Raw genomic sequence first — 72089 nt, 5'->3', positions numbered from 1 at the left:
TTCGCTATCACTCGTTTAAATTGTGTCTTTACTTTGCATATGTTGTGTGATATTCGACTCCTGTTAAAGTTGTATGCCTTTTGAAGGAGGATGACGAAAATGATACCGCAACCTCATATAGTATGCTTTTGAACGGACTATGCTGACGATGTACAGGCATTGTTTCAATTCCTAAATAGTGGAGTCAAAGTACAGTCAAAACTCCTGATTTTTTGTCAACAACCTTATTTGGAAGTATCATTCACCATTTGATTAAGGATTGATCATGATTCATCAAGAAAAGACCATAAATCAATAAAACCAAAAGTTTTTAAATTAGGGTTTTCATAGGAGAAAGTCAACTGAACTTTGACCAGCCATAACTCCTACATGGAACATCATAAATTTCCCATCCAAAGCTCATTTTGAAGGAAATTGAATTCTCTACAAATTTGTCTCTCACAAGCCAAGTCTAAAAATGCTTCATTTGAGAGATTTAGTTCTGATACTTAGTTCCGGATATTCTCTAGAGATAGTTCAGAGATAATCAAGACAAAGATTTAGTTTTGATACTTAGTTCCAGATATTCTCCAGAGATAGTTCAGAGATAATCATCTTCTTAAGATCTAATTCAGTTACTACGAATGGTGCTGACACGATCAACATTCAAAGATCTAATTCTATCATCATGAACGGTGTAGACACGACCATTTTTCCAAGATCTAATTCAGTTACTACGATCGGTGCTGACACGATCAACCTCCAACAAACACTTCTCAATACATCTGAGCTCAGATACAGCCTAACGTACGGCTCATTCTAGTATTTCTCAACACAAAGGATCCAGTCTAACGTACGACTCATCCCAGGATACAACCTAACGTATGGTATATTCTGACAACTGTCAACACAGGGATCCGGTCTAACGCACGACCCATCTTTCAGCCTAACGCATGTTTTTTTCAGACATTTAACAATGCAAACTGGACCCAGTCTAGCGTATAACTCGTCCTAACAAGTATAGCCTAACGTACGGCTTATTTTGACACTTATCAATACAGTGGATTCGGTCTAACGTATGACTCATCCTAAGTATATCCTTCAGATATGATCTAATGTACGACGTATTCTGACTCTCAAGTATCAATCCGGATGGCATCTTTAAGCCCATCTCCTACAAAAAGTCCCTACTTCAACTAGGGCAAATTCCTGGGTATTCTAGTGTTCAATCATCTTCTACCTTCAGATTCCGACAGGCACACAACCCAATCTACATCCTCAGGTATAAGAAGATTGAACAGGGGCAGCTGTCATACCCCAAAATTTTCCCATCCTATTTACTCATATTTCAGTCTATCTGACTTTCAAATGCTCAAAGATATACAAGAAGGAAGCATGCAGTCTCTCTCCTAAACAACAATCCTCAAACTAGGGTTTTGATCTTCTTAAAGTATAATCAGTTTCTGAGAACTCAAATGGATCCCATGGCCTCTCATATGATTCAAAGGATCCTCATGCCAACTTTCAAGCTCAGATTCACAAGATTGCTTAAATAACAGTTCAAATAGTCAACAGTCGACAACTTTGACCTAAGAGTCAACTGTCGTCAAAGTACAGTCAAAACTCCTGATTTTTTGTCAACAACCTTATTTGGAAGTATCATTCACCATTTGATTAAGGATTGATCATGATTCATCAAGAAAAGACCATAAATCAATAAAACCAAAAGTTTCTAAATTAGGGTTTTCATAGGAGAAAGTCAACTGAACTTTGACCAGCCATAACTCCTACATGGAACATCATAAATTTCCCATCCAAAGCTCATTTTGAAGGAAATTGAATTCTCTACAAATTTGTCTCTCACAAGCCAAGTCTAAAAATGCTTCATTTGAGAGATTTAGTTCTGATACTTAGTTCCGGATATTCTCTAGAGATAGTTCAGAGATAATCAAGACAAAGATTTAGTTTTGATACTTAGTTCCAGATATTCTCCAGAGATAGTTCAGAGATAATCATCTTCTTAAGATCTAATTCAGTTACTACGAATGGTGCTGACACGATCAACATTCAAAGATCTAATTCTATCATCACGAACGGTGTAGACACGACCATCTTTCCAAGATCTAATTCAGTTACTACGATCGGTGCTGACACGATCAACCTCCAACAAACACTTCTCAATACATCTGAGCTCAGATACAGCCTAACGTACGGCTCATTCTAGTATTTCTCAACACAAAGGATCCAGTCTAACGTACGACTCATCCCAGGATACAACCTAACGTATGGTATATTCTGACAACTGTCAACACAGGGATCCGGTCTAACGCACGACCCATCTTTCAGCCTAACGCACGTTTTTTTCAGACATTTAACAATGCAAACTGGACCCAGTCTAGCGTATAACTCGTCCTAACAAGTATAGCCTAACGTACGGCTTATTTTGACACTTATCAATACAGTGGATTCGGTCTAACGTATGACTCATCCTAAGTATATCCTTCAGATATGATCTAATGTACGACGTATTCTGACTCTCAAGTATCAATCCGGATGGCATCTTTAAGCCCATCTCCTACAAAAAGTCCCTACTTCAGCTAGGGCAAATTCCTGGGTATTCTAGTGTTCAATCATCTTCTACCTTCAGATTCCGACAGGCACACAACCCAATCTACATCCTCAGGTATAAGAAGATTGAACAGGGGCAGCTGTCATACCCCAAAATTTTCCCATCCTATTTACTCATATTTCAGTCTATCTGACTTTCAAATGCTCAAAGATATACAAGAAGGAAGCATGCAGTCTCTCTCCTAAACAACAATCCTCAAACTAGGGTTTTGATCTTCTTAAAGTATAATCAGTTTCTGAGAACTCAAATGGATCCCATGGCCTCTCATATGATTCAAAGGATCCTCATGCCAACTTTCAAGCTCAGATTCACAAGATTGCTTAAATAACAGTTCAAATAGTCAACAGTCGACAAGTTTGACCTAAAAGTCAACTGTCGTCAAAGTACAGTCAAAACTCCTGATTTTTTGTCAACAACCTTATTTGGAAGTATCATTCACCATTTGATTAAGGATTGATCATGATTCATCAAGAAAAGACCATAAATCAATAAAACCAAAAGTTTCTAAATTAGGGTTTTCATAGGAGAAAGTCAACTGAACTTTGACCAGCCATAACTCCTACATGGAACATCATAAATTTCCCATCCAAAGCTCATTTTGAAGGAAATTGAATTCTCTACAAATTTGTCTCTCACAAGCCAAGTCTAAAAATGCTTCATTTGAGAGATTTAGTTCTGATACTTAGTTCCGGATATTCTCTAGAGATAGTTCAGAGATAATCAAGACAAAGATTTAGTTTTGATACTTAGTTCCAGATATTCTCCAGAGATAGTTCAGAGATAATCATCTTCTTAAGATCTAATTCAGTTACTACGAATGGTGCTGACACGATCAACATTCAAAGATCTAATTCTATCATCACGAACGGTGTAGACACGACCATCTTTCCAAGATCTAATTCAGTTACTACGATCGGTGCTGACACGATCAACCTCCAACAAACACTTCTCAATACATCTGAGCTCAGATACAGCCTAACGTACGGCTCATTCTAGTATTTCTCAACACAAAGGATCCAGTCTAACGTACGACTCATCCCAGGATACAACCTAACGTATGGTATATTCTGACAACTGTCAACACAGGGATCCGGTCTAACGCACGACCCATCTTTCAGCCTAACGCACGTTTTTTTCAGACATTTAACAATGCAAACTGGACCCAGTCTAGCGTATAACTCGTCCTAACAAGTATAGCCTAACGTACGGCTTATTTTGACACTTATCAATACAGTGGATTCGGTCTAACGTATGACTCATCCTAAGTATATCCTTCAGATATGATCTAATGTACGACGTATTCTGACTCTCAAGTATCAATCCGGATGGCATCTTTAAGCCCATCTCCTACAAAAAGTCCCTACTTCAGCTAGGGCAAATTCCTGGGTATTCTAGTGTTCAATCATCTTCTACCTTCAGATTCCGACAGGCACACAACCCAATCTACATCCTCAGGTATAAGAAGATTGAACAGGGGCAGCTGTCATACCCCAAAATTTTCCCATCCTATTTACTCATATTTCAGTCTATCTGACTTTCAAATGCTCAAAGATATACAAGAAGGAAGCATGCAGTCTCTCTCCTAAACAACAATCCTCAAACTAGGGTTTTGATCTTCTTAAAGTATAATCAGTTTCTGAGAACTCAAATGGATCCCATGGCCTCTCATATGATTCAAAGGATCCTCATGCCAACTTTCAAGCTCAGATTCACAAGATTGCTTAAATAACAGTTCAAATAGTCAACAGTCGACTAGTTTGACCTAAAAGTCAACTGTCGTCAAAGTACAGTCAAAACTCCTGATTTTTTGTCAACAACCTTATTTGGAAGTATCATTCACCATTTGATTAAGGATTGATCATGATTCATCAAGAAAAGACCATAAATCAATAAAACCAAAAGTTTCTAAATTAGGGTTTTCATAGGAGAAAGTCAACTGAACTTTGACCAGCCATAACTCCTACATGGAACATCATAAATTTCCCATCCAAAGCTCATTTTGAAGGAAATTGAATTCTCTACAAATTTGTCTCTCACAAGCCAAGTCTAAAAATGCTTCATTTGAGAGATTTAGTTCTGATACTTAGTTCCGGATATTCTCTAGAGATAGTTCAGAGATAATCAAGACAAAGATTTAGTTTTGATACTTAGTTCCAGATATTCTCCAGAGATAGTTCAGAGATAATCATCTTCTTAAGATCTAATTCAGTTACTACGAATGGTGCTGACACGATCAACATTCAAAGATCTAATTCTATCATCACGAACGGTGTAGACACGACCATCTTTCCAAGATCTAATTCAGTTACTACGATCGGTGCTGACACGATCAACCTCCAACAAACACTTCTCAATACATCTGAGCTCAGATACAGCCTAACGTACGGCTCATTCTAGTATTTCTCAACACAAAGGATCCAGTCTAACGTACGACTCATCCCAGGATACAACCTAACGTATGGTATATTCTGACAACTGTCAACACAGGGATCCGGTCTAACGCACGACCCATCTTTCAGCCTAACGCACGTTTTTTTCAGACATTTAACAATGCAAACTGGACCCAGTCTAGCGTATAACTCGTCCTAACAAGTATAGCCTAACGTACGGCTTATTTTGACACTTATCAATACAGTGGATTCGGTCTAACGTATGACTCATCCTAAGTATATCCTTCAGATATGATCTAATGTACGACGTATTCTGACTCTCAAGTATCAATCCGGATGGCATCTTTAAGCCCATCTCCTACAAAAAGTCCCTACTTCAGCTAGGGCAAATTCCTGGGTATTCTAGTGTTCAATCATCTTCTACCTTCAGATTCCGACAGGCACACAACCCAATCTACATCCTCAGGTATAAGAAGATTGAACAGGGGCAGCTGTCATACCCCAAAATTTTCCCATCCTATTTACTCATATTTCAGTCTATCTGACTTTCAAATGCTCAAAGATATACAAGAAGGAAGCATGCAGTCTCTCTCCTAAACAACAATCCTCAAACTAGGGTTTTGATCTTCTTAAAGTATAATCAGTTTCTGAGAACTCAAATGGATCCCATGGCCTCTCATATGATTCAAAGGATCCTCATGCCAACTTTCAAGCTCAGATTCACAAGATTGCTTAAATAACAGTTCAAATAGTCAACAGTCGACTAGTTTGACCTAAAAGTCAACTGTCGTCAAAGTACAGTCAAAACTCCTGATTTTTTGTCAACAACCTTATTTGGAAGTATCATTCACCATTTGATTAAGGATTGATCATGATTCATCAAGAAAAGACCATAAATCAATAAAACCAAAAGTTTCTAAATTAGGGTTTTCATAGGAGAAAGTCAACTGAACTTTGACCAGCCATAACTCCTACATGGAACATCATAAATTTCCCATCCAAAGCTCATTTTGAAGGAAATTGAATTCTCTACAAATTTGTCTCTCACAAGCCAAGTCTAAAAATGCTTCATTTGAGAGATTTAGTTCTGATACTTAGTTCCGGATATTCTCTAGAGATAGTTCAGAGATAATCAAGACAAAGATTTAGTTTTGATACTTAGTTCCAGATATTCTCCAGAGATAGTTCAGAGATAATCATCTTCTTAAGATCTAATTCAGTTACTACGAATGGTGCTGACACGATCAACATTCAAAGATCTAATTCTATCATCACGAACGGTGTAGACACGACCATCTTTCCAAGATCTAATTCAGTTACTACGATCGGTGCTGACACGATCAACCTCCAACAAACACTTCTCAATACATCTGAGCTCAGATACAGCCTAACGTACGGCTCATTCTAGTATTTCTCAACACAAAGGATCCAGTCTAACGTACGACTCATCCCAGGATACAACCTAACGTATGGTATATTCTGACAACTGTCAACACAGGGATCCGGTCTAACGCACGACCCATCTTTCAGCCTAACGCACGTTTTTTTCAGACATTTAACAATGCAAACTGGACCCAGTCTAGCGTATAACTCGTCCTAACAAGTATAGCCTAACGTACGGCTTATTTTGACACTTATCAATACAGTGGATTCGGTCTAACGTATGACTCATCCTAAGTATATCCTTCAGATATGATCTAATGTACGACGTATTCTGACTCTCAAGTATCAATCCGGATGGCATCTTTAAGCCCATCTCCTACAAAAAGTCCCTACTTCAGCTAGGGCAAATTCCTGGGTATTCTAGTGTTCAATCATCTTCTACCTTCAGATTCCGACAGGCACACAACCCAATCTACATCCTCAGGTATAAGAAGATTGAACAGGGGCAGCTGTCATACCCCAAAATTTTCCCATCCTATTTACTCATATTTCAGTCTATCTGACTTTCAAATGCTCAAAGATATACAAGAAGGAAGCATGCAGTCTCTCTCCTAAACAACAATCCTCAAACTAGGGTTTTGATCTTCTTAAAGTATAATCAGTTTCTGAGAACTCAAATGGATCCCATGGCCTCTCATATGATTCAAAGGATCCTCATGCCAACTTTCAAGCTCAGATTCACAAGATTGCTTAAATAACAGTTCAAATAGTCAACAGTCGACTAGTTTGACCTAAAAGTCAACTGTCGTCAAAGTACAGTCAAAACTCCTGATTTTTTGTCAACAACCTTATTTGGAAGTATCATTCACCATTTGATTAAGGATTGATCATGATTCATCAAGAAAAGACCATAAATCAATAAAACCAAAAGTTTCTAAATTAGGGTTTTCATAGGAGAAAGTCAACTGAACTTTGACCAGCCATAACTCCTACATGGAACATCATAAATTTCCCATCCAAAGCTCATTTTGAAGGAAATTGAATTCTCTACAAATTTGTCTCTCACAAGCCAAGTCTAAAAATGCTTCATTTGAGAGATTTAGTTCTGATACTTAGTTCCGGATATTCTCTAGAGATAGTTCAGAGATAATCAAGACAAAGATTTAGTTTTGATACTTAGTTCCAGATATTCTCCAGAGATAGTTCAGAGATAATCATCTTCTTAAGATCTAATTCAGTTACTACGAATGGTGCTGACACGATCAACATTCAAAGATCTAATTCTATCATCACGAACGGTGTAGACACGACCATCTTTCCAAGATCTAATTCAGTTACTACGATCGGTGCTGACACGATCAACCTCCAACAAACACTTCTCAATACATCTGAGCTCAGATACAGCCTAACGTACGGCTCATTCTAGTATTTCTCAACACAAAGGATCCAGTCTAACGTACGACTCATCCCAGGATACAACCTAACGTATGGTATATTCTGACAACTGTCAACACAGGGATCCGGTCTAACGCACGACCCATCTTTCAGCCTAACGCACGTTTTTTTCAGACATTTAACAATGCAAACTGGACCCAGTCTAGCGTATAACTCGTCCTAACAAGTATAGCCTAACGTACGGCTTATTTTGACACTTATCAATACAGTGGATTCGGTCTAACGTATGACTCATCCTAAGTATATCCTTCAGATATGATCTAATGTACGACGTATTCTGACTCTCAAGTATCAATCCGGATGGCATCTTTAAGCCCATCTCCTACAAAAAGTCCCTACTTCAGCTAGGGCAAATTCCTGGGTATTCTAGTGTTCAATCATCTTCTACCTTCAGATTCCGACAGGCACACAACCCAATCTACATCCTCAGGTATAAGAAGATTGAACAGGGGCAGCTGTCATACCCCAAAATTTTCCCATCCTATTTACTCATATTTCAGTCTATCTGACTTTCAAATGCTCAAAGATATACAAGAAGGAAGCATGCAGTCTCTCTCCTAAACAACAATCCTCAAACTAGGGTTTTGATCTTCTTAAAGTATAATCAGTTTCTGAGAACTCAAATGGATCCCATGGCCTCTCATATGATTCAAAGGATCCTCATGCCAACTTTCAAGCTCAGATTCACAAGATTGCTTAAATAACAGTTCAAATAGTCAACAGTCGACTAGTTTGACCTAAAAGTCAACTGTCGTCAAAGTACAGTCAAAACTCCTGATTTTTTGTCAACAACCTTATTTGGAAGTATCATTCACCATTTGATTAAGGATTGATCATGATTCATCAAGAAAAGACCATAAATCAATAAAACCAAAAGTTTCTAAATTAGGGTTTTCATAGGAGAAAGTCAACTGAACTTTGACCAGCCATAACTCCTACATGGAACATCATAAATTTCCCATCCAAAGCTCATTTTGAAGGAAATTGAATTCTCTACAAATTTGTCTCTCACAAGCCAAGTCTAAAAATGCTTCATTTGAGAGATTTAGTTCTGATACTTAGTTCCGGATATTCTCTAGAGATAGTTCAGAGATAATCAAGACAAAGATTTAGTTTTGATACTTAGTTCCAGATATTCTCCAGAGATAGTTCAGAGATAATCATCTTCTTAAGATCTAATTCAGTTACTACGAATGGTGCTGACACGATCAACATTCAAAGATCTAATTCTATCATCACGAACGGTGTAGACACGACCATCTTTCCAAGATCTAATTCAGTTACTACGATCGGTGCTGACACGATCAACCTCCAACAAACACTTCTCAATACATCTGAGCTCAGATACAGCCTAACGTACGGCTCATTCTAGTATTTCTCAACACAAAGGATCCAGTCTAACGTACGACTCATCCCAGGATACAACCTAACGTATGGTATATTCTGACAACTGTCAACACAGGGATCCGGTCTAACGCACGACCCATCTTTCAGCCTAACGCACGTTTTTTTCAGACATTTAACAATGCAAACTGGACCCAGTCTAGCGTATAACTCGTCCTAACAAGTATAGCCTAACGTACGGCTTATTTTGACACTTATCAATACAGTGGATTCGGTCTAACGTATGACTCATCCTAAGTATATCCTTCAGATATGATCTAATGTACGACGTATTCTGACTCTCAAGTATCAATCCGGATGGCATCTTTAAGCCCATCTCCTACAAAAAGTCCCTACTTCAGCTAGGGCAAATTCCTGGGTATTCTAGTGTTCAATCATCTTCTACCTTCAGATTCCGACAGGCACACAACCCAATCTACATCCTCAGGTATAAGAAGATTGAACAGGGGCAGCTGTCATACCCCAAAATTTTCCCATCCTATTTACTCATATTTCAGTCTATCTGACTTTCAAATGCTCAAAGATATACAAGAAGGAAGCATGCAGTCTCTCTCCTAAACAACAATCCTCAAACTAGGGTTTTGATCTTCTTAAAGTATAATCAGTTTCTGAGAACTCAAATGGATCCCATGGCCTCTCATATGATTCAAAGGATCCTCATGCCAACTTTCAAGCTCAGATTCACAAGATTGCTTAAATAACAGTTCAAATAGTCAACAGTCGACTAGTTTGACCTAAAAGTCAACTGTCGTCAAAGTACAGTCAAAACTCCTGATTTTTTGTCAACAACCTTATTTGGAAGTATCATTCACCATTTGATTAAGGATTGATCATGATTCATCAAGAAAAGACCATAAATCAATAAAACCAAAAGTTTCTAAATTAGGGTTTTCATAGGAGAAAGTCAACTGAACTTTGACCAGCCATAACTCCTACATGGAACATCATAAATTTCCCATCCAAAGCTCATTTTGAAGGAAATTGAATTCTCTACAAATTTGTCTCTCACAAGCCAAGTCTAAAAATGCTTCATTTGAGAGATTTAGTTCTGATACTTAGTTCCGGATATTCTCTAGAGATAGTTCAGAGATAATCAAGACAAAGATTTAGTTTTGATACTTAGTTCCAGATATTCTCCAGAGATAGTTCAGAGATAATCATCTTCTTAAGATCTAATTCAGTTACTACGAATGGTGCTGACACGATCAACATTCAAAGATCTAATTCTATCATCACGAACGGTGTAGACACGACCATCTTTCCAAGATCTAATTCAGTTACTACGATCGGTGCTGACACGATCAACCTCCAACAAACACTTCTCAATACATCTGAGCTCAGATACAGCCTAACGTACGGCTCATTCTAGTATTTCTCAACACAAAGGATCCAGTCTAACGTACGACTCATCCCAGGATACAACCTAACGTATGGTATATTCTGACAACTGTCAACACAGGGATCCGGTCTAACGCACGACCCATCTTTCAGCCTAACGCACGTTTTTTTCAGACATTTAACAATGCAAACTGGACCCAGTCTAGCGTATAACTCGTCCTAACAAGTATAGCCTAACGTACGGCTTATTTTGACACTTATCAATACAGTGGATTCGGTCTAACGTATGACTCATCCTAAGTATATCCTTCAGATATGATCTAATGTACGACGTATTCTGACTCTCAAGTATCAATCCGGATGGCATCTTTAAGCCCATCTCCTACAAAAAGTCCCTACTTCAGCTAGGGCAAATTCCTGGGTATTCTAGTGTTCAATCATCTTCTACCTTCAGATTCCGACAGGCACACAACCCAATCTACATCCTCAGGTATAAGAAGATTGAACAGGGGCAGCTGTCATACCCCAAAATTTTCCCATCCTATTTACTCATATTTCAGTCTATCTGACTTTCAAATGCTCAAAGATATACAAGAAGGAAGCATGCAGTCTCTCTCCTAAACAACAATCCTCAAACTAGGGTTTTGATCTTCTTAAAGTATAATCAGTTTCTGAGAACTCAAATGGATCCCATGGCCTCTCATATGATTCAAAGGATCCTCATGCCAACTTTCAAGCTCAGATTCACAAGATTGCTTAAATAACAGTTCAAATAGTCAACAGTCGACTAGTTTGACCTAAAAGTCAACTGTCGTCAAAGTACAGTCAAAACTCCTGATTTTTTGTCAACAACCTTATTTGGAAGTATCATTCACCATTTGATTAAGGATTGATCATGATTCATCAAGAAAAGACCATAAATCAATAAAACCAAAAGTTTCTAAATTAGGGTTTTCATAGGAGAAAGTCAACTGAACTTTGACCAGCCATAACTCCTACATGGAACATCATAAATTTCCCATCCAAAGCTCATTTTGAAGGAAATTGAATTCTCTACAAATTTGTCTCTCACAAGCCAAGTCTAAAAATGCTTCATTTGAGAGATTTAGTTCTGATACTTAGTTCCGGATATTCTCTAGAGATAGTTCAGAGATAATCAAGACAAAGATTTAGTTTTGATACTTAGTTCCAGATATTCTCCAGAGATAGTTCAGAGATAATCATCTTCTTAAGATCTAATTCAGTTACTACGAATGGTGCTGACACGATCAACATTCAAAGATCTAATTCTATCATCACGAACGGTGTAGACACGACCATCTTTCCAAGATCTAATTCAGTTACTACGATCGGTGCTGACACGATCAACCTCCAACAAACACTTCTCAATACATCTGAGCTCAGATACAGCCTAACGTACGGCTCATTCTAGTATTTCTCAACACAAAGGATCCAGTCTAACGTACGACTCATCCCAGGATACAACCTAACGTATGGTATATTCTGACAACTGTCAACACAGGGATCCGGTCTAACGCACGACCCATCTTTCAGCCTAACGCACGTTTTTTTTCAGACATTTAACAATGCAAACTGGACCCAGTCTAGCGTATAACTCGTCCTAACAAGTATAGCCTAACGTACGGCTTATTTTGACACTTATCAATACAGTGGATTCGGTCTAACGTATGACTCATCCTAAGTATATCCTTCAGATATGATCTAATGTACGACGTATTCTGACTCTCAAGTATCAATCCGGATGGCATCTTTAAGCCCATCTCCTACAAAAAGTCCCTACTTCAGCTAGGGCAAATTCCTGGGTATTCTAGTGTTCAATCATCTTCTACCTTCAGATTCCGACAGGCACACAACCCAATCTACATCCTCAGGTATAAGAAGATTGAACAGGGGCAGCTGTCATACCCCAAAATTTTCCCATCCTATTTACTCATATTTCAGTCTATCTGACTTTCAAATGCTCAAAGATATACAAGAAGGAAGCATGCAGTCTCTCTCCTAAACAACAATCCTCAAACTAGGGTTTTGATCTTCTTAAAGTATAATCAGTTTCTGAGAACTCAAATGGATCCCATGGCCTCTCATATGATTCAAAGGATCCTCATGCCAACTTTCAAGCTCAGATTCACAAGATTGCTTAAATAACAGTTCAAATAGTCAACAGTCGACTAGTTTGACCTAAAAGTCAACTGTCGTCAAAGTACAGTCAAAACTCCTGATTTTTTGTCAACAACCTTATTTGGAAGTATCATTCACCATTTGATTAAGGATTGATCATGATTCATCAAGAAAAGACCATAAATCAATAAAACCAAAAGTTTCTAAATTAGGGTTTTCATAGGAGAAAGTCAACTGAACTTTGACCAGCCATAACTCCTACATGGAACATCATAAATTTCCCATCCAAAGCTCATTTTGAAGGAAATTGAATTCTCTACAAATTTGTCTCTCACAAGCCAAGTCTAAAAATGCTTCATTTGAGAGATTTAGTTCTGATACTTAGTTCCGGATATTCTCTAGAGATAGTTCAGAGATAATCAAGACAAAGATTTAGTTTTGATACTTAGTTCCAGATATTCTCCAGAGATAGTTCAGAGATAATCATCTTCTTAAGATCTAATTCAGTTACTACGAATGGTGCTGACACGATCAACATTCAAAGATCTAATTCTATCATCACGAACGGTGTAGACACGACCATCTTTCCAAGATCTAATTCAGTTACTACGATCGGTGCTGACACGATCAACCTCCAACAAACACTTCTCAATACATCTGAGCTCAGATACAGCCTAACGTACGGCTCATTCTAGTATTTCTCAACACAAAGGATCCAGTCTAACGTACGACTCATCCCAGGATACAACCTAACGTATGGTATATTCTGACAACTGTCAACACAGGGATCCGGTCTAACGCACGACCCATCTTTCAGCCTAACGCACGTTTTTTTCAGACATTTAACAATGCAAACTGGACCCAGTCTAGCGTATAACTCGTCCTAACAAGTATAGCCTAACGTACGGCTTATTTTGACACTTATCAATACAGTGGATTCGGTCTAACGTATGACTCATCCTAAGTATATCCTTCAGATATGATCTAATGTACGACGTATTCTGACTCTCAAGTATCAATCCGGATGGCATCTTTAAGCCCATCTCCTACAAAAAGTCCCTACTTCAGCTAGGGCAAATTCCTGGGTATTCTAGTGTTCAATCATCTTCTACCTTCAGATTCCGACAGGCACACAACCCAATCTACATCCTCAGGTATAAGAAGATTGAACAGGGGCAGCTGTCATACCCCAAAATTTTCCCATCCTATTTACTCATATTTCAGTCTATCTGACTTTCAAATGCTCAAAGATATACAAGAAGGAAGCATGCAGTCTCTCTCCTAAACAACAATCCTCAAACTAGGGTTTTGATCTTCTTAAAGTATAATCAGTTTCTGAGAACTCAAATGGATCCCATGGCCTCTCATATGATTCAAAGGATCCTCATGCCAACTTTCAAGCTCAGATTCACAAGATTGCTTAAATAACAGTTCAAATAGTCAACAGTCGACTAGTTTGACCTAAAAGTCAACTGTCGTCAAAGTACAGTCAAAACTCCTGATTTTTTGTCAACAACCTTATTTGGAAGTATCATTCACCATTTGATTAAGGATTGATCATGATTCATCAAGAAAAGACCATAAATCAATAAAACCAAAAGTTTCTAAATTAGGGTTTTCATAGGAGAAAGTCAACTGAACTTTGACCAGCCATAACTCCTACATGGAACATCATAAATTTCCCATCCAAAGCTCATTTTGAAGGAAATTGAATTCTCTACAAATTTGTCTCTCACAAGCCAAGTCTAAAAATGCTTCATTTGAGAGATTTAGTTCTGATACTTAGTTCCGGATATTCTCTAGAGATAGTTCAGAGATAATCAAGACAAAGATTTAGTTTTGATACTTAGTTCCAGATATTCTCCAGAGATAGTTCAGAGATAATCATCTTCTTAAGATCTAATTCAGTTACTACGAATGGTGCTGACACGATCAACATTCAAAGATCTAATTCTATCATCACGAACGGTGTAGACACGACCATCTTTCCAAGATCTAATTCAGTTACTACGATCGGTGCTGACACGATCAACCTCCAACAAACACTTCTCAATACATCTGAGCTCAGATACAGCCTAACGTACGGCTCATTCTAGTATTTCTCAACACAAAGGATCCAGTCTAACGTACGACTCATCCCAGGATACAACCTAACGTATGGTATATTCTGACAACTATCAACACAGGGATCCGGTCTAACGCACGACCCATCTTTCAGCCTAACGCACGTTTTTTTCAGACATTTAACAATGCAAACTGGACCCAGTCTAGCGTATAACTCGTCCTAACAAGTATAGCCTAACGTACGGCTTATTTTGACACTTATCAATACAGTGGATTCGGTCTAACGTATGACTCATCCTAAGTATATCCTTCAGATATGATCTAATGTACGACGTATTCTGACTCTCAAGTATCAATCCGGATGGCATCTTTAAGCCCATCTCCTACAAAAAGTCCCTACTTCAGCTAGGGCAAATTCCTGGGTATTCTAGTGTTCAATCATCTTCTACCTTCAGATTCCGACAGGCACACAACCCAATCTACATCCTCAGGTATAAGAAGATTGAACAGGGGCAACTGTCATACCCCAAAATTTTCCCATCCTATTTACTCATATTTCAGTCTATCTGACTTTCAAATGCTCAAAGATATACAAGAAGGAAGCATGCAGTCTCTCTCCTAAACAACAATCCTCAAACTAGGGTTTTGATCTTCTTAAAGTATAATCAGTTTCTGAGAACTCAAATGGATCCCATGGCCTCTCATATGATTCAAAGGATCCTCATGCCAACTTTCAAGCTCAGATTCACAAGATTGCTTAAATAACAGTTCAAATAGTCAACAGTCGACTAGTTTGACCTAAAAGTCAACTGTCGTCAAAGTACAGTCAAAACTCTTGATTTTTTGTCAACAACCTTATTTGGAAGTATCATTCACCATTTGATTAAGGATTGATCATTATTCATCAAGAAAAGACCATAAATCAATAAAACCAAAAGTTTCTAAATTAGGGTTTTCATAGGAGAAAGTCAACTGAACTTTGACCAGCCATAACTCCTACATGGAACATCATAAATTTCCCATCCAAAGCTCATTTTGAAGGAAATTGAATTCTCTACAAATTTGTCTCTCACAAGCCAAGTCTAAAAATGCTTCATTTGAGAGATATGGATCAAAAGATTATAGGTCCTTTTTGAAAGTCAACAAAAAGCAGTTTTTTGTTAAAGCTCATATCATCAAGTTAAAATCCTCAAATGAAAAAAAGCTTCCAAAGTGGCTTGTATAGGACATCTTGAGGTTTCCAAAAAGTCCTAGAAATCTTCCATATCTTAAAAATTGATAGAGATATGCCTTGTCAAAGTTGGACGATTTCAAAAGGAAAAATGTGAAATAAAAGGCTTCAAATTGAACTTTCTTGCAAAGGGACCCAATCTTTTTTGGCCCAATCTTGTTCCACAAGTTATCCAAGACATCCATTCCAATTACCACGAATTTTTGAGATTTATTTGATTTTATATGAATTTTTATTCATTAAAAAGGGTGATTAAATTCAAATAAATCAAATAGAAATCAAAGATTTGATTGGGAATTCACTTATAACCAAATCCAATCAATATTAACTCCAAAAAACAACCAAATTTCATGCACATTGAAATTGGAAGAGAGTGAATCAAGATTGGACCAAATTTGGAAGCTTTCATGAATCAAATTTTTCCAAATTGCAATTTAAGATTCAACAAGATTCTTTCAAGTTTTATTGACCTAATTCAGTCTCTATATATACCTAAAGATGATCAAATGCTAGGGGACAATTTTTCTGCAGTCAAAGAGCACCATACAAGTTCAAAATTATTCAAGAAAAGTGAGGAATCGAATTCAAAGTTGGAGGCCGATTCAAAGAGATTGAGAGATCCAAACACCTTCTTAGAGCATCACTGATCGTTCTGCAATCTTAGCCAAGGCCTGAAGCATCAGGAAACACGTCCCTTAAACCACGGTTTGCCATTAAAAGTTTTGAATTTGTTTGCATTCATTCGCTCATAATTAATTAGATTTGATTATATATTCTGGTTTATAATGATGTATGGAATGTTTCTGGTATGTTTAATGTGAGATTTGATTCGTACATAGTGAGATGCCATTGTTAGGTCGTGAAGGTCCAAAATTAGGGCTTTGCGTTGGAGGTGAAATTAGACCGAACCAGGGCCACCATTGTGTTCGTGAGGTCGAAACGAGATGATCCATGGCCTCACTTTGAATTTCCATTGCGTATTGCGTTAGTTATGTTTGATAGGGGCTACGGCAACGGAACGAAACTGTAGGCAAAAGCGTTGCTATTTCCATAAATTCAAAGGTTGAAGAAGGGTGCTGGGCGCGAATCGTTTGCGTTTTAAATTTCATAGTTGTTATATTTTTATATATTATTTGTGAAGCATATGATAAACAGCTAACATGTCCAGCGCGCATGGCAAGGGAAACTATCAGTGACTAAGGGAGAGGGGGTTCGATCCCAGCCCTCCTCGCTTCCCTTTATTTTTTTTTTACTAACAACATAGTTGCAGATCCAGAGTTACAAGGCCACATGTGTGCATGTTGTTCCGATCAATCACGGCCGTCCAAGCATCATGGAGATTCAATCAAGCGATCCAAGAAGTATGCTCCACCCTAGACGCCCAGAATCTCACCACACAGGATCATTAGTTAAGTTTTCTAATTTTTTTTTCTTTTTAATTATATAACATAATGTTTTTTGTTTATTCATTTTATTTATAAATTGTTTTTTTTACAATCCTTTTAAATACTTTTTTAACAAAAATTCATTCTTAATTCTTTTTTTCATAAAAATAAAAAATATATTAAAAATAAAAATATTTTAATTAATAGTTTTATTTGATTTAAATTTATTCAAATTGTTTAATTTATTTAATTAATTATAAATTTTTTATTAATTGATAAAAAAATACATATTAGGAGTAAGTAATTTAATCGAAATTTTGTTTTCGCCGATTTAATTAATTAGGTTGAAAACCAATAGTTAATTAACCTGGTTTTTATTTATTCTATTACTCACAGTTAACTTACGCCCTAATCAGGGTTTACGAAGATCATTCCTACACTGAAAAATTTTCCTTTTTTCTTTGTGCAGTTTTTCAGGGTTACCATCAGGGTTCGTCCGACTACGCGCCATATCAGATCAAAAAGTTAAGTCCCTGATTTAATCCTTATTTAAATATTATTTATTCTTGCCTACTTTCAAATGTCAATGAACTCCTCCTACACTCATCCCTGGTTGTTTATTTTTCCTTTTCCAATTTTCAAGGTTAACCAACTGGTCAAAGCTCAAATGTTCGGTAACCCTAAAACCCATCTTTTTTATTTCCTCTATTAGTTATTACTTGTGTCAGGCTTATTGCTCTATTAGGGTTTTTATTTTATTGCTTTTTCTCCCCTTCCCCATGGCTTACTATGTAACTGCTCCTGGACTGTATTGTGTGGCCTTGAAGGCACTTAACACTGCTATTTTTATTATTATTGCGTGGTTAGTAATTTAGGGAGTGCAACCTCGAATTGAATTTAGAATAACTAATTACAAGATAATTATTTGAATTAATCACGTGATTGTGCACCCACACACCTTTTATGGTAATCCTCTCTTGTTGCCTGTTGCCTGTTGCCTTGTTGCCTTTTGTTTTCAGTGCAGACTAGTCAAGTCCCTCGAATACGAGGACGCCTCAGCAATGTTGCTCTCAGTTCATTCAAATCATAAGTCCCCAATGATGCTACCTTCGATTCGCTTATATGATCTCGTCCCTCGAAGTTGCCTACGAAATGCTGAGGTGTCCTCTGGTTGCCTAATAATAATGACTATTCTGATCCTTCCCTTAGACTACCTGCCCTTCTATGGCAGGGACAGTCTTATGGCGAACGGTAATCTTGACCACCCTTTAACCTCCAATAAAAGGACTTCCAACCTTCCTATGGTATGGATAGCCCTGAAAGGCTAAAAGAATCTTTTACAAATATCAAGGTAATTTGCCCTTAATTGCATGCTCTGGTTTAAATTCCTTTTTCTACACTTTTCTCAAAAACTCCAATAAGGCTACGCTCATTTATGAGCTAAAGTCCTTATCTCTTCTTCTACATTTCTAAACTTTTGGTTTCAAAAGAGCAAAGCAATTAAGAGCCCGTGGAAAACTATGGATGCAAAGGGTGCCTTACACCTTCCCTTTGTATAAATTACCCCCCGAACTCAGTTTTCTTTTTAAAAGGTTTTTTTCTGTTCTTTTAGCCTTTCTGTTAATTTGGATAAAATAAAAGTCGGTGGCGACTCTTGCTTACCGCGACATTTCAATAAAGTCAGTTCACCGTATTACACCTACTCGTGTAGTATGTGAAATGTTTGCTTCACTGGCAAATCAACATCCAAGGCAACAACTTGTGGCCAGATATCACTACATCAGTATATTATGTTATTCTAGATAGCGGATTTGACAATAGTAAAAGATACAGTCCATAAATGAGGTTTAATGGTAAAATAGCATATCAACTCCCTTATTTATAACTTTGACACTTTTATGCTCTGGTTGTCTTCCAAGTTTCAACTTAGGATCAATGAAACCTACATGTTCTCAGAGTCTAATTTGATTAGCGAAATATTTTTGCAGATAAAACAAGTGATGTGCTTCTTCATCAACCAGCGACAGCGTAAACTGCTTATTGTTGCTTCGCACAAGCTACAATGGCAAACCATTCAAAACCAACATCAATACTATTCAGAGCATCAAATCAACAAAAACATTGAAATTATATTGAACCATTCAATTAACACTACCATTTTTGGTTTCATGATGGAATCATTAGAACTACAGCAGACTCTCAGTTGCATTTAATCACTTTAATTTTCTTAGAGACATGATGCTAGTGAAATGCTTTTGCAGATAAGACTTCTTCATCAACCTGTGACGCCGTAAATCACTTATTATTGTTGCTCCACACAAGCTGCAACGGTGTAAATCATTAACATTTGTAGTCATTCTTTAAAAAATATAAGAAAAGTCCCAACAAATTTAGTTTGACAATAAAAAAATACCATAAAAAAATACACAAGAGTATATATATAATTAACTAATGACTATAAAAAACAATTAGTATTAACAGACATAAAATAGGGCAAATAAAATAAGTCATTTAATTTATTTATTTTTCATTTTATTACAATTTTAAGTTAGAGTCACTCCATATATAAGCTTATTAGAATTTCAAATTAAAGACCTTTCATACATAGTTTCAAAATATAAACTATATTTTACATTTTGTTTATGTTATTTCTAGACCTATTTATTTATTATAAATATATCAAGAGGAGAGATCAAATTACACCAGAAGAGTTACACTCGCTCAATAATTTTATTTTGAATAAATATTTTTTAAAATAAACCGTTGGATTGAAAAATATTATCATATAGATCATACCTATAAAGTTTGAGATTAATCAATAATGATTTACTATATCATCAAGATATCCAAAGATTAACGTCAAAATGAACTTTCATATAACGTTCATTTTGATGTAATTCAATGACATAGAAAATCATTATGGATTAATCTGAAACTTTATAGATCTGATCTACATGATAGTATGTTTCACTTTACTGGTTGATTTTAAAAAATATTTTTTTGAAATAAAGTAATTGAGCGAGTGTAACTTGTGGTTAACTCTTCGGGTGTAATTTGATCCCTCCTCATATGTCAAAATACTTAGCAAATACAAAAAATGAATGAAATAAATTTATGTATTCGTTATTTCTCTATATTCAAGTTAAATGACTTTATTCCTTACTATTTATATTATTCTTGTAGGTGAAATAAATGGAATAATAGAAAAGAAATTGATGAGAACCCATTGTAACATTTAATCAAACACGTGGTGGGCATATGTGAAACTTAAACATATCAGTAATAAATTGAAAGAAAGAAAGAAAAAAGGGTTTTGTTGGAGAAGAAACCCTAAAATATAAAATCTACTATCAGTATAACAAATCACATACATATTTTACATTGTTATCTCATCAACTTTGAAGTATAACACATACTTCTAAAAAGCTTTCAGGTTGAACCATTCCGCCCCACAAGCACATCTTTTGGCTAGAGATGGGATCAATAATAAGCACAACATGAATTGAATCCAGTCTGTAATAAGTAGAGACTTTTTTTCCTTTAGTTGTATCATCATATACCTGTATGCAAAAAGTAAACAAAAAAATTTAAAATTTACAGGCAGCAAATTGCATACAAGACAACAGTATCAAATAAATGGCGTGTTAAATATTAGCAAAATAATCTTATCAAACATCACAATATAGCCCAAATACATACCACCTCTACTTTTAAAACTTTAAGAGTGTTTTCTTGCAATTTGTATCCCTCGGCCCTGTGAAGTTGGGACCAAAAATAATCACAAGTTACATCAACAAACTTAAAGTTATCAATTTATTCTATGGTGGTACTAAAGCAATGCACAAACCATGAACTACAAAAAAATAGAGAAAAATCTTTCTTTTGAGAAAGGCCAACCAGATATATGAGAGGTGTGGTTGTGAAGCAGGTCGTTATTTGTAGCACAATAGAAATGTTGCAGCAACACGTAACATAACAGGACTTTTGATAAACTCACCTTTCTCTAAACTCTGTTGATCAACAATCTGCATGAAAAATGTATCAAGTTTGCAGGTAGCATTTAAATATATCGTTCTTTTAGAGGCGTGCAAAATTATGTCTTGTCATTTCGAGGGCCCCACTTGCGGTCAAGTTGACAGAATAGATCCAAACAATTGTGACACAAACCAAAATTGGGAAACGTTTAAAGATAGGAGGAATGTCTCTAAATGGTCTCACATGCTTGAGATACTGAAATTTACACCAAATTAGTCTTCTGGAGAAAATAAATATTAATGATAAAAAAACTATGATTTCATTCTGTAACTTACTTGCGACAATCCAACGACCAACAGAAGCATCGGTATACTAATTTGTACACAGTTCCCTAAGTGAAATGAAAAACAATATTAAAAATGCATGGCTGTGATATGGAAAATACCATTTACATCAAGATATGTTGAGAAACTTCATAATCAAGAATTCAAGATATATTCTTTAAATATTGTATCATTTTTCAAAGTTACTAAAACGATAGATATTTAAAGCCACGCTTAACGTTGAATTTGGAAGAAGGAAGTGAACATGAACATGAACATGAACATGAACATGAACATGAACATGAACATGAACATGAACATGAACATGAACATGAACATGAACATGAACATGAACATGAACATGAACATGAACATCTTCACACCATCTTCAAACCAAAAAATTGAATCTGAAAAAATACAACCGAGTAAGCAACATCTTCACACTAAAAAGATGAAGAAAACTAAAAAAATGAACATGAAAACGAATCTTTAACTGATGAAAACGAAAAAAATCAGCGAACTGCAACTTATTTTGCCCGAACATTCCAAATAACAACAAACTCATACAAACAATATTGAGTGAAGAAGAAACCAAGTAATCAAAAGATTCACACCAAAAATAGAAGATAACATAAAGCATTAGGGCATAGAAATATGCAAAATACACATGAATATGCACAAGAACCCGTTAGTTACATAAGAACCATTCATTTGTAGCAAAACATAAGAACCAAAACATTTGTTTGTAGCACATAAGCTAAAGCACAATAGTTGAAAAAATATTTGAAGCACATAAAAAAATGTAAAAGCCATTTAAGAGAGATGGAGAGGTTTGAAGAATACAAAAGATTCATTCTCCATAACAGCTTATTCAGAACACAAAAGCTTATTCAGAAGATTCAAAATGAAGAAACAAGAATGTAAATGTAGCGCGCATATCTTGAGAAAGGACATTGATTAAAGGTGGTTAACTCAAACAAAGTAGTATGTGTTGAAGATTGTGGATAGGTATTGAAGATGGAAGAACCTGAGAGAGAGAGAGAGAGAGAGAGAGAGGGAGGGAGAGAAGGTGATAGTTAAACACCATGAGAGATGAGAGGGACGGGGTGCTATGGTTTTGATGGAAATATATGGAAAATTGAGTGTGTGTGTGTGTGTGTGTGTGTGTGTGTGTGTGTGTGCGCGTGTGTGTGTGTGTGTGTGTTTACCCAGATAAATGGAGGGTCCTTTAGGTATTAGTGTATTTTGAATTGAGAAACGAAAACAACCGCCACCTGTTTGAAAGGAGAAATTTGATTGGTCAGGTTTAATTGAATTAGTCAATTACAAGAAAGGGCATACTTTAGTGTAATTAATTTTTTTTATGAAGGGTATATTAGCTAGGTAGGTCATTAGCATCTTCCATGCTTAGGTAGATATTGGGAAATTGAATTAACTAAACTTTGTAATTTCAATTACTGAAATGATATATTATTTTCTATTTAGAATTTTTGAAAGAAGGAGTATAATTAGATATATTGAACTCTTTACATAGAGATTGAGGGTAATAACTTTAAAACGACCCGTTAAAAAGTAGAAAACAATACAAGTATTACAACACCAATTTGAAAATAAAATAACACCTTATTTTTATTGGGCTCGATAAGTCGTTCAGGGTAAAATGACTGTAAATTAAATATTCTACAAATTTAAGGGATGTTGGATTTTTGCAGCGCAACAGAAACAATAAAATTGAACACCAATATTTAACGTGGAAAATCCTTTAATGTTGAGTAAAAAACCACGAGACAAACTCTGAAAATTATTTCAATACATTAAGGAATATTACAACATTCTCTTCACATGCTCTTACACATAAGAGATACAATATAGTGTTTTCCGCGAGACTCACTCATATTCTGACACTGATATTATTTTCAGTACTAAAGAGTAATAAAGATTATACCTACCCCGATTTATATTTCTCACATTCCCAGAATTATTCAACACTTTATTTTTGTTCTTACTATCAAAAGCTTTCACTTTTCTCACTTACTACGAGTCTTATTTTATTTCTCAAAATATTTCCAAAAGCATCAACCTTGTTGCAAAAGACCCACTTAGGTTTCAATCATTGGATTAGCATAAGCTTTGAGAACAAACTCCCAAACATTGTTTCAGTCATACCCCAAATTTTGTCCATCAATTTTCATTGTTTATTGCATTTAAATTCATCTGTGTAACATTTCACTTGGTCATGGAGTTCCATAAGCATTCATAAGTCAAAAGTCAACTTAAAATTAACATTTTAGAAAATTTGACTAAAATTTCATGCATCATGGTTCATTGTTACAATAATCATTCAAATCATCATCACATTATTCCATTTGGAATTTCATTGATCATTATCACAAATCATAATAAAAAGTCAAAGGAAAATCAACATTGCACATGTTAAAAAAGTTGACTAAATTTGCATGTTTCATTATTCATTTTGGATAAATAAATTCATGATCATTAAATTTATCATCATTTTATTTCATTTGAATTTCATTAATCATTTTCATGCATCATAAATGAAAAGTCAAGGAAAAAGTTAAGATATTGACACTAAAAAAGATTACACATGTTTTGCCAAACCATTCATGCATCTCGCACACCTTAAAATTCACATTAAATTCATAGTGTATCAGCAATTTATAATGCACTACATCAGATATTTTGAATCAAATTTAAATTTTCCCCAGATTTCATCAAATTCAAGTGAAATGCACTCACACTTTTCTCATCTTTGCTTAATTTCAAGTTTAACCTTTAAACCAAATATAACTCTATATAATAGTACATTTTCACATCAGAAAATGATCTATAACTCACCCTGAGTATTGCCAAAACTCTACTAATTTGAATCCTCAAAATTCAAGTTTATTCATTTTGAAGAAACTTTGAATTTTTACTAATTCTTTTGATTTTTTTAGCAATTGATTTTTTGAGCAATTGTGCTACCACTTTCATTGCAGTGGAAGCTTGTTTTAGACCTTTTTCAGAGCTTGACCGGAGAGCCACCGCGTTCACCATTATTGTCGGCAACTTCTTGAGTTTTTCGTCCAAGTAAGCTTAATCCTCGTTTTTTCTGTGTGTTATGATGTTTATGCATGCTTAAGGAACTTATTTCAATCATTATTTTGCTCAAGAGTTATCATGAACTCAAGAATACAAAAATGGCAAAGTCATGAATCTCAATCATTTTGTGCAAACTTATATACCATTTGAACCAGTTTTTCGCGCTGATCACTAATATATAATTAGTTTTTCATTTCTATACTTGTGTTGGCCGAATCGACGCCGTTTTTGCACGGTTGTACGTCCACTTTTTGCTTTGATTCTCATGAATCGTGGCTTGTTTGCTAATTTTGATTTCATATTTGGATTTGTGGGGAAAATCCTAGTCCAGCGGTATATAATTTGTAACTTAATTCTTTGAATTGGTGATTGTTAAATTTTTGTTCTTGAGAAAGTGATTATATGATAAACATCTTGTTAGGTAAGATGATGAATAGCATCAGTGGGTCCCACTTGTTTTATCAATCTATAATATAATAACACAAATGTACCTGAAATACCAAATTTGCCCTTTGATTAAAATCCTCCACATCCTCTTTTTGGGGTTAAAAAGTGTCTAAAAATTACTTTTTTTAACCAAAATCAGACGTGGTCAAAATCTAACTCTTTCTTGTTCATTTTGTTGTATTTTGTTTGCTTCTTAATACTACATTATTTTTTTAGTAAGCTTAGTACTACATACTTCAATTGAAACCAAATTGCTCTTTTCAAAACAACTTTTCTACAATTAATATTACTTTTCTGTCAACTTTATATCACTTTTCTTACAACTTTTGCTCTGCACATTTTCATTTTCAATGTATCATTTCTGTCATACCAACACAAATCTCTATAAGCCTCATTTCTCTCATCCACAAACCACCAAGTCTCTTCTCTTTCATCTCTCAATATGAAGAAAAAGAAATAAATTTGTATGTGCTTTCAATTCAAAATTAATATCACAAATCTTCTACTTTTAACAACCAAACAACATCTTACACAACAACCTCTTCTTCATCAACATCATTTCATCACTTATTTCACCATTTTATCAAACACCATAATCACCAACATCAAGAACACAAAATCAAAAAAAAAAGCAAAAGAAAGAAGAAGAGAGTACAAAAGAGAAAAGAGAAAGCTTTTCTAACTACCATCTCTCACGTTTTTCTGGAAAAACCAGGATTTCTGACCATTCCTTATGTTTGCTCCGCCACCGATTCCGCCACCCCCGCCATAATAGTCGCCGACTGTCTCATCATGACAACTTCAAGTCGTCAAAAATCTCGCCTCCCTACCTCTCCAAATCTTCTACTAGTAGCTTTCCTTTGATCTTTCATTCTTTTTTCTTCCATCATTCCTTTTGATTGATTTGTTTAAATGAGAGTCAAGGATTTGAGTTGTGTTTGCTGTGTTTTTTGTTTAAGATAGGAAGAAGATTTTATTTTTTTGAGAGAGAGATAGAGAGAGAGGAACCAATGAAAGAGAAAAACCATTCTCTTTTGTGTCTTTCTACAAACAAAATATATTACAACAGCACAAGCAAAAATATGCCTAACTTAGATTCAATCTTCTAATTTCTCTGATTTTGTAATACTGATTATTAATGTTACTATTATTATTAGACTTAAATGCCGTTTTGGCCCCCCAAATTTCTCAACTGTTTGATTTTGATTCTCCATGTTTCAATTGCTTGATTTTGGTCCCTCAAGTTTTGTAATTGCTTGATTTTAGCCCCTAAGTTTCAATTGCTTGATTTTGACCCCTCAAGTTCGTCTCATTTTGCATTTGATAGTCTCATAATGACATGTGGACTAAATTTCTCTTTTTTGTTGCTTTTTATCTTTTCTTTTTTAAAATTTTCTTCTCTACAATTTTATTTTTGTTCTCTTTTAAATAGTTAAACTTTGAATGCAATATTTAAAAAATCTTAAATATTTCATTCAACTTATGCGCAATGATAAATTATTTTGACAATAAAATAGACCACTGCCTAATTAAAATAACAAACTCTTTGGCCAATAACTCCCTCATAGTTAAGCATAACGTCCCAAAGTCTAACAATCTTATTAGTCATATAAAATTTTAATTTTTTATAAGAGACATTACATGCTTGTCCGTATATTCTAAGTTGAATGAAATATTTAAGATTTTCAAAATATTACATTCAAAGCATAACTATTAAAAAGAGAAGAAAAATAGAATTGCAAAGAAGAAAATTTAAAAAAATAAAAAAATTTAGTCTACATGTCATTAGGAGTAGGGGTGGCAAAACGGGCCGCCCGCCCCGCCTTATGCCCGCCAAAAAACGAGCGGGGCGAGCATGCCCGCCAAGTAAAATGGGCATAAAAGTCATGCCCGCCCCGCCAAGATGGCGGGTTGGCAGGCGGCGGGTTTACCCGCCTATTTTTATTTATATTTTTTTAATAGATTAATAGGCTTTTTTTACCTTTTAATTAAACTTTTCACTTATTTTTTAAAACAATTTTTTATAAAAGTAATTTTTTAACAAATTTACTTAAAAAATATTACATATATTTATAAATAAATGTATAAAATAAACCATCAAGAATTGCAATTACTAGAATTAACTAAAAAAAGAGTGAGTTTTGGAAGAGGAGCGGGCTTTGGCGAGCGGCGGGCTTTGGCAGGGCGGGTATGGCGGGCGGCGGGTTTTGGCGGGAAGGGCTTTGGCGAGCGGCGAGCCTAAAATCCCAACCCAACCCGCCATTTTTTGGCGGGTGCGCGAGCGGCCCGGCGGGACCCGGCCCGTTTTGCCACCCCTAATTAGGAGACTATCAAATGCAAAAGGGGGCAAACTTGAAGGACCAAACTCTAGCAATTGAAACTTAGGGGGCCAAAATTAAGCAATTATAAAACTTAGGGGACCAAAATCAAGCAATTGAAACATGGAGGACCAAAATCAAGCAATTGAGAAATTTGGAGGGCCAAAACTGCATTTAAGTCTTATTATTAATATTTATTTAACTTAAAAAGTTTAAAAAGGGTAATTGCAACATATTTAACAACAAATGAACGTATTAAATACCTTCTTATAAAATTATGAAATATTTTATGAGTTTAATGGTTATGCACTGACAGTGTAAAAAAATTTTACACTGTCATCCAATTAGAATATAATGTTCTGCCATGTCATACAAGTTTTTTAAAATTTTAAGTCTGACTTGTTCTGATTCATGATCGTCATTGGTTGACAGTGTAAAACTATTTTACACTGTCAGTGCATATTCCTTTTTTCCATACTTTATTTGATTGTATATATTTTACTTAAATGCATGTCATATTTCCTATTCTATTTAAAATGAGATTAAAATCCAAACTATTTTTACAATTTTTAAATTAAATTTTTGTTTTCATTAAAAATAAAGATTTTGACCTCTAAAATTATAAGAGATACAATAAAATATAAACACTTATATAAAAAATAAATTATTTAATAGAATGAAGTTTGGTATCAGGATGAATATGTTAGAATCATATCAAATCATCTTCCTTACGTTTAAAGTTTGCACCTCCTGATTCATGGTCCGGGCTCCGCCGCTGTCTACAAGACTCTTTCTATAACTAAATCAATATTATTTATTTATTTGGTAACTTCCTGTTCTCTGTTTATATGGTATTCAAATTATATTTAACTCAAATTTCAAGTTTTTTTCGTTTTATATATTAGAGTGAAGACCCATTTTGGTCCCTCACAAAAATCACAAAACTCAAATTAGTCCCTCACAAAAAAAGTACTCGATTTAATCCCTTACAAAATTTAACCGGATCATATTAGTCCTTATGTTAATATTTTTACCAAATCGGTTTTTTTCATACTTTTAAACCGTCACTGGACTGCCACGTTGGCTTTTATTTTTCATTTTTTTAAATACTAAATTAATTTTTAATTATAATTTCATTTTTAAACAATTCTGAATTAATAATATCAAAAAAGCTAAAAAAATATTTTATATAGAATTGAACCTATAACCTTTAATCAATATCTTAAGTCCTTACCACTAGTCCAATGTATATTCATGACAAATAATTCTTATAATTTTTAGAAATATTAAATAATGTAGAATTTAAAACAAAACAAAAAAGTTTAAATTTGTACCAACTGGGTCTCAAATTCAAATCCATAATAGTCACTTTACAACTATACAAGTCAATTTATATTGTTAATATTATTAACAATGAATACTTAAGTTAATAATTCAGAATAATTATTTACTAATTTCAAATAACAAAAAAATAAATATTTACTAATTTTAAATAATACAAAAATTTAAAAATAAAACTAATAAAATATAAATCCTAAATAAAATTAATCAAATAAAAATAAATTAATTAATATTTAATTAAATTAATATTAAACTAATTGATTACTATTTAGTTTGCATCAACTAAATAATTTTAAAAATTAATTGATTATTTAATTTAAATTTATTAAATGTTTTAATAATTAGTTGAATTACTATTAAACTAATTAATTATTATTTAATATGAATTAATTTGAAATAAATAAATATTTATTTGTGTGTTATTTAATTTCAATTACATATAATTTAATTTATTTCTAATTGATTAAATATATTGAGGTTTTACATTTAATAAATTTTATTTTTAAATTGGTGTATTATTTGAAATTAGTAAATCAAAGACGTTCGAAACCTTATTGATATAAATTTTATAATTTTTGTTTTAAATTCATAATTATTTAATATTATTAAAAATCTTAGAAATTATTTTTTATGAATGCATATTGGCCTAGTGGTAAAGACTTTAGATATTGTTTAATAGTATTGAGCTCGATTCCTTATAAAAAACAATTTTGTCTTTTTGATATTATTAAATCAGAATTGTTTAAAAATTAATTTATTATTTTAAAAAATGAAAATAAAAAATAAAAGCCAACGTGGCAGTCCAGTCACAGTTTAAAAGTATGAAAAAAACCGATTTGGTAAAAATATTAACATAAGGACTAATATGGTCCGGTTAAATATTGTAAGGGATTAAATCGAGTCCTTTTTTTTTGTGAGGGACTAATTTGGATTGTGTGATTTTTGTGAGGGACCAAAATGGGTCTTCACTCTATATATTATTTTAAATTTATAATGTTTTTATATACTTATACTTTTCGAATCATTTTGGTTTAATTGATTATTTTTTAAAATAGATTTGAGATTTGACTAGAACTCAAGAAATGATTTTTAAATTAAAATATATATAAAAAAATTATTATTGATTCAAATTATTTTATAAATAAAGTCAAAATTGAACTATTTTTTATAAAAAAGTGTATAAATTCAAACACGGAAAAAAATATATTCTTTTTCAAATATTTATCTTACTAATATTTTTATTTTACAATTATTTATCTTACTAATATTTTTAAACAATGTCAAAATAAAAATAATATTTATATACATAAATAAATATGGGAAAACAAATTCTTATACTTTGAAAAATTATATTTATGATGCAAATATAAATAAAAATATTTTTTTTAAATAATAAACTCTTTTAGTTATTAAATTTTGTTTTTCTTATTTTTGTATGGATTTTACATTTTGGAAACATATGTGCGAGACACACCAGTGCCCGTGCGAACGCACGGGTATCCCACTAGTTTCTAATTAGTTGATTTAATTGAAGAGAATTTCTTTACGCACCTCCCTATTTTCTTGGTCACCTCTAGTGAAAAATCTAAAATACCCATATTCGGAAATGCATTTCCGAAACGCCTTTTTTTCAAAATTTGTCTTATTTCGGAAATGCACTTCCGAAAACACGAAAAAAGATGTTTTTGGAGATGCATTTTCGAAAACACCCCTTTTTGGGTTTTCGGAGATGCATTTTCGAAAACACCTTTTTTTAGAGGAGTGTCTTCGGAGATGCATATCCAAAATATTCCAAAACCAAATTGGTCTTGGAATGTTTTGGATATACACTTCCGAAAGAATTCAATAATTATTAAAAAAATTAAACTCAAGGTGAATCAATACAATTAATAGGTATAAAATCAAGGTGAATCAATAAAATAAAGGTGAATCAATAAAATCAAGGTGAATCAAAATTTCTTAAACAATTTTAAAGTTAAAAATTATTTTACTAACTTATATAAATCAAAAACATTTTAATTTCATAAGTAAATTTTGAATTATATAGAATTAAATATAAAATTTATTCATTAAATAAAATTAAGACAAAATCTTTTTTTATTTTTCTAAACTAAATAAAAATTATAACTCATTTTTAATTATGAATCAGAATAGAAATATATAAATATATAATAATAATTATTAATTTTGTAAGTGAAATATATAAATATATAATATATAAATATATAATAATTATTATATAAATATATAAATATATAATAATTATTATAAATTAAAACACTCATTTTTTTAATTTTTATAATTATTATATAGATATATAAATATATTTATAATTAATATATAATAATTATTATATAAATATATAAATATATAAATATATAATAATTTTCATAAATATATAATAATTATTATATAAATATATAAATATATAAATTAAAACACTCATTTTTTAATTTTTTTTGTAAATAATTATTATTAATATATAAATATATAAATAAAAAATTATAACTCATTTTGTAAGTGAAATTATTTTAATTTTTTTAATTAAAATTATTTTAAATTTTAAAATATGAATCAGAATTGAAATACATAATAATTATTATTCATAACTCATAAATTATATTAAAATATATAATTATTATTATTCATTACTCATAAATTATATCAAATTTATGATATATGAATTAATTAATATCCTAAAATTAATTTTTGGGATTTTTAGATTTTTTTTTTGTTTTTTCGGAGATGCGTCTCCGAATTAATCAAAATCCCAATTTTTTAGATTTTTTCGGAAATGCACTTCCGAAGTCTGGAAAAATTTAGAAAAAAAATATTTCGGAAATGCATTTCCGAAGTAGGGGTAAATTGGGGTTTCCGCTGGGGGTGACCCCCATAGGGAGGTGGGTAAAGAAAAAACCTAATTGAATCAATACTAAAAAACATCTGTCTATTCAATTAAACTTGATGTTCCTTTCTCAATTAAAAAAAAAACACTCAAAAAAAATTCACAATAAACCGGATAAAAAAGGATGAGATGGACGTATGTTCTACCTTTTCCTCGAGTATTTGGGTGCTTGTTGTATATCTTGTCTCTTGGATACTTGTCTCCGCTCAAAAACTGTAATAAATGCAATCGAATGCCACGAGCCCTAAGTGGTGAAGAATGAATAATTGAATGTATGTCCCTTTGTTCAAAGTACTAGGATGCCCTTTGTATAGCTTGTTGTTCAAGTGTTCACCTTCATCCATGGACTTTAATTTGATTCTATTCAAACACTTTTTGCAATAAAAGGGATAAAAAAGGACGAGATGGTTGTATGTCCTACATTTTTCCCGAGTATTTGGATACTTGTTGTATAGCTTGCATTTCGAATACTCCTCTCCCGCAAAAAATCAATCTTAAACAATCAAACCTCTTTTTTCACATTAGTGCGACTCTGAAAACTTTTCATAAATGAATGATACTTTATTAATTTCGATCTGAAGCTCAAATTAATGCTTCATTCTTCTCATGTGCAAGTAGCCAACAACATTGTCCGTTTGAGTGTGATTAAAACACGATTTGTAAGAATCCAGATCATGTTTTATCCATTCTAACGCAATGGACTCACAACGTTCCTTACTTCCATGACTGAGTGGTAAGAAATGTTTTTCCACTCGAATGCGATCTGAGAATCTTTTGCTAAAATCAACCAACCCGCAAACATTTATTACCACGAACTACGAGACTCTGATTTTTTTATTGCACCTGGGAATACGTTGGCACAGGATTTTGAAATCTTATCGAGCACAATAATAAAAAACCTAAAAAAAACTCATAAAAGTATAAATACTCATTCTCCACCCCGAAAGGTCATCACATGCACATTACCCTTACAGCCTCATGCTTAAGGGATTGTACAATTCAATAACTCATCTAACACATTTTGTCCTTACGAACTTCATGCTTGAAAGACTATGTACAATTCGATCTCTCATCTAAAGCATATCACCCTTATAAGGCTTGTACTTAAGGGACTATATATAATCTGGTCTCTCATCTAAAGCACTTCGCCCTTACTAGCCTCATGCTTATAAAATTATGTACACTCCAACAATTAGACTGGATCCAAACTCAGACTCAACAAAGTCTATTCTATTTTTAAGACATTTGATAGAGCAAGATCAAACTAGTTCAAGTTAATAGGCCAAGTCGAGCAAATTGACCCATATCCAATATGGAGTAATCATTCATATAGACAGCATTCAAGATATTTTAATAACCATAATTAGTCGATCTCAAAAAGGGAAGGAGGGACTTGATCCCCAATAGGCTTCATACAAACAAAAAAAACATTATCTTAATGGCAGTCTAGTCTAATGAATTTAAAGCATCAGAGATCTTATATATAGGTAAACCAACAAGGAAGAAAGATAGACTTTTAATATAAAATCTAATCTACAACTCTATTTGACTATATGAATACAATTAAGAGTGGCAAAACAGGTCGTCCGCTCCACCCGACCTTAAGTCCGCCAAAAAATGGGCGGGACGAACAAGCCCGCCAAATAAAATGAGCATAAAAATCATGTCCGCCTCACCAAAATAGCGGGTTGGCAAACAACGGACTTGCCCACCTATTTTTTTATATTTTTTTTATTTTAATAGATTAATAAGTTTCTTTTACCTTTTAATTAAATTTTTCATTTGTTTTTTAAAACAATTTTTTATAAAAGCATTTTTTTAATAAACTGTACTTAAAAAAATTACACACTTACACATAAATTTATAAAATAAAACCATCAAGAATTAAAATTATTAAAATTAATTAAAAAATGACAGACTTTGACGAGCTGCAGATTTTGGTGGGATGGACTTTGGTGGGCGGCGGACCATGGCCCGTTTTGCCACCCCTAATACAATATATGGAAAAAGAAAAAAGAAAAAAAACGTAGTCTCGGAAACTCTTTGCTGCACAAGGGAAAAATACATAATACTTTTATCAAAATTCACATTTCTGTATCGAAGTATGTTGATTCACACCATTAATTGTGCATGCATAGTTGAGAATAACACAAAGCAACACCTATGATACACGGACCCCCAAGAAGATTTCTTATATATATCTCACCAACACAAAAAGAAAGAAAAAAATATTATAACCCCATTGTCCTTGCGATTTTGAAAAAGAATGATAACATGGGGTGATGATAAAAAATATTTAAAAATCAATGGTAAAAATAGCCAACACTGACAATCCATGACACAACCGTGACCTTGATTTTACACCTATGGCTCAATATACAATGGGTGAGTGGAACCCCGACTGCAGCTTCTAGTTTTGTGTGACCTTGAGGTACCGACCTTGCTTCTCAAACGTGTGTGTATATCTTCTAAAGGGATGCTGAGCAGACTGGTGAGAACCAGGACTGTGAATATCTTCTAGCTTTCCACAGTATTAAAGATCAGAAACTCGCATACTCATAAATGGCATCATGCTATGTACATAACACCGAAATTCAGGCGGTAGCACAACCTCTTACAGCATAAACATTAGAGGTTTTCTTAATTATCATTATATCCAAGCCAGCGAGCCACGGTCATTTGCTCCTGGAGGACGACCTCTAGTTGGAGTTGGTGGTCTGTTTGCATTTAACTCCTGTACATATTCACCCCAAAAGAAATATATTTATATTAAATAAAGGGCCGAAAGAAAGTTCAAAATTTACTTAAATGTGCCTACTTATATTTGATACGAGCAAATTTAAGCAGGGCAAAGAGGGTGCCAGCTGCAGAATATTTGGAGTACCTGCATCCAAGTATCTTCATTCTGACGTTCTGGTGATGTTTCTGGTGAAGAAAGTGCAGGTGGTAATGGATGAATCAGTTTAGGAACCACCACAAGATCCCTCCCCAAAACTAATATTGCTCCAGCATTATTTGCGGTACCTATAACCATAAGAACCAAAATTTAATAGGGAAAATGAGAAGTGCAAGCGTACAACATACAAGCCATGAACAAATACCACAGTAATTTGTAGCTGAGAAAAGGGTGATTAAATGTCCCTGTGCAAAACGCTCAAAGCCATCCATCACACATTCATGTGCACGAACAATCAGCTGAAGATCATTGTTGTTGCAAAATTCCATTACACGGTCAGGCTGCAACAGAGAACACCATTTACAAATTAAAAGGGCTTAATACCATTACATTATACTTAACTTGAACCTCTTGATATAGCATTTATTTAAATATTAAAGAAAGTACAAACAATATCTAGCAAGGCACGCCTGTAACTAACAGCCAAATTTACATGCATCATAAAAGGGAAACTTCAAATTAGAGGATATCAAGTAATGGCATTGACTATAGCAGGCAGTAAATGAAAGGGGAATACATGAGTCACAAATGCAGTACAGCTCCATGAAGATATAATATTCTTATAATTTGGATTTGGCCGAACTCAGCTCCAATAAAACAGACTTGAGAGTGGGAAATGTCTGCCACTTATAAACTTATTTTCATGTTTTATCTCATCCAATGTGGGACTCTTAACACGAGAGTGCCCCCAAGATAGAAAGAGACCCAATTGCAGGTGGTCCAAATGTTTGATAGGCTCTGATACTAATACCATCTTAGAATTTGGACCTAACTTAGCTTCTAAGTATTTGAACCTAACTTAGCTTCTACAAAATCAGCTTGTAAAGTGAGGGGATGCCTCCCACTTATAAACCCTTTTTCAGACCTTAAGTTTCCAATGTGGGACTCTTAACATCTACTCTATGGTCACTAGTATTATAAGCAAATACTTCATTCTCAGATTCATTGAATAACTGATGTATTTGGTCTTAAATATAGACTAGATAAATCAGTTATTCAATGAACCTGAAAAAAGGAATATTTGTTTATAATAGTGATTCATTGAATAACTGATGTATTTGGTCTTAAATATAGACTAGATAAATCAGTTATTCAATGAACCTGAAAAAAGGAATATTTGTTTATAATAGTGACGGAGGGAGTACTAATATATGGAAATAATCAGCTTTGTTTTCTTACATGCCTCCATATCTAGGTTGTTAATCTCGAATAGCATTGCGTAGCACCGACCCCCTAAAATTCTATAGAGTTTGTTAAGACTAAAAATCAGTGTACAGCTGATTTTAAGTGGCAAACGAAGCTTCAAAACTCAGTATGTATATTAATCAATAGGATTTCTAGAATGATAAAACAATTAATACATAAGCATACTTAGTTCATTAAATTCAATCAAATAAATTGTATTAATCAGCATCAATATACCTATCATCAAATATGTAGTATATATTTATATCATTATCCAGGCAAAAGGCAACTACTACACAAAATATTAACCATTTCACAAAATAAGCTTGTAAAAAATTACTCACCCCAAAAGTAACTAACCCTGGACCTCTAGCATTTGGTCGCAGACCTTCCACGCTGTCATTCTCTGTAGGATCAGACCTATAGAACCATTTCATGGTGTCATTATTCAAAAGGTTGAGAAAGTAAATTGTCATCAACATATAAGAACATAAAAACATAGCAATGCACTAACCACAAAAGATCCATCAGCACAATCGATCCTGCTTCCATTGTAATAGGACGCTGAATATTCTCAATTTGTTCCAAGTGATTTATTGAACGGCCAATACCCCCGTGCATGCAAATGATTTTTTTCTCAATTAGAGCGGCAAGAGGGAGCCAGTTAAACAGACGGTTTATCCGGTGCCATGTCCAAATTCCATCTCTCTCACCCTGAGCAAAAAATTACAATGTTGCTTCAGTACCTAAAAGTAATATAAAATGTTTTCCCATGTATGAAATTTCTTACCATCCTCTCAATGCACTCAATTCGAAAACCAAAAAGGGCATTAATATCTGCAGCTTCATGATTTCCACGTATTAAGTGAACATTGTTTGGATACTCAACCTGCAAATTCCACATTATCATACATCAAACTGACACCATCAAACTTGATAAGCAATATAAAGAAACAACCTATAAACTCGTAGTACCTTCAAAGCAAGCAGAAGGCTTATAGTTTCCAGGCTGTGTTGGCCCCTATCAACATAATCTCCGAGGAATAGATAATCGATATATCTGGTTGTCATTAACATAAAATTAGCATGAGAAAATTGGATGCCTAAACTGTTACCATTATGCACATGCTAGCTATGAGGGAAGAAAAATGTGTCATCCTTATTGTATTATATGTTTATATCTATTGACTATCAGATCAACATGTGAAAGGTCTTTCTGTTGTATGCACTAAATCTAACAAACTATATAGTCTAGTACCTAGTAAGCTACCCAATCCAATGCAGTCACTAAAATTCCAAATCAAAGCACAATGTAAATCTGAAAATAAACAAATCTATAAAAGCAATGGATTATTGGATTTATATCATATTACTATTCCATGATGGAATAAATGTATTATGCATACTGTTGATAGCAAGTGATACCTGATAGATTGCAATGCAAAGACAAGAATCATTTAGATCAGGTATAAAAGTTAATCAATCCGAGAAAAGGTGCCATAAATATAGATCTTGAAAGACATCTACAAAATGTATGCTGGATAACAAACCACGAGAACTGATGCTAAAAGATAACAATGCACCAAGTGTACAAAATCTAATTGGGGAGATCCCACATTTACTAGCGATATGGTAAAAGTAGTCTGTAGAGAGGCTTGGGCAATCCTTTTCCTTTTGAGCTAGCTTTCCAGGCCCTAACTCTAAGATGCTTTGGGATGGAGTTAGGCCTGTCCCAAATTCTAAGATCTTTTTGAGTTATACCTAGGCCAAATTGTAAGATGATATTGAAGCCTATCCTTGAACTGTTATTGGGCCACTCATATTTGTTCATGCTCCATATCAGAAACAGATTCAAAATGAGAGAAAGAGAAAGTAGAATCAAACGGAAAAAATAGAGAAACTTCGATAGTGAGTTTGATAATTCCATTACTGAACTATTACACAGTAGAAAGTATTTACATACGCAAGATCTTCCAGTTGATTTTAGAATTTATTAGCATTTTCAACAGCACTAACTAATGCTGACTAAGCAGCTAACTGAAGGACAGGAATTCGTTGCTGATTTACACAGCAAGCATGCACAGCATTGGGCTGACTTGGCTTGGCCCATTACACAAATACTAACACACTAGATATTTGGTCTGGGTCATGACGAGGTGTGCTGAGATCTCACATCTAGTAGAGATATGTGCTTAGTACTAGTAGTTCATACAAAGGCTTGGACAGTCCCCACTTCATTAGCTAGCTTTTGAGGGTGAGGTATTAACCGAAATTCTAAGACTAATGCAGTAATCTCAATCTAGAGTGGGACTTCACAGATGTTCAAACAGAAAGTGGTAACAATCCATCCATGAGTAACTACCCATTTCTCAAATATAAAACTATCCATTGCTCACGTAAAATTATAAATCCATCCATGGGAACTAAGGAACTTACGCTATGTCACCGGCAGTTGATGGTGAACCATACTCATCAAAAAGGCGCATGAGATCCCCAAATTGCCCATGTAAATCACCAAATATTTTAATTGGTGCCTTAAGCTGTATGACAGTAGGTTCGCTAGAAAATATCCTCTCTGCACTATCACAGAGATCTGCGATTTCATTGCAATCCAAGAAAAACTGCCGTCGAACTGGTGGTTTCCAGCCACGAGGCTTTAAGAGGTGTGCTATGACCTACATAGAAGGTCAAGAAACTTAATTAGAAACAAGCTAAACATAAAATGAAGCCAAGCTTGATGAGTTCAATAAAATGAGTGATTCAACAAAATAGGCATGAAAAACCCAACATGGGATGGGAAAAGATTCAATAGAAGACACTCAGGTTATACCCATCATCAACAGAAAGGATGTGATGGAGTACAATGACAACACAAGGTTAACGAACATAACTTATCAGATGTTCTGCACCTGACCCATTGCAAAAAATGTCGATATTAAATAATTTGTGTTGTTTTAAAGCAATCAGAATAATGCATCTGATCCATTGCTGAACTATTAAATGAAATGTATATAACTTTTCTAAAAGAGTTTAATTTTGATCACCCAATCATGTGTTTTCACATCATTTAGTTGAATTTGACCTTGATACACATTATTAGAGAGGCTGAAATACTTAATAAAGTGACAATATAGAAATCAGTGTCAAAAATGGTACAGCTAATTGAAAACATTTCCCACCATCAGTTACATGCATACTTTGCACTCAATAATAACAAGTTATAGAGACAATATACCTTCTTTGGGACACTATTGATAGACATCTGCCGATCTAACAACTTTCTAGCAGCAGTTGCACTTTCTGGAGTCCCATAACTGACCCGTCTACCTTCATTTTCAAACTGATCAATCGAAAGTTGCCTAACCATGCCACCTAATGCACCACCAGTCTCTGCGGCAATAACCACCTGGGCAAAATTTCAGAAAAAATTGCACTTGAATATATCATGAAACTTGACAGTATATCTTTTCCTTAGTAATCAAAATGCACTACTCACAGCTCTGTGATGCAGCCTAACTCCACCAGAAGCAATACTATTTGGGCCTGCAGATTCAAGCTTAATCATGGAAGATATTTGTTTCCCACTAGGAGTAGCCTCAGCCCCACGATCCCGATCTGGTGATTCAACTTCTCCATTCTCTTGCCGCGCCTTGGCAGCAGCCAGTGTGGCACTGATAGCTTCAGCTTCTGCAGCAGATGCTTCAACCAGATACTCAACTCCTTTGCTAGTTCTCCTGTTATTTTTTCATATGAATAGGTGAAAATTTAATATTCCCCTAATGAGAAAATAAAAACTAGGGTAAATTATATTTCCTTCAGCTGAGACATACTTAAATTACACTACTCCATTTTTAAAATCACACTCCCCTCCATCAATAGATTAAATATGGAAGAAAAAAAACTCATTAGGGTAATTTTATTTCGCTGTGACTTTCAGTATAGTTTTACACTCAAATTGTCAAGTTTACTGAAGATATGAAAATTTTGGGTGATGTTCCAAAGCCAAATAGTTGGGGGATTTTCTTTTGTCATTTCATATTTAAAATTGCTAAAATCAATAATAGACTTTTCACAACTAGATGCCAAAGGCACTTATAATTGCAACAAAAGATAAATCTATTGGGTTTTGATTACATTAAATGTACTACGTGTAGCTCATTTCATCTTACAAGGGAATGGATTGTAATTTAAAAAGTACTAGGAGGACAGTATAATTTAAGTATTTCTCTCTAGTGGTAGAGTGTAATTACAGTAAAAGCTATCATACCTAGTTCCCTGAAGCAATGCATTTTCAGTGCTGATATCAGTATACATGTCACCATTTACAGGGGGGGCAACTGGATTTCCCAAAACAACTGCACCATCAGCAGCTGCATCAGACATTGTTTGCCCTGTTCTATCATCAACAAATCCATATCCTCCTGGTACTCGTCCCATGTGTACATCAGACGCAGCTGCTGCAGCAGCAGCATGTGAAGCAGCACTTGTTGTTTCTGCAGCAGCAAGATCTTCAGCAACAAGCAGGTCATCCAGCAAGACTCCTGCAGCATAAACAATACACTATGATCAGTCGTTCTCATGAAGTAAAACAGTTAGAACTTACTACATGATAAAATTGTGGGGTATGAAAGAAAACATCTAGGCTTGCAAGACGAACAGGGATTGACGATGGGACATGCTCAAGAACGGTCCAACTGATATAGTAATTTAAATCAACAACTGGATATGATATAAGCATAATGAGAACAGCAACTGTGATGATGAAATCGTCTCTTATAATTGTTCCCTCATGTTATAGCCTATGCCAATGGTAAACCTAGTTAAATGGTAATGCCCAGCATCTCTTTCAACAGTCTAGATATGCTCTTCGTGACTCTATTTTTCCAAAAGTTTATATCTCCAAACTCTTCTTTTAGCATCATTTGAGTTATTCATATTCTGAAAGAGGACAATAAAATTTTCTACCTTCTGCTTCAAGTCCATACAAATATCCAAAAGAATCGAATTCAATCAAAACAGTAAGTATATAAAGCGTAGCCAAAGACAGCAACAAAAACCACCACCAAAGTCTTATGTCATATCATGAATCAATTCCCAATAGTAGACCGGTTAAGTCTAAACTCTAAATGAAAATCAAAGGGAGCAAAGTAGCTAAATTGTCGCCAGACAACAGGCTGGCCTAATGAATTGCAATGATCAAACTACCACATGACTCAAACAAATAGATTAGATTTATGACTTACCACCACGTAAACCACCGTAAATAAAAATTAGGTCACCAACAGCAGCAGCTGCATGCCTGCAACGCCGGACCAACTCGACGGAGGCATCTCCCCCAGCTGCATCAGCACTGTATCTCCCTGTTCTTGGACTGGTAACAACGGATTTTGTATCACACCAAACACCAGCAGCAGTGTCCAACACTGCAAAGGAAATAATAAACATTAAAATAAGCTTCTAAACATAGCATGAATTGGCACAACAATAAATCTTGCCTTCTCTTCAAAAATAAGTACACAAAATTACCATTGGTAAAATATACTAAAGGTTACAGCAGCAAGTAGGCACCAGCAAGCTATCCTACAAACAGTAGCTACAGCGGTAATGAAATTCCAAACGTATTTGTTATTATGACTTAATCAAAATCATCCAGATTTCCACAAGAATATTATCTTTCTATACTCACCAAAAAATAAGTCACTCTTTTGTTAAAATATGAAAATTACATTTGCACAAGAGTGTAGAGGAGGGAGAAAGGAGATAGAGAGCAAGGTCGTAAAAACCAATAAGTAGTTTGTTATACTTGCAGTCAAGATCAAACATGGCCGAACAATAAAATACCAGTCAAAGAACACACAAACTGTAAGCAACACCACAATCAATTACCTGCAACACTAGATGAATCTTCTACCATCCGTCCTCCACCAAGAGCCCCGCCAGACACATGGAGTCTAGCATTAACAAACACCTATAATCATCAAAGAAGTAAATTATGATACTTGGAATATATATAACCAACTAAAAATAAATAAAAGGAGCATATCTCACCGCTGCATGCTGATATCTTGAAGATGGTGAAACACCTGGGGCAATTGCCCATTCCCAACGACCATCTCTGTGCTTAGCAAGTCCATATGCACTAGCCAACGGCTGTATTATAAGATTTGGGGAAAGTGGATTATGGGAATCAATATACGACCATATATTAGAAGTAAACAATTTAGAAGAGTCGCATAAAAATATACAAGTTTAACAAAATTACATGAATCCCCCAAGTAATGCCTTTTAAATGAAAAAGGAATGGAATACAGAAAGAAAAATGGATAGGAATAATCATGACTAGACACATCAACTGATGTCAATGACATCTCCAAGAAGAAAAGAATCCAACTTTTACTTGCAAGTGATAGCCAGCCAAAGAAATTATCGCTCTAGCGGAGTTATTGGAACTTCAATACCCAAATACCAAAGAGTACTTGATAAGAAAAGCATTTAATCAGTTATTTGCAGGTCCCATTCTATAGGTTGGCAGGTCAGATTCTAAAAGTAAATGTGAATACTAAAATTCAGCAAAGAAACTGATGAACATTTAAGAACTTGAGGAACCCTCTCTTAAAAAATAGCTATCAAGGGAGAAGAACCAAGCCACATAAATACTCCATCGATCATCCCATACTACTTGATGTGGGACTTAAGCACCCCATAATACTCAAGTCCCTATTAGATACATATTCTGAAGGTAGATGCTAAAATGACAAATAAAAATATGAAAGAAAGCAAGAAACTGCACTTGGTCAAGGAAGCAAAATCAGCCAAGAGATCATCTTCCTCCTAGTTACTAGTTAGGGGGTTTGGATGCTCTCCTACATGCACCCCTCTCCAACATAAACAAATGTGTAAGAGGAGAGAGAAGATGAGAAAAAATGAGGTGCTTAAGAGAGAGAAAATAAATGAGATGGATAGAAATATGATGTCGGAGGGAAAGGGATGTAAGGAAGTTTTATGGGAGAGGACCCAAATCCATAGTTTTATGGATTTGGAGCTGGGTTTGTGTGGCAGACAACAAAACATTGGAGTTATTCTTGTTTATCTCTCCCAAATTTTCACTCACTCCTCTAGTTGTCAGATCCTCTATGTTGGAAATCCACGGCTCCTTCTCCAATTAAGTCTATTGCTGGAACTGCATTAGTTAACAGGATAATACAAATTATTCACTGTAGATTTGCATGCCTCGCACTGATTTTTTTTTTACATGTGTTGCAAGTCCAGCTCATATTCAATGAATTTATTTCCGAATTTCTGTATTGAAAGGCAGACATCAATCTTCTAAGCAATCTAATTTTCCAAAGGAATCGACTGTCAGGTTGCATGCCTAGTATCCATGTTGTTTGTTTCATTATTTTGTTTTCCTGTTGCATGCCTAGTATCCATGTTTTTTTTTTCAAGTCTTGAGAATACCTTGTCATCACCCCTAGGGTCCTTACTTCTCAAAGCCTAAATATAGAAAGCCGACAAACCCACTTCGGTTTTCTATATTGTCCAGTCTCAAAGCTATCTAGTGTTTGAGACTTGACAATTTGAGCAAAGTCAAACTATCATAAGCCGCCTCTTAAGCTTAAGATCACGATATAATTAACTCTTTTCCACAACAAATAAACAAATAAATGCTTTCTCCAAATAAACAGATATAAATTGTAACTAACTCAGGATAGGTAACTATGCAAGCAAGCCATTGACATAAGGATAATGAGAAAGTGATATCAATTATGAATACAAACTCAGATCATTTTTATTGTGAAACATTTAAAAGATTCTTTGATGAACCAAATCAACAGAATAAGAAAGTGAACATTTCTGAGAAGATAGAAAACTTACAACGCTATTGGCATCCCTCCCTCCACAAAGCAGAAGAAGCCCATCAGAGCGTGCACTTGCAGTTGCATACCTACCCAGAAGTAATTTGAAAACAGCAACTCAACCTCACATTACAAAAAATCTCAACCACATCATGATAGCCAACATAAAACAAATAGAAACCTAAGTTATTCGATGACGTCAACAACGGTTTATAAAATATTCTACTGTTCTCTCAAAAAAATCATAGCAACAGTGAGCTTACTTCATTCAAGAAACAAAACATTAATCCTAATTAGCAATTTGACAAAAAATGTGTCAAGATTAATCCTAATAACATAAGGAAAAAGCTCATCAAAAGTCTGTTTGTCTCCAATACGCGCAAGTAAAGACGGCCTACGGGTCATGAACTTCTTTTGTGTATCCACCCTTAAGACATTTAGATATGAATCATATTCCCTTACTTGGTCATGTTAGAGACACCTCCAATTTAAAGGAGCATTTTCCATTACACAATGGTAGTATTTATAATTTCACACTTCTGCTTCCAAAATGTTCCACATGATATGTCAACTCATAGGGTCCTACCCAAGATTTGTAATGTTATTGTAATCACACATAAAGGTGATACTGCTCCGATATCAATAAGTTCCCAAACAGAAGAAAGAATAAAGCAATGACTAACCAATAAACCAGACCAGCCAGAATATACAAGGCAATGGTAAGCAAAAGGATATTGTGTTTGACATAGCTGAACTAGAGTGAGTATAGAAAATTCAATTCACTGATTCTTCTGTAAATATAAAATCACATTTCTATATTGATTGAAAAAGGAGAGAAATAGTACATAGTACATTAAGAACAAATCCAGGACATCATTGACCCTTAATATGAAAATAGTTTTGACAGCAGGCACAACCCTCTCATTGACGTCGAAAGTCACACAATATGATACCAAGCTAAACAAACAAAAGCAACAACAACAACTAAGCCTTATCCCACTGAGTGTGGTCGGCTACATGGATCAACTTTCGCCATTATGTTCTATCAAGGACCATGCTTCTAACCAAATCATTTATCTAGAGATCTTTCTTAATAACTTCTCTTAGGGTTCGCTTGGGAGTTGGTTTTTGGAGAATTTTGGAGGGAAAAGCTTTGGAGGGTTGTGTCTTTATCTTGAAATGAGTTTGATATTTTTAAAAAGTTTAAAAAACAATATGCTAAGCCCTTCAAAAATCAACTTCTAAATAAACCCTTATAATCTTTCTAGGTCTTTCTCTTCCTCTAATTGTTTGTCTTCTCTTCATCTGATCTACCCTCCTTACTACAGAATCCACCAGTCTTCTCTCTACATGACCAAACCACCTAAGTATATTTTCCACCATCTTCTCCACTATAGGTGCTACCCCAACACTCTATAGCATTTTCATTTCTAATTTTATCCTGTCGAGTCTTACCACACATCCACCGCAATATCCTCATCTCTTCTACATGTATATTATCTAACAAACTGAAAACAAAGGGCTAAATTCTCCTGAACCTGGTTAACAAGAGTCCCTACACAACCTAGTTAAAGCAATCAAGGTTTCGAACTGAAACAAGAAAAACTTGCTCTCGGAACCTATCTCAAGACAATATAAGGCTACAGAATAGGAAAAACTATAAATATTAGCATTTAAAAATGATAAGATCGTAGTGAAATCAAAATATTAGTGAAGATAGGTAAAATTTGTGAGCTCAGTACATGCATGGAGGCGGACCCTCTCCTTCTGGCTCCAATTTGCGCCATTCATAGGGCTTGGCAGCTGTGTCTAAGGCCCATACATCAGCCAAAGGTCTCTTTCCTGTAGAGCAACGATAAAACAAGTGTAAAATACAACAAATTTACACTTCAAAGCAAACAACCAAGTAAAATATGTAAAAGCATTGGGGTGGCTACCATCATTGCCTCCAATTGCCATGAGATACCTCTGCCCCACCAAAGCCATAACATGTCCATAGCGTGGCCCTGGTCCAGGCCCTGGAACACCAACTCTACATTACATCCAGAACAAGTATCAGATTTATGCAATTATAAAGGGAGTCAAAGATAGGTTACTAGTCTAACCTATGCCATCTTGGTCGTTGCTGTGTGAGATCAAGAACATGAAGGTCCTCTGCCGACAATCCAGCAGGACCAATGCCGCCCTGTTTTACAATGCAATATTCATCTAAGAATTAAGTTAATCATTTGAGGAAAGGAAGCATATTAACCAATACTAAGTAAACAGAATAGATCATCTTTCTGAACTACCTGAATAACTACCATCGTTCCCACAGCAGTGGCCACATGTGCAGCCCTTGGGGTTGGAGGCTCTCCAAAGGGAGTAATCCTGCATTAAATTTCCTCATAAGCACTAAAGCAATGCACATAAGAGCATAAAAGGATTATTGCAGCATTAATAAAGGCTGGAAAATATGATCTAGTTCTAAACTTACCTAGACCATTTATTAGTCAAGACATCATAACAGTGGACATCAGCTGTGGCACCAGCTAAACCTGCAAGGCAAATGAAATATGTCAATAACGATAAATTGTAAGCATAAACACATATCCATTCAATCAAATATCAGTTCTTAATCAAAGGAAAAATTCTATAAAATCTTGACAAATCAGTATTCAAACTTTGTACTGACCCTCCCAAGGTGAGAGAGTACGATGCCAAATTCCCATTAAATTAGGAAATTTTAAGACTTCGTTTGGATTGAAGTGGCAAATGAAATATGTCAATCATGATAAATTGTAAGCATAAACACTTATCCATTCAATCAATATCACTTCTTATTCAAAGGAAAAATTCTATAAAATCTGGACAAATCAGTATCCAAACTTTGTACTCCCTCTCAAGGTGAGAGTACGATGCCAAATTCCCAATAAATTAAGAAATTTTAAGACTTTGTTTGGATTGAAGTCTTTAGCAGAGAGACGGTTGATTAAACTTTATTTAACAAAAGATAAATGCTTGATGTTACCAAGTTAATTTTGACGACAAATACTGATGTAACTCATTCGAGGGTAAAACTAGGTTATCCCTGACCCTCTTTCTTCTTTTTCCGTATCTTATTACAAAAATTAAAGAAGCAGAGACTGAGCAAGGGGTACACAACACAGACAAACTGATCCACTTTCGTGTAGGAAGCTCTCTGCAAGGCATCATCTCGCTCTCATCTTTTGTTCCCACCCACTAGTCACTTTTTCCATTCTGTCGATACTTTCTCGCTTATTTATTTCATATCTTGATTTTAGTTTTCATATTTTTTAGTGATATACTCTCATCATACACAGGGCCATAGCATCTTTCCTAAGCTTTAAAGTTCTCTCCCTTCGACAACTTGGAAGCTGGGGGTGATATCAATTATATATTTCATATCAAAACAATAAAGACTCAAGATACTTGTAATTAGTTGAAAGTTAAGTTACAAAAGTGAAAACAGTAAAAAGATAATTGATTGATTAGTGGTTGGGGGTGATGGTTGCAAATGTTCTATGGTGGTGGTTCACTACGGAAGGTTTCTATTTTTTTAGGGGAGTTATGAGTGAATAATTTAATTTTATATTTTAATGAAAAATACTCATAAGTTGTGCCTGTGGATTTGTACATGAGTGACGTGAGGAACCTGCACACTTAAGCAATAAATTCTTGTGTTTTATAGGAAAAGCCTGAGTAATATAGCAGTTATCCAAAATCAAGATATGAAAGCACTAATCAATAATGATTGTTAGGTAAAATGAAATGTTTGAAAGATGCAAATTACAAGTACTTTGAAATATGTAATTACCAAAAAGGGTATGGGATTTATAATATGGTGTTAATTTTATTTTTGGTCGGTAGATGAAGTGGCAATAACCAACTCACACACACAATTGTGAGGTCCTGGGTTGGATCCTGGGAAATGATATCTGACATAAGCATAACAATATCGGCATTTGCAAGTTGAGCTAGGACTTACTAATAATGTAGTACTAATATTATTTTTTATATCATTGTCAACAAAATAAATTATAATCTGCAAAAACAATTTAATAAGTTACATTAACAGGCGTATTTAATATTCAACTAATAACTAAAGCAAATAAATATGAACAAAAATCTAAGTTTATACTGGTGAGAGTACAAACAACAGAACAAGTTAATACATATGCTCCAACTTAAAAAAGAATAAAAAATTAACAAGAAAAATACATAGAGAAAAATCTAATACGATTTCAAATTTAAATGCATAACTAATTAGATTAGAAATGCTAATTGTGGAATTACTACTAGTTTGCCATTGTCATTGTCCATTTCATGGTTTTAAAATATACGTACTGAAGTCTGTAAGGCCTAGTTCAATTGGAAAATGTCGATATTGTTAGACTGGAACACTTGTATGTGTGAGTTTCAGGTGGTGGTTGTCACTTCGTCTACAGACAACAACAAAAAATGTATGTACTGAACAACTGAAAATCTAAAGTAATGCAACCTTAAGCAATTCTAATCATCCAATTACACACTACATAGTATGGATAATAATAATAATAATAATAATAATAATAATAATAATAATAACAACAACAATAATACTAATAATAATAATAATAATAATATGATGATGAGTATACAGTTCATTTATATTTAAATAAAATGAGGGGAGGACAAATCTTCGTTTTGTCAACAGACATTGAAGGACATCAAAATAAAACAGGAAATCCAACTTCAGGTAGAGAAAGACATTGGGCGCTTTGAACAGAAACCAAACAGGTAGTAAATGATGTAGGACAAGTACACTACTGCATGGAAACATGAATAAGATAGTTTGCCTAGGATCTTGGTACTGGTAGCCGCCTAATAATAAATGAGAAAACAAACATTCTTAATTTTATTTTCTTATTCTTATTTTTCTGTCGTTGAAGTATATTAAAAAATAATAATTGGTACTTTTACAAAAAAAAAAACTATCACCCGCTGACAGTCTGACAGAAACAATCAAACATGTGAAGCCACCCCATTTTGGGCAATAATTAAGAGTATGTTTGGATTGATGGAAGAGAGTGGAATGGAATGGAGCGGAATGGTATTAACTTAGGCTCCATTGTTTGGATTGATTAAAAACGGATGGAATGGAGCGGAACTGGATGGAATGCATTCCATCCCATTCCATCACTTTCCATTAGTTTTTATACCCTCCGATTTGGGCGGAATGACAAAATATTTATATTGACACTGCTGCTCTATGTGATTTATTAAAATTGAAAAACTAGACATTTAGGCATACAGAGAACACACAAAGATGCAAATCATGCAAACATCAATCTCTTGACAGATATTCACAATTTCTTTTCTAAAATCCAAAGTTTTCCAGAGTGGAAGTAATATTTCCTCAATACATCACACGGTTAGCATTTCAAAAGATATATTTAGCAATGAACATTTCATTTCATGTACAAAATATGCAACATTTAAGGGAGGCAATGAGCAAATAGGAAATTAATATTTTCAGACACAAACCGTATACATTGTCTACAGCAAATAGAATTAGGGTTCCACTGGCCCAACCAAGCTATGTGTGAAGCCAGAAATGATAATTAAAAAGAATCTGGCACTCAAATAACCATAGAGGGAATAAGAGAGCAATTGAGTAAATAAAATTAAGTTGATTTGAATGGAATAAAACAGAATCAAGAGTAAATGAATGCCGCGGAAGGAACCACTACATATGTTTTGGACACACTATACTGACTAAAGATAGTCAACACAATGATGTATTCCATACCATATATTATCGCCACTTTCTATCCTATCCTATTCCCTCATTTAACTTCTTCCAAAATATAGTTTCAAAAACTTCTTCCTCAATATCTATAAATTTAAAAGGACTTTTCATAAGTTGAATATCTATTAACTTATATAATTGAGAAGTTTTAGTAAGTTCTGAGTCTATGTCCCCAAGATAAAGAAGTATCAAAGGCAAGCTTTAAGAGAACCACAGTTTTCCATAACTACAAACATTTGGTGTCTATTTGGTTGTGCAGAAGCAAAAATGATATTGAATGAATTGATTATGGTTCAGGTTGATTGAAAGTATAGTGATTTATTTTGAATGCATTCGTCTAAAAAGTTAAAAATCATATATGGAAGCAACAACTCCAAATCTACGCTAGTAGTGAGAATTCATTTTGAAGGCAAAAGTAATTTACTCAGTGATGTCTAAATCAATTTCATGTGAGTGCGCAACCACTTTTACCGCTCACAAAAGTGAATTTAAACATGCACTTAGTTCATAGAGCCCAACAAATAAATTGAAAAGGCCTGGAAAACAATCCCTCTGTCATTGCATTTCCATGACCTAAAAACAACAATGTATTGGGGCTTTGGCATTTACACATCAACAGTAACTAACTGAACCACTAAAGCAAAATATGCTTTAAGAGACACAAATCAAGTATACAAAGCCCCTAGCATTGTTTCCAAATTAATCAAAACCAGTTCCAAAACACTCAGCAATTGCATCTATGTTACTAGCTGTTTTAAGCAAAAACCGAGGTAGAAAAACAAAACACACACACACACGAGAGTGAAATACTTACGTATGCCAGCATTTCCTGCAGAAGTAGGAGTCCCCGAACCCGCGGAATTCCCCTCAAGTGCAGTCGCACCACCGAACAAAATCAGTCTCGGACCAATATATCCAGGCGTTCCATCCTCACCCACCGCCGGCACAGCCGTCAACGTATGACCACACCTTGGCCCCGGTCCATCATCCTTCTTCTCCAAAATCGCATCCACAACTGTATAACTCGGAGCAAGCCTCGGACCAACAACCGGACTATGCTGCACCTGAGCACCCGCAGCAGCACCTTGCTGCTGTGGTTGTAGCTCCGCAGGAGATCCACCGCCAGAAGAAGATGACGACGGCGTTTCCCCTATCTGTTCCCTCTCTTCATTGCTCTGCACCGCTGAACCGTGATCGTTCTCCGCCACCATGGAAGAATCAACATCCATTGTTTAACCCTAGAGATTCGAGAAGCTCCGTTAAGATCGGAGCTATAATTGCCGCGAAATCGCGTTCTGAAGTTGCATTTCGATCAAAACGAAATCAGAAACCCTAACACAGATCCTCAACTCTTCAATTCAGAGAGAAAATAAACAATTCAATTAGGTTTTCCTCTCACTCCTTCGTTCTCTTTCTAACGAACTCGGAGAATGAAATTGAAAGGTGAACGAAACGAAGGAAACAAAACAGAACAGAACAAAACGGAACGGAGGAGAGAATCACAAGGCACCTTCAGCAACAAACACAATCGCTAAACAAATTATTTTATTAATACTAATTAAAATTAAAAATATGATTATTCTATCTGAAACGAAAGGATTGGGTATTTTTTTCGAATTTTAAAAAATATATATCTAATTAACTTTTTGTTGATTTTTTGTTTTGAGTGTAAGAGAAAATGGTGAAGTTGGTGACCGGAATATGCCGGTAGGGGGCTGTACGGAAGAAATGGGGGCGGCGGAAGAACGGAGGAAGGGAACGGAGAAACCGGAACGACCGGGGATTAGTTAAACTATCAACGGTGTTCGCCGGTTCCTTGTTCTAAGGAAGGTTTGTCTTATACAAGTAGGGTTGACAACTAAGCAAGAGGACCCCACCATTTTGGCTTTCTCATCTTTATCGCATTGTCCTAAATGAAATAGGTGTCCACGCACTATATTTGGAAGACAAAAAAATCTTTTTGGTTGATATGGTTCGAGGGTTTTTCAATATAAAAACTTATAATGAAAATCTAATAAACTTAATTAATAGATCTATAAACTATTTTAGTAATTTTAAGTAAATACTTATTTTAAAATAATAGGTATAGTATATTAATCCCCATTAGAAAATCTGTTTAACATGTAAGGTGTATTTTCTCACTTTAATTAAATTTATTTTATAAGCAAAAGTTTTGAATTCAATATATTACCATTTGTGTAAGGGACTCAAATTCTTTAATACTTGGACAAATTTATTGATATGAACTACTGTTTTTTCTATTATTTTTTACACTAATTGTAATGATAATTCTGTTAATGCAGAACAATGTTAGTTTTTAGTGATGAATTAGTCAGAAACCCGTATTATCGCTCGGGTGCATTATTTATGTAGTCTTATATGAATTATACGAAAAATGTGAAGTAAAAAAAATTGACAAAAATGCATTTAAAAAATAAAAATTAACCATATAAAAAAGTAGCAAGTTTCAATTATAAGTAGTGGATAGGTTTATTAAAAAGAAGAATCAGTTGCAAGTTTTATCAGCTATTTCAAATGGAAGCGTTTGTCGAAGCTCCTTCAGATGTTTCATCAGAAAACATGTGAGTTGGGAACGATTTCTTTTTCGAAAAGGACATGTAAAAAACTCAATTGTATTAAATAACCATATAAAAAAAGACATGTGAGTTGGAGAAAATATGATTTTTTAGCAAATGCAAATGCAAAATTTTAAATGAGCTATTATTAAAAAAATAAATATTATGCCCAATATGTATACGAATACGGTGTTGGTTCATTCATATCTTAGATCATTCGATAAGACTTGACTGTTGCTGACATATAAATGTTATTATCAAATTATTAATAAGTGAAAATATTTAAAAATAAATATGTAAAAAAATTACCAACATGATAAATTCAATATGTCTAATAACTATAAATATTTTAAAATATCAATAATAACTATAAATATTTATATTTGTTTGTTGATTAAAATAAAAAAGTATTAAGGTGGTAGTGACCCGTGAAAATATTAATGAACATACTCGTATGCACGGGTAGATAAAATTTTGTGTAGCATTCTTGTTTGATATACAATATGATAAATATAAAAAATAAAGAAATATAATTGCAAGATTGTGTATTCTGAAATAAGTTTACAAAAGAAATAACAAGACAACTACAATTAGAAAATTAAATAAACTTATTTGAATTGAATTAAGAGAAAATGTTTTGAAAATTATATAAAAGTTAAATTTATATATAATTGTAATTTGTACATATTTGAATTGTGCAAATACCCATAAGGAAATGTCATGATTTAAAAGTGAATTTTATTTTGGAGTAGTTATCTTTGTTGGAATTTTATAGTGAAAATAAGTTGCATCAATGAAAGTAATTATCTTTGTGGGCTTTTTGGATGCAAGAGAGAGAAAGAGGGATAAAAAGGTAGTAGGGTAAGGTTGTGTTTGACGGAATAAATATTTTAATTTGGACCAATGAAAATCAAACATTTGGGGCATAAACTCCAAAAAGCTAAAAAAATGAAGGCTTATTTTTTTAAGAAAAGACATTATAGTCAACTTGGTCGATGTTTATAGTAAAGGCTTGATAGTTGATTAAAATGTTTTCTCTATTAACATAATATATCGTCTACGTTTAGACTGTGTTTATTTCTAATGTTACTTTAATCTCATTTAGAATTTTGATATTATGATTCTTTTACAATGTTTTAGTTTTTATGAGAAACAATAAAAAATACTATAATCTATCATATAAGAAAAGTCTATCATTTTCTCATCTCTTAGCTATGCCACATCAGCCTCTCTTCTCACAAAATTCCACATCATTCCTTTCCCATTGTAGGATTGAACTTTAAACCTCCAACCTCTCATGATCTCGCAGTTACAAATTATTTACTTTCTCTGGCCATTCACATTCAGAACTGCTTACAGCACTAATGACCTCATATAATGCTTCTGCCTTCCAAGCCCCTTCTGCCTTCCAAGCCCTCCACCTTCCACGTTCCAAAACACTTTTATCATTACTATATATAACCATCATACTTTCACAGTATCTATCATCAAACCTAATCGTGAAAAATTTTGGTTTATACTATTTTTGCAATTACAGCCATTCCCACGACTATTCATGTGGAAAATTTTGGTTTATACTATTTTTGCAATTACAGCCATTCCCACGACTATTCATGGACAAACCGGAGAAAATATCTTTCATGTTATTTGCAGGTTGAATTTGTAGTGTATCATTCTGAAGTACTAATTGGCGTTTTATGTTATTTGCAGGTTGAATTTGTAATGTATCATTCTGAAGTACCAATTGGCGTCACTCCATAGTATATGGTTCGTTTTTTACATGGGTTGTTTCCAATCCCTATTTTCTTTTTTTAGTAACAATTTAAATATTGTCCTAATATGTGTTTTGGATTTTTTTTCTGGTGCAGACAGTAGAAAATATCGTCTATACGATTCGTTTGAAATAAATATTCTTCTTTGACTGTCTCGAAAGTTTGAGCTGTAGAAGTAGAAATCAAGTTGGCTGGTGTCAATATACAATGGAGAATCTGCTTGAAATTACTGGGTTATGCTTGCGCAAGTTTTGTCAAAAATGTAGATATTATACTATGTAAATAACATGATATTTTATATTAATTCATAGAATGAACTTTAATTTTTTATATTTTAAGTGCAAATATTAATAAATAAATCTTAATTGATTGATTTTATGTTTGAGTGATATTTATATTAAATCTTAGTTATTATAGAAATTGTAGATATTATAATATGTAAATAAGATAATATTTTATATTAATTCATAGAACTAAAGAATATTTTAGTTAGGTCAAATTAAGAAATTAAGGTTATCAATATATACAAAGTTAGTTTTATAAAATATTATTGATATTTATTTATTATAAGGTCGAACAAAACAAAAAATAAAGATAAAATATTACAAATTAAAAATGTATACATAATTTTGAAATTTATAAGAAAATAGAATCAAAGAGTAAAGAAAAAAGCATTATATTTGTTTAGGTAAATAAATAGTTTTGAAATGAAAAGACATAAATCATTTACCTATAAAAAAATTAAATATCATAATCATTTTACTTGATTGCAACTTTAATTTATGATTTAATCTGATTGCAACTTTTGATTTATTATTTTTAATTTTTTGATTTAATGTGATTACAATTTTTAACTTCTTATCCATAATAATTCAAGCATTATGGTCGATTTGAACGTGATTTTAAAGAATGGTTTGCTGAAATAATGAAGCAGCACACCTATTTTCTTGATATGGAAATAATTGGTATATTATTGCAAATTTTAATAAATAAATTTCATTGATTAATTGATTTTATCTTTGAGTGATATTTATATTAAATCTTAGTAGCTATAAAAATTATAGATATAATATATAAATAACATAATATTGTATATTAATTCATATAACTAAAGAATATTTTAGTTAGGTCAAATTAAAAAAATTAAGTTTATCAATATATATATATATATATATATATATATATATATATATATATATATATATATATATATATATATATAATTTATAAAGTTAGTTTTATAAAATATTATTGATATTTATTTATTCTAAGGTCGAACAAAAATAAATAAATATAGAATACAATAAAATATTACAGATTCAAAACATATACATAATTTTGAAATGTATAAGAAAATAGAATCAAAGAATAAAGAAAAATACAGTATATTTTTTTAGGTAAATAAAGAGTTTAGAATGAAAATACATAAATCATTTACTTATAAAAAAGTTAAATATCATAATTATCTTTAGTAATCATTGATCGATTGATTGCAACTTTTAATTTATGATTTAATGCGTGTGATTGCAACTTTTGATTTCTTATTCTTTTAGTACTTACCATATGTATATTTAAATTATTAGATTTGAGAAAATATTGTACTTTTATATCTTACAAAATTATATTGTTTTTACAATATTGTATGATTTACCTAAAAATAATATAATTTTGAGTAAATATTGTACTTTTGTATGATCTACCTAAAATTATCTAACTTTGTAAGATATAAAAGCTTTTTTAACGACCCATACCTTAAAATCAGTACGTTGGGAATAATTTAATTGATATAGAATCAATACATTAAAATCATATCAATTACTTACCAATATCTTAATTGGTATAAAATAAATACATTACAAATATATTTAGTACTCCAATTATATTGATGTTGTATCACCAAAAATTGAGTGAATCATATTATCATTAAAAATTAATAAATATAATTTATCTCACTTGATTTCCTTCAAAATTATTTAATAGAAACTTTCCAAAATAATAAATTTATCAACATAATTTTGAAACCAAATTTCATATGGTTAGAAGATTTTTAACCTTTCATTTAACAAAAGGATAAATATTATTAGATACATATTTTAATAAAATGTTTTAGGCATATCATTGCTTTTATATATTGTATGGAGATTTTTGATAAAAAATTCATAGATATTATTATAAAAATAAAGTATATTTTCAAAATATTTAAAATACAACATGTGCCATCGTCATTCTCTGTATAGAAAAACTAACTACTATTTTCTATTTTCACTTTAATAAGATTTCTTACTAATACTACTAAATTATTTAAAATATAAAATATGAAAGTTATATATATATATATATATATATATATATATATATATATATATATATATATATATATATATATATATATATAAATGAAATTTTTTAGAGATTACTAAATAAAATAAATATATTAGATCTATTGACTTTTTTTAAAAAAAATATTTAAAAATAACTATGGGTGTTAATAAGCATAAGTAATCGAATGAAACATAAGTATTGTATGAATAAATAGTAATAGAATGAAACATAAGTAATGTATGAATAAGTAGTAATAGAATGAAACATAAGTAATATATGAGTAAATAATATCAAAATTGTATGATATTTTTTATTAATCATACAATTTGTTTGTCATTTATAAAATTTAAAATTTAATTGAACAAGTTCATCAATAATCAATATATATATATATATATATATATATATATATATATATATATATATATATATATATATATATATATATATATATATATATATATATATATATATATATATATATATATATATATATTTATTTATCTATGTATAATATAATATAATTGAAATATTACCATTAAAACTTTAATGGGTCAATTCTATCCAAATACAAAATAATATATTACGGATACACACGGGCAATTATATGGTACGCACATATGGTACTGATATTAACACATTTAATTAAATGTAATAACGAGAATAAATTTACAATTGATTTAAATAGTTGGCTTAATTGCAACTTTGGTCCCCCTATTTTGTCTTTTTCTCGATTTTAGTCCCCCATTTTTAAAACCACGATTTTGGTCCCCTTTTTGAGTTTTCTAATGAAAAAGAGACAGGAATAGAGACTAATTTTGCAGAAAAAAACAAAATAGAGGGACGAAAATTGCACAGAAAACTTAAAAAAGGGACTAAAATAGTTATTTTTAAAATAGAGGGATCAAAATCAAGAAAAAGACAAAATAGGAGGATTAAAGTTGCAATTAAGCCTAAATAGTTTTATAAATAATTCCAAAACAAAAATATTTATATATAGGAATAATTAACTATTGATTCAAATATTTTATATATGGAATAATATATTTGATTTGTAAATTGAGTTTAATCAATTATATTAAATATTTATTATTAATTGTATTATATAATTTGATAGAATATTTCTTCATTATAATTTGTCAATTTAAGATTTTTGTTATTATAAAAAAAATTAATTATCATCAAATATTTTTAAACAATGTTAAAATTAATTTATTTTTGTTTCAAAAATATCATCAAAATATTGAATATTAATAGAAACATGAAGTTACTGATAAAAAAATTGAATATTAACGGGAACATGTAGTTATTAATCAAAATATTGAATATTAGTAGAATTTTTTTTAATATTAATGGGTAGATGAAGTTACTAATCAAAATATTGAATATTAAAGTTAATATTAAATTACTGATCAAAATATTAAATGTATTGAATATTAACGGAAACATGAAGTTACTGATAAAAAATGGCATGTTAACGAGAGCATAAAGTTACTGATCAAAATATTGAATATTAACGAGAACACGAAGTTATTGATCAAACTATTGAATATTAACGGGAAAACAAAGTTATTGATCAAACTATATTGAATATTAACGGGAACATGAAGTTATTAATCAAAATATTGAATATTAACGAGAACATGAAGTTAGTAATCAAAATATTGAATATTAACGTGAGTATTAAATTACAGAGCAAAGTATATAATATTAACGGGAACATGGAGTTACTGCTAAAAATATTGAATAATAACGGAAACATGGCGTTATTAATCAAACTATTGAATATTAACAGGAACAAATTTGAAACATTAACAGAAACACGAAGTTAGTGATCAAAATAATGAATATTAATGGGAACTTGAAGTTATTGATCAAAATATTGAATTTTAACGGGAACATGAAGTTACTGAACAAAATATTGAATATCAACGAGAACACGAAGTTACTGATCAAAATATTAAATATTAAGGGGAACATGAAGTTACTGGTCAAAATATTGAATATTAATGGGAAATGAAGTTTATTGATCAAAATATTGAATATTAGTGGGAACACGGAGTTACTGATCAAAATATTGAATATTAACGGGAGCACTGAGTTATTGATTAAAATATTAAATATTAACGGGAGCACAAAGTTAATGATCAAAATTTTGAATATTATCGAAAACATTAAGTTACTATCCAAATTTTAAAAATTAACAGGAACAAATTTTGAATATTAACGGGAACACAAAGTTACTAATCAAAATAATGAATGTTGACGGGAACACGGAGTTATTGACAAAATATTGAATATTAACAGGAACATTAAGTTACTGATAATTTTTTTGAATATTAACGGAAACGAATTTGGAATATTAACGGGAACACGAACTTATTGATCAAAATAATGAATATTAACGGGAACAAGGAGTTACTGATCAAAATAATGAATATTAACAAGAACATGAAGTTACTGATCAAAATTTTGAAAATTAACGGGAAGAAATTTGAAATATTAACGGGAATACGAAGTTACTTATCAAAATAATGAATATTAACGGGAACATGAAGTAACTGGTCAAAGTATTTTTCTATTAATTATGCATTTTGAATTAATCATTATTATAAATGGAGTTTGTAGTGGTTTCTCATTGGCCTACAAGACAGAGCTGATAGTTTGAGATTGGGCTGATAGTTTGTAGTTATAATTGAGCCAAAATAATTAATTTTCTCCTTAGCTAGCAAAAAATAATCGATTCTCCTTAACTGATAGTTTGAGATTGGGCTAATAGTTATCACTAATTGAATTATATAATTTAATTGAATATTTCTTCATTATAATTCGTGAATTTGCGATTTTAAAACTTTTCCTTCATTATAATTTGTTAAATAAAATATTACTATTTTTATAACTTTTTCAATTTTACCCAAAACTTAATCTTTTACTATATCTTTTATTTTTCTCAAACACAATGCGCGAAAACGACGGGTACCCGTGCGAACGCACGGGTAAGACACTAATTTTAATATTAAAATGTATGTTGAGATGAAATTGATAAATTATTATGGATGTTAAAAAATATCTATGTTAAGAAATGTGGTCCAACATAATTCATTCTTATAAAATTAGCTTATATGGTGAGGATTATTCTCATTTATAAGCACATGTTCAACCCATATATTGTTCGATTATATTGTTCGATGCGATATTTTTAACATGTACTCGGGTCCATGATGATGATTCTTGTTCGATTCTTGATTTGTGATTTGAATATTTCTCTCCTATTTTCCTTTTGTGTGTCATTGATGATGAAGATATTGTTTTGTTTAGACAAAATCAAAAAGAATGAGAAAAACTAATCGTTGATTTTCTAAAAATGCCTATTTTATAGGCATTTTATTCTATTCTCAACAGTCACATTCATATTCCCTACAATCATGTCATATAGTCATGAACAGGGAGAAGACTAATATAAAAACTCTATTAGCTTCATTACCCCCATCAAACTAAAACAATCAACACATTTAGGCATCTTTTATTTAAAGTCATACTTTTGTGTACATGAGTCATATTTGATGGATTAATAAATTAATCCAATAGTCTCCCACCTGACTCATGTGACAACTTGATTTTTCAATCCTATACCATAACTGTACACCATTCATTGAAAGCAGTGTTTAAAAATCGGACCGGTTATCAAACCGGTGAAGGTACTGGGTCACTGATTCATTGGTCGAACCATTGGGTCACTGGTCGAACCGCGTGACTAAATCGGATTAAACTGGATAACTCAGTTAAATAAATCAGTCTCTATTGCAATACTATATTTTTATTAAATCGATCGAACCGGATGACTCAGTCTCTAAAAAATATCAAAACACCTACAAAATTTTAAAATATCATAATTTCATATGTTTATTCTTTACATTTAAATTATAAATATAATCATCACTCACAACAGAATATAAATTTAAATAAATATTAAACCAGGTCTAATTGCAAACAGGAGAAAAATGTTTCAAATAAGATTTAAATGAAGTCTGATTATATTTTTAAAAAAAAATCATGAAAACGGTGTCGTTTTGTGCACACAAAAAAACATGCATTTGAACCACCGGTTTTCTAAAACCGCCGGTTCACCGGTTTTTTTCGGTTTTGGCCGGTTCTCACCAGTTCAATAGCATATCTGGTCCAACAATCAGACCAGACCGGGAACCCCTCCGGTTCCCGGCCTGTCTGGCGAATTCGGTCCAGTTTTTAAAACATTGATTGAAAGCACTGAGTCACAAGTTATTCATCCACTTGATTCCTTCCATGTATCACGAATCAATCCAATTCAAATAAATTTAAGAGATACAATAATGTGTCTTTCATGTCTCTTCAAAGAAACTTTTGTCATCACATATTAACAATAATATATACAACATAATATGGGTTAACAAAACTCAACATAAACTCAACTTTAATTAAATTCACAAATGTCATACAATAAAAAACATTAAACTATACATGTATATGTAATGATTTTATTATAATATTAATAAGGACTTTTACATAATGTACATCCTTTCTACATGGCTAACAAATATATTGGTGGTAAACCTTAAGTTAACGGGTTAGCTATCATTAAATTTTTATTAATGAGTTCAAATGACATTTTTTGTTTATGCACTTCTTATTTTACTGATAAGTACTTCAATTCCATGTGTTTAGCACCCTTGAAATACCTATCATTCTTAGAGAAGAAGACGGTTGTAGAATTATCACAATAAATCATTAGCGGCTTATGTAATACCTTAATCCCCTAATCAACATAAAGTAAAATAATTCAACAAATAATTCAAACAATTAGAGTGTCACGCATGGTTTACCAACCGAAATATTTTCAAATATGCGACGAAAAACAATAACGTTTTGACATAAGTCTCGTCAAACACAGAATCGCCAAAAAGATTCAATAACACCGAAATGAAATAAAACATGCAACAACGAAAATAGAACAACATGTCCCCAGTGTTACATATAAGAGTGACTCCACTAAAGATCCGAACGAGATAAGCAACTAAGAGGCATCAACACCGTCCTCTACCTCAAGCAGCTACTCCTTAACCTAATCGTCTGTACTCCATAGGAGCATAGGTACCACAACAAACAAGGGTGGGAATATGTTCTACAATGTTAGTAGTGCATAAAATTGATAAAGGATAAATATATACAACATATCAACGTATTCACACATTTCACCCTTATCATCAATCGCCAACATGTTCATCACTCAAGTACAATCGTCACTAAACACAATCACATACTTCACCAATTATAATTATAAATATAGATGTATGTGCAATGTGTTCTTCAACTCGTCACCATATGCATGTGGTACCAATCCTACTCACCAATTTGGATGCCAGACTTATATTTTTGAACAATCTCATCACCAATCCCTAACTCTGATATACATGATGCATGAAAATGTCACCACAATGTAATATGTAAATCATCACCAATAGTTCTTATTTGAACCACATGTTTCACCATAACGGACAGTGCATGATAACTCACTAATATATTTAATATCATACAACACATCACCAATACAACACCATAAAATTCACCACCATCAATGTTAAACACATAACTTGTATACAACCATATGTCATCGATAATCATATAATTCTCAAATACTCAAAATTATACCAACATCAATTTAAATTAATAAAAGGTCCTTGAATATTATGCGATTATCCCCACAAATTTTAATAATTATTAGACCATCAATAATCACCAAACAGCGGCCAAAATATCGACCACATGTGAAAATGGAATAGAAAAACGGATTCACCAAACAGCGGCCAAAATATCGACCTCTGCTGGTAGTGACGGTCTGGCCATCACCGTAATGACGAATGTCATCCCTCCCCACTGTTGACTGGTAATTTCGACATAGCTGGGTCGAAAGTGAATAATAATATTTTAGGGCTCTGGGCCTCAATAGGACGAATTTACACAAGAAGCCCAAATTATCTTAAGGACTGAAGGGTCGAAATCAAATTGTGTTCGTTAATGGATATGAATTTTAAATCATTTGGGTGCAATACATGGCGGACATTTTTGGATTCGACATGGACCAGGTAGGGGTTGTCAAGAAGATCGAAGGTTATGTTATGCTTGGTGAAACTAAACAGGCTACTGAGGGACTCACCAACATAGTCTCCTCTGGCAAACCTATCGAAGGTCTATTGGCAGGTGCTAATGAATCATAGGCCACTGAATGCCCGATGGAGTCTAGGGTTGAACACAAAGTTACTAGCAAAACTACCACAAATGGTGAAATGGCTTCAGCCACTGAAGGTCTTAGGATTAAATTTGAAAAGGCGAAGATTACTAAAGGTCCTAGCCTTGGAGTTAACATGGTAGATCTAAACCAAACTTGCCCAGAAATGGAGGAGGTAGAAAGATTCCTTGAGATGGAAAAAGAACAGATAAGGAGTGGTTACCCAAAAGCTGGAGAGAGCTTACGTGACTATCTATTTCGATACCACACACAGAATGTTGGGATGTTGTTATGTCCTAGATGCAGCATCATGGTGGATTGAAAAGCTATTGTGATTTATGAAAGGATCCAACATGCTCAAACTGGGGGCAATTGGAGGCAAGAAGACCAGATGTTGAACACTAACCCAAAACCATGTGAAGGATTGCTAGAATTCCTGGTACACTACCACAAAACATTTTCAGAATGTCTAATGTGCCCTAAGTGCAGTACAATGTATGATTGAAATACATTTGAAATGTTTGAGAAGGTTTCATTTTCTCAAGGGTGGAGTCATCGAAGTGGTAGTCCAGCTACTTTCACTTTCAACAAAAGAGGAATCCCAAGAAGGCCAGATAGCCCTCACCCAAAGGGAAATCGAAGAGTTACCTTCAAGCTTCTTGCAGATATCCCAACTGACAGGTGGATCCAGTCCAGTGCAGATAAGGGGAAAGGCAAATGGAGAAGTTTTGAGCAAGGAGGAAGAACTGCAATGACGTATCGAAAGCAATTCCAGGTGTCGAAGAGAGAAGCCTACAGGCTAGAGAATTACAAAGGGAAGAATCTCATGTCTAGATCTCAATGGAGAAGGCACTAAAGGATGAGAAAGGCTGAAAGAGAATAAGCAACGAAGGAGCTGGGAGAATCAAGCAGTAACCAACTCACATTAACCATCATGGCTGCAAACAAACCATCAATAAGAAGGAAGCTTTTTTTCCCCAAAGAAAGAAGTTGCTGGCAAAAAGACTCAAGAAAATCATGTGGATGATGAGGATATGTTGACAGATGACTTCGAATAAGATGGAGGTTCATCTCTTAATTTCAAGTGTAACATGGTGTCAGTGCTCCCTCATGAATATGATCAAGTGACTAAAGTGAAGGAATCTGAAAAAGCTGACGAAGCATAAATGATAAAGCATAAACCTGTATGCTACTATGTGCTGAATAACGGAGTAGTCGAAGAACAGACAAACCAAGGTATGAAGAGTAATTTAGAGCCATTGTTTATAGGAGCAAGAGTAGAACATGTGGGAATTAATAAGGTCTTGGTAGATGGAGGCGCTGCAGCGAATCTAATGCCTCAATTTATGTTGAAAAGAATAGGAATGTTTGAAACTAATGTCAAACTTCATAATATGGTGCTTTATAATTATGAAGGAAAAATTTGCCACACTCTAGGGGTGGTGCAGGTGGATTTAACAGATGGATCAATCACCAGACCAACTATGATCATGGTCATAGCAGCAAAAGCAAATTACAAATTGCTATTTGGACGTGAGTGGATCCATGGTATTGGAGAAGTTCCTATTTCGATGCATCAATGAATATTAATCTAGAGGGAAGATGGAATTGTCGAAAATATTAAGGTTAATCAAAGATATTACATGGCAGAAGTTAACCATGTAGATAGAAGTAACTTTGATAGAAACTTGGCCAACATTGGGCCACGTAATCCTGCTGAAGGGGCATACTCACCGAACAAAAATGCTCTCTATTTCCTTACCTTACATCCCAATGGATTCCATTGGGATAGGGAAATAATGGGAGAACAAGATGACATAGAAGGACTTCCTGGAGTACGGTCAATTGGCTGGTCTGACGAAGACTTTGGTTATGCCTGAACCACTTTTCTTCGAAAAGATTTTGGCTTACTCGGCCGAGATTTAAATGAAGACGGCTTTGGAAGCCAAAGTAAAATACATGGTTTTCGAAGCCTGGAGTGAAGAATTACAAACAAGAGGGCCTGAGGCACATTTCAAACCACACCCCATTGACGAACAGGTGCTTGTCGAAGGAATGGACCAGAGGCTTGATGTTATTTATGATGATGAGCCTCTGGGATTTGAAAAGGGTCCAGTGACATTAAATGCAAATATGCTGGCACAGGATCCCCTTGAAGAAATAGATCTTTGGATGGAAGCACAAAGAAAGTCACCTAGATAAGCGCCAAACTTAGCCTGGGAATAAAAACAAAACTAATCGAATTATTGAAATAGCACAGAGATTGTTTTGCATGGGATTATGACAAAATGCCTGGTTTGAAAAAGGACCTGGTCGAATTGAAGCTGCCCATTAAGGATGGAAAGAAGCCCATCAAGTAGACTCCAAGAAGATTCGCTCCAGAGACCCTTTCCAAGATCAAAAAGGAAGTCGAAAGACTTCTTCGTTGCAAATTCATTCGAACCACAAGGTATGTCTAATGGATTGCAAATATAGTTCCTGTTATTAAGAAAAATGGTTCTTTAATAGTTTATATAGATTTTCGTGACTTAAATGCTGCAACTCCTAAAGATGAGTATCCAATGCATGTGGCAGAGATGTTAATTGATTCAGCTGCAAGTTTTGAGTATCTAAGCATGCTTGATGGATATAACCAGATTTTCATTGTTGAAGATGATGTGTCTAAAACAGCATTTTGATGCCTTAGGGAGATAGGTACCTATGAATGGGTAGTCATGCCTTTTGGTCTAAAAAATGTTGGGGAAACTTACCAAAGAGAAATGAATTCTATATTTCATGACCTCATTGAAACTTTTATGCATGTTTATATTGATGATATTGTGATAAAATCTGTTTCAGATGAAAGTTACCTAGATCACCTTCGCCAATCATTTGAAAGAATGAGGAAACATGGCTTGAAGATTAATCCTCTCAAATGTGCATTTTATGTGCAGGATCGAGATTTCTTGGGCTTTTGGTCCATAAGAAAGGGATACAGATTAATCAAAATAAGACAAAGGATAATGGAAGCGAAAGCGCCATATACTAAAAGAGAGTTATAGTCACTGCTTGGGAAGATAAACTTCTTAAGAAGGTTTATTTCCAACCTAAGTGGACGAACGCATGCATTCTCTCCTCTTCTGTGCCTAAAGCAAGGGAAGTTTGAATGTAACAAAGAGCATGAAGAAGCGTTTGATAAAATCAAGCAATATCTATGCATCCTCCTATCTTGTCACCTCCCTGTGGGAACAAGCCTATGAGGTTGTACATATCTGCGTCAGATGCAACAGTAAGAAGCATGCTAACGCAAAAAGATGATAATGGCGTCGAAAAAACCATATATTACCTTATTAGGGTATTAAATAATGCAGAAACTACATATAGTACAATAGAAAAACTATGTCTTTGCTAGTGTTTCTCTTGTACTAAATTAAAATATTATACAAAACTTGTTGATGTCTATGTTTCTTCGCATTTTGATGTTATTAAGTACATGTTATCTAAGCCAGTCTTGCATAGTAGAATTGGAAAATTGGCTTTAGCCCTCATTGAGTATTCCCTAGCCTTTTTTCCTTTAAAAGCAATGAAGGGTCAAGTGGTTTCAGACTTCACTGTAGACCATGCATTGGTCGAAAACCCTCAAGATTATGTCGAATTAAAGCCTTGGAGATTGTTCTTCGATAGCTCTACCCATGAAGAGGGTAGTGGGGTTGGGATTTTAATAATTTCTCCTGAAGAAATTCCAAAAAAAATAAAGAATAGGATCGAAGGTCCTCTCTGTTTGAATAACGAGACAGAATATGAAGCATTAATAGTTGGACTTGAATTCTTGCTGGAATTGGGGGCAACAAGAGTCGAAATAAAAGGAGATTCTGAAATAGTAATTAAGCAAACAACAAAAGAATACAAGTGCATAAAAGAAAATATGATCATGTAATTTGTTATTGCTAATAAGTTACCTAAAAGGTTTGAATACGTGGATATTAAGCACATCCCCAGACAAAAAATCAAGAGGCAGTGACTTGGCACAGATAGCCTTAGGATACAAAGTGTCGAAAGAAAAATTGGAGGATCTTATCGAAGTTAGGGGGAAAGTGATCGCTACTAGATTATCTCCTTCAGATTTAAAAAGTTCAAAGTTAGGATGTGCTAATGAAGAAGAATTTGAGGTGTTGGTTATCAATACTTTAGTAGATACGAATTGGCAAAGCCCAATTATAAACTACCTCAAAGATCCTTTGATAGATACAGAAAGAAAAATCAAGTATCGTGCGTTATCCTATATAATAATGGGAAATGAACTGTTTAAGAAAACCCCGGAAGGAGTTTTGCTTAAATTTCTTGGAGAAAGTGAGACATATTTAGCATTGTCTAGTGTGCACAGTGGAGCATGTGGAGCGCATCAAGCAGGTCATAAAATGAAGTGGTTACTGTGTTTGATATGGAATGTATTGGCCCACTATGCTCAATAATTGTATAAATTTTGCTAAAGGTTACCAAGAATGTCAGATCCATGCAGGTATTCAACATGTTCCTGCAAGTGAGCTTCACTCAATTATTAAGCTATTGCCCGTTAGAGGTTGAGCACTAGACTTAGTTGGAGAGATTTGACTTGCCTCATCCAAAGGCCAAAGATACAATTTGGTAGGGATATATTATTTTACAAAGTGGGTTGAAGCTATACCTTTGGTAAAAGTAGATCAAGAGACTGTCATCGAATTCATCCAAAAACATATAATCTATAGGTTTGGAATTCCATAGAGCATTACAACTGACTAAGGGTCAGTCTTTACTGGACGAATAATGCATGAATTCGCTAGAGAAATAGGTTTCAAACTTTTAACATCTACACCATACTACGCTCAAGCGGGAGCAAAAAGTCGGGAATTAGGGTTTTTGAGGGCATTGTGGGAACTCAAAATTTCACCTACACAACTCAAAAAACTTCCAACATGAAAGTTGTAGATCTTGCAAAATAAAACAACATCTTACATAGGAACTTTTTTCAAAAGATCAACCATTTAAGAGATTTGGAATTTTGAAGCTTTAGGTCATAAAAACTTAGAAATTTTTCTAAGTGTTTTTAACCTAGTTTTCATCCAACTTTGGGCTCATTTTTCACAATTTTCCCAAATGATTCTGAAGAAACCATAAACTAATGATTTGAAGTAGATGTTTAGGGCTTTCCAAATTGTGCTCAACATTCTCCAAATTCATTTTGAGCTAGGAGTTATGCTTGTTCAAAGTTGGCCTCATGAAGTGAAATTATAGGTCATGCCCCATTTTGGAACTTTGAAATTTTGTGCACATGACCTCACTTATGGATGCTACACGACCCATAACACATCTGAAAACATGCCATGCATTCATTTTCACCATAGCATAAGAATTGAGGAAGATTCCCAAAACAAGAACATGTGATTATGTAATGATTACATTTGGGAATTTATGGCAAATTGATGAATCACCCAAGGAATCTTCTCACCAACCAATTCACCATACTACGCTCAATCGAATGGGCAAGTCGAAGCGGCCAATAAAGTGATTATTCGTTTAATAAAAAAGCATGTGGAAGAAAGCCAAATAATTGGCACAAGACCTTAGATCAAGCTCTTTGGGCTTGTCGAACGTCCATAAAAAAAGCAACTAATACCACACCCTTTCAACTCACATTTGGAAATGATGTTGTCTTGCCAGTGGATATCTACCTTCAGTCAGTACGAAATCAGAGGCAAGATGAGATTCCTTTTGAAAGTTATTGGGAAATGATGATGAATGAGTTAGTAGATCTGGGCGAACAAAGGTTGTGTGCTTTGGAGATCATAAGGAGGCAAAAATATAGAATAGCAAGAGCATACAATAAGAGGGTTAAAGGCAAAATATTTTTAGTTAATGATTTAGTATGGAAAGTAATATTGCTTGTGGATGGAAAGAGTAAGTCACTTGGAAAATGGTCCCCACATTGGGAAGGACCTTTTCGAATCTTACAAGCATTTTCAAATAATGGTTATGGAATTTAAGAATTGACAGAGGATCGAAGGATCCTAAAGGTAAACGGGGAATATTTGGAAAAGTATAAACCACGCCTTCAAAAAATTAAAATCATGACAGAATAATATAAGACAAGATTTTTTTAAAGCCAAAATGGTGCTGGTAAAATAAATATGACAAAATGGCTTTGTCTTAATTTCTTACCACATTAAACAAAAGGAAACTTGAAACAAATGTTATATTACATATAAATTAAAATGGCAAGTTAATCTTCATCCTGACATACTTGATCTTCGCCAAACTCAGCTTGTAGTTAACAGCAACATGGACACCCTCAAGCTTAGCAATTTATTCATTCATAACAGAGGCTTTCTCAACATGATCCACACTTTTCGCAGTTAGTTCGTCAATCTTAGTCTGATCCAATCCTTCGATGGAGGCTTATTTGGCCTTAGCTTCAGAAATCTTCTCTTGCAGTTCTTTGATGTGAGCTTCCCAAAGAGAGATGGTTTTGGCATATACATTGTAATTTGCCTGCGCTGCCTTGTACGAAGTCTCCAGTTTTTCAGCCTCCTGAGAAGTCTTGAGAGCATTATCAAATTCAGTAGCCTGAGCCTTTTGCTTCGCTTGGATCTTCGATGCAACATCCCACTCCGTGTTATGCTCAGCATTAATTTGATCAATCAAGTTTTGAATATCAATCAAAGCTTCACCTACATCAGCGGGGCAAGCAGTGATGTTTATACGACCTATTAATTTCTTCATTTGGTAACAGGCGATTGTGGTGTTGTTTTTTTTACCTCCCCGTTTCACTTGGGAGGACGGCACGCTAGACCCTTCACGCGAAATTTGGAAGGAGAATGCGCCCGGGATGGGATGAATTTTATTTTAGTTCTTCCTACGATATCACACGAACTTTCTTATTGTCCTACGAGTAGGAAAGGGAAAAAAATATCTCAACTAAACCCTAGGAGTTTGCTAAGTGTGGGGATTCACCTAGACTAGAAATTCTGGAGTTCGGGGGGTCGGTTATACATAGGGAAGAGTTTAAGTACCCTACATATCCGTAGTACTCTACGGGAACTTTCTCTGTGTCATTGTGATTGTGTTTATTGCTAATGATTGGGAAAGTTTCTCCTTTGTGTTAGGAGAGAGAATTGATTTAAAAAGACAGACAGACAGACAAACTGACTACTTTTGGTATTTTACTAGCTCGCTGAGATTCCTTGTGAACCTCATGCCTACATATCCCTAGTGGAAGTCAGAGCTTAATGTAGTTCGGGGAACTAACTAGGGAAATTAAAAGATTTTTGGTGCCTTGCTTGAAGCTCAAGGTTGAAGCTTTGAATTAAATCTCTGTTTACAATAAAGAGACATGAGATCATCTTTACAGAGAGGTATTTCTACTATTCCACCACAAACATTTTAAAAGTGACAGAAAAGCTAAAAAAAAATGATGTTTCATTAAGAGGGGAGTCTACTTGGTTGATCAAGTATGACAGCCATCGTGCCTCTAAAATGAAAGATTCTCAACCAAATTAGGGAAAGGGTCGTACAAGTCTGGGTGTGTTGCCAGAGCATGCCTTTCAGTGTCCTAAATGGGAGATATGATGATTTGTTTGAAATGATGATTGTTTGAAATGATTATTTGTTTGTGGTGAGATAAGAGAAATATCTACCTATGAAGATGAGTTATGTCTATCTATTGTTTGGAAGATTTGATTTTTTAGCTGGCTTGAATGAGGCCCAAGCTTGAGGCTTTTGATTGATTTATTGACTTATTGAAAGATAACTCTACTGGGGAGAATTTAGACTAAGGAGTTTTTGTGTTCTGTACAAAGCCCAGAATTGAGGCTGACTCTATTTGGAGAGTGTTTATTTGATGGATTTTATTTGGTGTTCTGTACAAAGCCCAGAATTGAGGCTGACTCTACTTAGGGAGACTATATTTTTGTGCCTTGTATGAAGCCCAAGGTTGTGGCTAACTGCTGAGGATAAACTGAGTTTTTTAAGACTATGGATGACTCTATTTTGTGTGCCTTGTACAAAGCCCAAGGTTGTGGCTGACTCTTAACTGAGGAAGTTATTAATTTGTGCCTTGTATGAAGCCCAAGGTTGTGGCTAACTCTAGCTAGGGAAAACATTATTTTCTGCCTTGTACAAAGCCCAAGGTTGTGGCGGACTTTTAAAGAAACTGAGTATGGAAGACTTTATGGGGAAAAGATCCTTAAGATTAGGAATCTTTGACACAGGGAAATATGGTTTATCTGCCTTGTACAAAGCCCAAGGTTGTGGCTAACTTAAAAATGAAAGACTCACTGGGGGAGTTTTATTCTGCTAGAGGTTTTAACAAACTAATTTATTTTTATGTTTTTTGGAAGCTAACCCTTTCCAGGGATTTTGACTCAGCTGAAGAAATAGTCTATTAAAAGACTGAACTTTTATCATGTCTTTGGAGGCTGACCCTTTCCAGGGGTTTTGACTCTCTTGGGGAATTTATCTCTTAAAGGAATAAATCTTTGGATTTGAAGGAGTGATGTTGGAGGCTGACCCTTTCCAGGGGTTTTTTGTTAAAATGAAAGAATGTGTGGAGGCTAACCCTTTCCAGGGATTTTTTTGTTAAAATGAAAGAATGTGTGGAGGCTAACCCTTTCCAGGGGTTTTTATTAAAAATGGCAGAAAGATTATCTAGTGGAGACTTCTTGTTTTAAAGCCCAAGATTAAGGCTGACACTTGCTGAGGACAGGCAAATATGGATCCTAGACTCTGCTAAGGAAGATTGATGAAGATAAGGGTGACAGAGACTGTCCATGTCTCTCATTCCAAAAAGTGTACTCAATATAAAATTGAGACAATCTTAGGTTGTTTAAAGTCTGGTTTTAAAGAATGGAAGAAACTCACCAGGATAGGCTAAAAGGTAACTAAAGACCTGTTCCTATGTTTATAAGAAACCTGATGGGTCCTTGTATAAAAGCTCAAGAGGAAGCTGGAAATGCTTTTAAGAAGCCTGTGGGTCCTTGTACAAAGCCCAAGAGGAGGCTAATCGAGGGTCATCGAGGGTCCTTGTTATAGCACAAGAGAAAGCTATGTGGTTTTGAACTTATTTTGGCTTTAAGCAAATGGGTAAGAGGTTTCACCGGGAATAATTCCTGTTTGGGTGGATGTGTCCTAGTTTGGGTTCTAAGGCTTTTACCAAGATGTTTCACCGGGAATAATTCATCTTGGGGGTTTGAACTACAGATCTCTAATTAGGAAAGAGCCTTCACCGGGAAGACATTCTCAATCCTAGGCCATATTCCTATAATATATATATATATATATATATATATATATATATATATATAGTTTAACTGTCCTAGGGTTTACACTCAAACGTAGTTCTAAACAATATATAAACAGTTCTATATTTGACAGTAATTTAAATAAAGACTGTAAATTGAAAGCTTGTAAAGCCTAATCTGGATGGAGTGGAGGCCTTTGAAGAAGTATGTACAAAGCCTCACCAGCAATTTTATTGATGACAGTTGATTATTTATGATAAACAGTTGAGGTTTTGAAAACAGAAGAAGTGAAGATCGACAAAGGTCACAT

General features: G+C 33.7%; 1 protein-coding gene across 1 annotated transcript; it reads right to left on the bottom strand.

Annotated features, from left to right (window-relative positions):
- Positions 1-33975: 33975 nt before the first annotated feature.
- Positions 33976-51478, bottom strand: LOC131601800 (serine/threonine-protein phosphatase BSL3). The gene is made up of 21 exons (XM_058873694.1): positions 50411-51478; positions 46282-46342; positions 46097-46175; positions 45911-45990; positions 45743-45837; positions 45548-45647; positions 43825-43894; positions 41998-42099; positions 41836-41917; positions 41193-41372; positions 40217-40490; positions 39446-39683; positions 39185-39355; positions 38386-38624; positions 36925-37009; positions 36740-36838; positions 36464-36663; positions 36294-36369; positions 34910-35045; positions 34693-34832; positions 33976-34542 (listed from the first exon to the last, which is right to left on the bottom strand). The coding sequence occupies exons 1-21, from the start codon at positions 50823-50825 to the stop codon at positions 34459-34461; spliced, it is 3006 nt and encodes a 1001-aa protein (XP_058729677.1). The 5' UTR covers positions 50826-51478; the 3' UTR covers positions 33976-34458.
- Between the last annotated feature and the right edge of the window lie 20611 nt (positions 51479-72089).

The sequence above is a fragment of the Vicia villosa genome, linkage group LG5 (genome assembly GCF_029867415.1).
Source record: "Vicia villosa cultivar HV-30 ecotype Madison, WI linkage group LG5, Vvil1.0, whole genome shotgun sequence".
NCBI lineage: Eukaryota > Viridiplantae > Streptophyta > Magnoliopsida > Fabales > Fabaceae > Vicia > Vicia villosa.
Note: the sequence above shows the minus strand (reverse complement) of the source record. Positions and strands in the feature narration are given on the sequence as shown.

What these genes read in the sequence shown, in the direction of transcription:
- LOC131601800 (XM_058873694.1), bottom strand. Translation starts at nt 50,825, where the DNA reads ATGGATGTTGATTCTTCCATGGTGGCGGAGAACGATCACGGTTCAGCG. An exon ending in GGAGGGATGCCAATAGCGTT is followed by an intron (nt 42,100 to 43,824) that starts GTAAGTTTTCTA and finishes CTTATAATACAG; the next exon opens with CCGTTGGCTAGTGCATATGG. An exon ending in TCAACTGCCGGTGACATAGC is followed by an intron (nt 37,010 to 38,385) that starts GTAAGTTCCTTA and finishes AATGACAACCAG; the next exon opens with ATATATCGATTATCTATTCC.